The sequence below is a fragment of the Triticum aestivum genome, chromosome 5B (assembly GCF_018294505.1).
Source record: "Triticum aestivum cultivar Chinese Spring chromosome 5B, IWGSC CS RefSeq v2.1, whole genome shotgun sequence".
Lineage (NCBI taxonomy): Eukaryota > Viridiplantae > Streptophyta > Magnoliopsida > Poales > Poaceae > Triticum > Triticum aestivum.
The window spans coordinates 461,812,253-461,884,341 of NC_057807.1; the positions used below are offsets into that span (position 1 = coordinate 461,812,253).

Below are 72,089 nucleotides of genomic sequence, written 5' to 3' on the forward strand. Positions count from 1 at the left end.
GTGAGGAAGCTAATGATGATGATCATGAAACTTCAGATCAAGTTACTACGGAACCTCGTAGGTCAACCATAGTACGGTCCGCACCAGAGTGGTACGGTAATCCTATTCTGCAGTCATGTTACTAGACCATGATGAACCTACGAACTATGAGGAAGCGATGGTGAGCCCAGATTCCGCAAAATGGCTTGAGGCCATGAAATCTGAGATGGGATCCATGTATGAGAACAAAGTGTGGACTTTGGTGGACTTGCTCGATGATCGGCAAGCCATACAAAATAAATGGATCTTCAAGAAGAAGACTGACGCTGACGGTAATGTTACTGTCTACAAAGCTCGACTTGTTGCGAAAGGTTTTCGACAAGTTCAAGGAGTTGACTACGATGAGACCTTCTCACCCGTAGCGATGCTTAAGTCTGTCTGAATCATGTTAGCAATTGTCGCGTTTTATGATTATGAAATTTGGCAAATGGATGTCAAAACTGCATTCCTTAATGGATTTATTAAAGATGAGTTTTATATGATGCAAGCAGAAGGTTTTGTCGATCCAAAAGGTGCTAACAAAGTGTGCAAGCTCTAGCAATCCATTTATGGACTAGTGCAAGCCTCTTGGAGTTGGAATATACGCTTTGATAATGTGATCAAAGCATATGGTTTTATATAGACTTTTGGAGAAGCCTGTATTTACAAGAAAGTGAGTGGGAGCTCTGTAGCATTTCTAATATTATATGTGGATGACATATTGTTGATTAGAAATAATACAGAATTTCTGGATAGCATAAAAGGATACTTGAATAAGAATTTTTCAATGAAAGACCTCGGTGAAGCTGCTTATATATTGGGCATCAATATTTATAGAGATAGATCAAGGCGCTTAATTGGACTTTCACAAAGCACATACCTTGATAAAGTTTTGAAGAAGTTCAAAATGGATCAGTCAAAGAAAGGGTTCTTGCCTGTGTTACAAGGTGTGAAGTTGAGTCAGACTCAATGCCCGACCACTGCAGAATATAGAAAGAAAATAAAAGTCATTCCCTATGCCTCAGCCATAGGTTCTATCATGTATGAAATGTTGTGTACCAGACCTGATGTGTGCCTTGCTATACGTTTAGTAGGGAGGTACCAAAGTAATCCAGGAGTGGGTCACTGGACAGTGGTCAGGAACATGCGGAAATACCTAAAAAGGACTAAGGATATGTTTCTCGTTTATGGAGGTGAAAAAGAGCTTATCGTAAATGGTTACGTCGATGCAAGCTTTGACATGATCCGGATGACTCTAAGTCGCAAACGGATACATATTTATATTGAATGGTGGAGCTGTCAGTTGGTGCAGTTCCAAGCAGAGCGTCGTGGCGGGATCTACGTGTGAAGCGGAGTACATAGCTGCTTCGGAAGCAGCAAATGAAGGAGTCTGGATGAAGGAGTTCATATCCGATCTAGGTGTAATACCCAGTGCATTGGGTCCAATGAAAATATTTTGTGACAATACTGGAGCAATTGCCTTGGTAAAAGAATCCAGATTTCACAAGAGAACCAAACACATCAAGAGACGCTTCAATTCCATCCGCAATCAAGTCAAGGAGGGAGACATAGAGATTTGCAAGATACATACGGATCTGAATGTTGCAGACCCGTTGACTAAGCCTCTTCCACGAGCAAAACATGATCATCACCAAGACTCCATGGGTGTTAGAATCATTACTATGCAATCTAGATTATTGACTCTAGTGCAAGTGGCAGACTGAAGGAAATATGCCCCTGAGGCAATAATAAAGTTGTTATTTATATTTCCTTATATCATGATAAATGTTTATTATTCATGCTAGAATTGTATTAACCGGAAACTTAATACATGTGTGAATACATAGATAAAACATAGTGTCCCTAGTATGCCTCTACTTGACTAGCTCGTTAATCAAAGATGGTTAAGTTTCCTAACCATAGACATGTGTTGTCATTTGATGAACGGGATCACATCATTAGAGAATGATGTGATGGACAATACCCATCCTTTGGCTTAGCATAATGATCGTTAAGTTTTATTGCTATTGCTTTATTCATGACTTATATATGTTCCTCTGACTATGAGATTATGCAACTCCTGAATACCGGAGGAACACCTTGTGTGCTATCAAATGTCACAACGTAACTAGGTGAATATAAAGATGCTCTATAGGTGTCTCCGAAGGTGTTTGTTGGGTTGGCATAGATCGAGAATAGGATTTGTCACTCCATGTATCAGAGAGGTATCTGTGGGCCCTCTCGGTAATGCTCATCACTATAAGCCTTGCAAGCAATGTGACTAATGAGTTAGTTGTGGGATGAAGCATTACGGAACAAGTAAAGAGACTTGCCGGTAACAAGATTGAACTAGGTATGAAGATACCGACAATCGAATCTCTGGCAAGTAACATACCGATGACAAAGGGAACAACGTATGTTATTGTGCAATTTGACCTATAAAGATCTTCATAGAATATGTAGGAACCAATATGAGCAACTAGGTTACGCTACTGGTTACTGATCAGAGATGTGTCTCGATCATGTCTACATAGTTCTCGAGCCCGTAGGGTCCGCACGCTTAACGTTCGATGACGATTTGTATTATGAGTTATGTGTTTTTGCTGACTGAAGTTTGTTCGGAGTCCTAGATGAGATCATGGACATAACGAGGAGTCTTGAAATGGTCGAGAGGTAAATATTGATATATTTGAAGGTTATGTTTGGACACCAGAATGGTTTCGGAAAGGTTCAGACATTTTCCGGAGTACCGGGAGGTTACCGGAACCCCACGAGGGGTTAATGGGCCTACATGGGCCTTAGTGGAGCAGAGGAGTGATACGTCCATTTTGCATCATGCTTTTATATCGATATTTATTGCATTATGGACTATTATTCCATGTTATGTCACAATACATATGGCTATTCTCTCTTATTTTACAATGTTTACATGAAGAGGGAGAATGCCGGTAGCTGGGATTCTGGGTTGGAAAAGGAGCAAATATTGGAGACCTATTCTGCACAGTTCCAAAAGTCCTGAAACTCCACGAAAGTCATTTTGGTAATTAATAAAAAATATTGAGCGGAAGAAATACCTGAGGGGGGCCACCCACCATCCACGAGGGTGGGGGGCGCGCCCTACCCCCTGGGCGCGCCCCCTGCCTCGTGGGCCACCTAGCCGCCCTCCGGTGCCCATCTTCTGCTATATGAAGTCTTCTACCCTGGAAAAAATCATAAGCAAGCTTACGGGATGAAACTCTGCAGCCACGATGCGGAACCATGGCAGAACCAATGTAGGGCTCCAGCGGAGCTATTTTACCAGGGAAACTTCCCTCCGGGAGGGGGAAATCATCACCATCGTCATCACCAACAATCCTCTCATCGGGAGGGGGTCAATCTCCATCAACATCTTCACCAGCACTATCTCCTCTCAAACCCTAGTTCATCTCTTGTATCCAATCTTTGTACCAAAACCTCAGATTGGTACCTGTGGGTTGCTAGTAGTGTTGATTACTCCTTGTAGTTGATGCTAGTTGGTTTATTTGGTGGAAGATCATATGTTCAGATCCTTAATGCATATTAATACTCCTCTGATTATGAACATGAATATGCTTTGTGAGTAGTTACATTTGTTCCTGAGGACATGGGTGAAGTCTTGCTATTAGTAGTCATGTGAATTTGGTATTCGTTCAATATTTTGATGAGATGTATGTTTTATCTCCTCTAGTGGTGTTATGTGAACGTCGACTACATGCCACTTCACCATTATTTGGGCCTATAGGAACGCATTGGGAAGTAATAAGTAGATGATAGGTTGCTAGAGTGACAGAAGCTTAAACCCTAGTTTATGAGTTGCTTCGTAAGGGGCTGATTTGGATCCATACGTTTCATGCTATGGTTAGGTTTACCTTAATACTTCTTTTGTAGTTGCGGATGCTTGCAATAGGGGTCAATCATAAGTGGGATGCTTGTCCAAGAAAGGGCAGTACCCAAGCACCGGTCCACCCACATATCAAATTATCAAAGTAACGAACGTGAATCATATGAAAACTAGCTTGACGATAATTCCCATGTGTCCTCGGGAGCGCTTTTCTCATTATAAGAATTTGTCCAGGCTTGTCCTTTGCTACAAAAAGGATTGGGCCACCTTGCTGCACTTTATTTACTTTCATTGCTTGTTACCCGTTACAAATTATCTTATCACAAAACTATCTGTTACCTACAATTTTAGTGCTTGCAGAGAATACCTTACTGAAAACCGCTTGTCATTTCCTTCTGATCCTCGTTGGGTTCAACACTCTTACTTATCGGAAGGACTACGATAGATCCCCTACACTTGTGGGTCATCTAGACTCTTTTCTGGCGCCGTTGGCAGGGAGTGAAGCACCTTTGGTAAGTGGAAATTGGTAAGGAAACATTTATATAGTGTGCTGAAATTTACTGTCACTTGTTACTATGGAACATAATCCTTTGAGGGGCTTGTTTGGGGTATCCTCACCCCGACAAGTAGAGCAAAGAGTTGCTCCTCAACCTACTGAACCTACTGAAAATGTTTACTTTGAAATTCCTTAGGGTATGGTAGAGAAACTGCTAGCTAATCCCTTTGTAGGAGATGGAACATTGCATCCCGATTTACACCTAATCAATGTGGATGAACTTTGTGGATTATTTAAGCTTGCAGGTATGCCCGATGATGTTATTAAGAAGAAGGTTTTCCCTTTATCTTTGAAGGGAGACGCATTGACATGGTATAGGTTATGTGATGATATGGGATGTTGGGACTATAAACAATTGAAATTGGAATTCCACTAGAAGTTTTATCCTATGCATCTGTTCATCGTGATCCCAATTTTATATATAATTTTTGGCCGCGCAAAGGATAAAGTATCGCTCAAGCTTGGGGGAGGATTAAGTCATGTTATATTCATGCCCCAATCATGAGCTCTCAAGAGAAATGATTATTCAAAAAATTTATGCTCGGCTTTCTCTCAACAATCGCTCCATGCTTGATACTTCTTGTCCTGGGTCTTTTATGATGAAGACTATTGAATTCAAATGGGATTTATTGGAAAGAATTAAACACAACTCTGAAGATTGGGATTCCGACAATGGTAAGGAGTCGGGTATGACACCTAAGTTTGATTGTGTTAAATCTTTTATGGATACCGATGCTTTTCGTGGATTTAGCACTAAATATGGACTTGACTTTGAGATAGTAGCTTCTTTTTGTGAATCATTTGCTACTCATGTTGATCTCCCTAAGGAGAAGTGGTTTAAATATAATCCTCCCACTGAAGTAAAAGTAGTTACACCTATTACAGTTGAAGAAAAGACTATCACTTATAATGATCCTATTGTTCCTACTACTTATATTGAGAAACCACCTTTCCCTGTTAGGATAAAGGATCATGCTAAAGCTTCAACTGTGGTTCGTAAGAGTAATACTAGAACATATACACCACCTGAGCAAATTAAAGTTGAACCTAGTATTGCTATGGTTAAAGATCTCTTGGCTGATAATATTGATGGGCATGTTATTTATTTCTGTGATGCAAGCTGCTAGAATTGCTAGACCCGATGCTAAGAAACATAGACCCGTTGTATGCATGCCTGTTATTTCTGTTAAAATAGGAGATCATTGTTATCATGGCTTATGTGATATGGGTGCTAGTGCTAGTGCAATACCTCATTCTTTATATGAAGAAATTATGCATGACATTGCACCTGCTGAGATAGAAGATATTGATGTTACAATTAAGCTTGCCAATAGAGATACTATTTCACCAATTGGGATTGTTAGAGATGTTGAAGCCTTGTGTGGGAAAGTTAAATATTCTACTGATTTTCTTGTTCTTGGTTCCCCACAAGATGACTTTTGTCCCATCATATTTGGTAGACCCTTCTTGAATACTGTTAATGCTAGAATAGATTGCGAAAAGGATGTTGTTACGATTGGCTTAGGAGATATGTCTCATGAGTTTAATTTTGCTAAATTTCATAGACAACCCCATGATAAAGATTGCCTAGTACGGATGAAATTATTGGTCTTGCTTCTATTGTCGTGCCTCCTAATGATCCTTTAGAACAATATTTGCTAGACCAAGAAAATGATATGTTTATGAATGAAAGAAGGGAAATAGATGAAGTATTCTTTAAACAGGGTCCTATTTTGAAACACAACTTGCCTGTTGAAATCTTAGGGGATCCTCCACCACCCAAGGGTGATCCCGTGTTTGAGCTTAAACCATTACCTGATACTCTTAAATATGCTTATCTTGATGAAAAGAAGATATATCATGTTATTATTAGTGCTAACCTTTCAGAGCAGGAAGAGGAAAGATTATTGAAAACTCTGAAGAAGCACCGTGCTGCTATTGGATATACTCTTGATGATCTTAAGGGCATTAGTCCCACTTTATGCCAACACAAAATAAAATTGGAGGAAGACACCAAACCATTTATTGATCACCAACGATGGTTAAATCCTAAGATGAAAGAAGTGGTAAGAAAGGAAATACTAAAGCTCCTTGAGGTAGGTATAATTTATCCCGTTGTTGATAGTCAGTGGGTAAGTCTTGTCCATTGTGTCCCTAAGAAGGGAGGTATTACTATCGTTCCTAATGATAAAGATGAATTAATCCCTTAAAGAATTATTACAGGTTATAGGATGGTAATTGATTTCCGCAAATTAAATAAAGCTACTAAAAAGGATCATTACCCTTTACCTTTTATTTATCAAATGCTAGAAAGACTATCCAAACATACACATTTTTGCTTTGTAGATGGTTACTCTGGTTCCTCTCAAATACCTGTGTCAGCAGAGGGATCAAGGAAAGACCACTTTTACTTGCCCTTTCGGTACTTTTTCTTATAGACATATTCCTTTTGGTTTATGTCATGCACCTGCTACCTTTCAAAGATGCATGATGGCTATATTCTCTGACTTTTGTGAAAAGATTTGTGAGGTATTCATGGATGATTTCTCCGTTTATGGATCCTCTTTTGATGATTGCTTGAGCAACCTTGAACGAGTTTTGCAGAGATGTGAAGATACTAGTCTTGTTTTAAATTGGGACAAGTGTCACTTTATGGTTAATGAAGGCATTGTCTTGGGGCATAAAATTTCTGAAAGAGATATTGAAGTTGATAAAACTAAGGTCGATGCTATTGAAAATATGCCGTGTCCCAAGGACATCAAAGGTATAAGAAGTTTCCTTGGTCATGCCAGTTTTTATAGGAGGTTCATTAAGGACTTCTCTAAAATTTCTAGGCCTCTGACTAATCTATTACAAAAAGATATTCCATTTGTCTTTGATGATGATTGTGTAGAAGCATTTGAAACACTTAATAAAGCTTTGATTTCTGCACCTATTATTCAGCCACCTGATTGGAATTTACCCATAGAAATTATGTGTGACGCAAGCGATTATGCTGTAGGTGCTGTTCTAGGACAAAGAGTTGATAAGAAACTAAATGTTATTCAATATGCTAGTAAAACTCTAGACACTGCACAGAGAAATTATGCTACTACTGAAAAAGAATTCTTAGCAGTTGTATTTGCTTGTGATAAGTTCAGACCTTATATTGTTGATTCTAAAGTAACTATTCACACTGATCATGCTGCTATTAAATATCTTATGGAAAAGAAAGATGCTAAACCTAGACTTATTAGATGGGTTCTCTTGCTACAAGAATTTGATTTGCATATTATTGATAGAAAGGGAGCTGAGAACCCCGTTGCAGACAACTTGTCTAGGTTAGAGAATTTTCTTGATGACCCACTACCTATTAATGATAGCTTTCCTGACGAACAATTAGCTATCATAAATGCTTCTCGTACTGCTCCATGGTATGTTGATTATGCTAATTACATTGTTGCTAAATTTATACCACCTAGTTTCACATACCAGCAAAAGAAAAAGTTTTCTATGATTTAAGACATTACTTCTGGGATGACCCACACCTTTATAAAGAAGGAGTAGATGGTGTTATTAGACGTTGTGTACCTGAGCATGAACAGGAACAGATCCTACGCAAGTGTCACTCCGAGGCATATGGAGGACACCACGCTGGAGATAGAACTGCACATAAGGTATTGCAATCCGGTTTTTATTGGCCTACTCTCTTCAAAGATGCCCGTAAGTTTGTCTTGTCTTGTGACGAATGTCAAAGAATCGGTAATATTAGTAGACACCAAGAAAATGCCTATGAATTATTCTCTTGTTATTGAACCATTTGATGTTTGGGGCTTTGATTATATGGGACCTTTTCCTGCCTCTAATGGGTATACACATATTTTAGTTTTTGTTGATTACATTACTAAGTGGGTAGAAGCTATTCCAACTAGTACTGCTGATCATAACACCTCTATTAAGATGCTTAAAGAAGTTATTTTTCCGAGGTTTGGAGTCCCTAGATACTTAATGACTGATGGTGGTTCACATTTCATTCATGGTGCTTTTTGTAAAATGCTTGCTAAGTATGATGTTAATCATAGAATTGCATCTCCATATCACCCACAGTCTAGTGTTCAAGTAGAAATGAGTAATAGAGAGCTTAAATTAATTTTACAAAAGACTATTAATAGATCTAGAAAGAATTGGTCCAAGAAACTTGATGATGCATTATGGGCTTACAGAACTGCATATAAGAATCCTATGGGTATGTCTCCATATAAAATGGTTTATGGAAAGGCATGTCACTTACCTCTCAAACTAGAACATAAGGCATATTGGGCCATTAAAGAGCTCAATTATGATTTCAAACTTGCCGGTGAGAAGAGGTTATTTGACATTAGCTCACTTGATGAATGGAGAACACAGGCCTACGAGAATGCCAAGTTGTTTAAAGAAAAAGTTAAAAGAGGGCATGACAAGAGGATACAAAAGCGTGAGTTTAACGTAGGTGATTCTGTGTTGCTATTCAACTCTCATTTAAGATTTTTTGCAGGAAAACTTCTCTCTAAATGGGAAGGTCCTTACGTTATCGAGGAGGTCTATCATTCCGGTGCCATAAAAATCAACAACTTCGAAGGCACAAATCCAAAGGTGGTGAACGGTCAAAGAATCAAACATTATATCTCAAGTAATCCTATAAATGTTGAAACTAATATTATTGAAATCGTAACCCAGAGGAATACATAAGGGACACTTTCCAGAATGTTTCAGACTCCGAAAAGGAATAGGTATGTGGTACGGTAAGTAAACCGACTCCAAAACAGTTCTAATAGCAATTTTTCTTTGTTTTCGAATATTTAAGAAAATAGGAAAATAAGTAGTCCGGGAAGGACACGAGGCATCCACGAGGGTGGAGGGCGCGCCCTACCCCCCTGGGCACGCCCCCCTGCCTCGTGGGCACCTCGTGTGCTCTCCGGACTCCGTTTTCTTGCACGATACTTCTTTTGGTCAGTAAAAAAAATTCATTATATAATCTCCCGAAGGTTTTGACCACCGTATCACACAAATATTCTCTGTCTTTGTTTTGAGTTGTTTTCTATCAGATTTGTCAAGGCCAGGCGTCATGACGTCACCCTCCTCCAACAATGAAGACAAGGATGCTTGGCTATTGAAGATAGAGCTGAAGAGAGAAGAACCTGGGGAGATCAACAAGGATGATGGGATCAAGAAGGCCATGGAGGATCAAGCTCCGGCGGCAGAAGAAGAAAACATCCTTCAACCTCTTCCTAACCTCTTTACCCCAACTGAGATTGAAGCTTTCAAGATGATTGAGTTAGCTCGCATACAAAACAAGTATCTCACACAGGAAAATATTTTGTTGAAGGATCATATCGTCGCACTCAAGGGCATTATCCACAAATTGGAAGAGCTCTTACGCTTGATGTGCAACTATCCATCATCACCACCACCTTCTTCACCAGCAAAGGAGACATAATCACATGGGTATGGGCACTCCCCTTGGCAACTGCCAAGCTTGGGGGACTTGCCCCGGTATTGTATCACCATCACACTCCTATCTTTACCGTTTTTCTTAGTTCGATCCTTTTGGTAATATCTTGATCTAGTAGAATAAAGTTTTGGTATGAATTAGTTTTGAGTTTTGCTTTATGATCCCTCTATGTAATCGAGTCCATGAGCTATATATAATAAAGAATAGTGTTGAGTCAAGGGCTTTGCTATCTTGCTATGATCTTGAGGTAATAAAAGAAAAAGAATAAAAAAAGAGACCATATTGATCTTATGGATAGTAATGACTTCACATATAAAGAGTATGATGATTAAAAATTGTTGAGAGTTGGCAAACATAGTTTTGGTCATCATTGCAATTAATAGGAAGTGATAAAGAAAGAGAGGTTCTCACATATAAATACACTATCTTGGACTCTTTTATGATTGTGAGAACTCACTAAAATATGACATGCTAAAGAGTTGATGTTGGACAAGGAAGACAACGTAATGGGTTATGTTCTCTCACATATCAGTTAAAGTATATTGTCATGGATCATCCAAACATGTTGAGCTTGCCTATCCCCCTCATGATAGCCAAATTCCTTGCACCAAGTAGAGATACTACTTGTGCTTCCAAATATCCTTAAACCCATTTTTGCCATGAGAGTCCACCATATCTACCTATGGATTGAGTAAGATCCTTCAAGTAAGTGTCATGCTGCATGCAATAAAAAATGCTCTCTAAATATGTATGACTTATTAGTGTGGAGAAAATAAGCTTTATACAATCTTGTGATATGGAAGAAATAAAAGCGACGGACTGCATAATAAAGGTTCATATCACAAGTGGCAATATAAAGTGACGTTCTTTTGCATTAAGATTTCGTGCATCCAACCATAAAAGCACATGACAACCTCTGCTTCCCTTTGCGAAGGGCCTATCTTTTACATTATGCAAGAGTCATGGTGATCTTCACCTTTCCTTGGCAAGCACCCCGTGTTGGAAAGATCCTGATATAATTATCCAATTGGATGTAAGTTAGCATGAACTATTATTGTTGACATTACCCTTGAGGTAAAAGGATGGGAGGCAACACAATATGCCCCTATCTTTCTCTGTGTCCGATTAAAACATTGCGTGAGTGTTAGCAATTGTGGAAGACTAAATGATAGTTGAGTATGTGGACTTGCTGAAAAGCTCTTATATTGACTCTTTTCGATGCTATGATAAATTGCAATTGCTTCAATGACTGAGATTATAGTTTGTTAGTTTTCAATGAAGTTTCTGATTCATACTTGACATTGTGGATAGATTGTTACTTGAGCATAAGAAATCATATGACAATATATATATATATATATATATATATATATATATATTGCTATAATAAGAATGATCATGATGCCCTCATGACTGTATTTTATTTTATCGACACCTCTATCTCTAAACATGTGGACATATTTTTTGATATCGGCTTCTGCTTGAGGACAAGCGAGGTCTAAGCTTGGGGGAGTTAATATGTCCATTTTCATCATGCTTTTATATCGATATTTATTGCATTATGGACTGTTATTACACATTATGTCACAATACTTATGGCTATTCTCTCTTATTTTACAAGGTTTACATGAAGAGGGAGAATGCCGACAGGTCGGATTCTGGGCTGGAAAAGGAGAAAATATTGGAGACCTATTCTGCACAGCTCCAAAAGTCCTGAAACTCCATGGAAGTCATTTTGGGAATTAATAAAAAATATTGAGCGGAAGAAATACCCGAGGGGGGCCACCCACCATCCACGAGGGTGGGTGGCGCGCCCTACCCCTGGGCACGCCCCCTGCCTCGTGGGCCACCTAGCAGCCCTCTGGTGCCCATCTTCTGCTATATGAAGTCTTCTACCCTGGAAAAAATCATAAGCAAGCTTACGGGACGAAACTCCGCCACCACGAGGCGGAACCTTGACGGAACCAATCTAGGGCTCCGGCAAAGCTGTTCTGCCGGGGAAAGTCCCCTCCGGGAGGGGCAAATCATCGCCATCGTCATCACCAACGATCCTCTCATCGGGAGGGGGTCAATCTCCATCAACATCTTCACCAGCACCATCTCCTCTCAAACCCTAGTTCATCTCTTGTATCCAATCTTTGTACCAAAACCTCAGATTGGTACCTGTGGGTTGCTAGTAGTGTTGATTACTCCTTGTAGTTGATGCTAGTTGGTTTATTTGGTGGAAGATCATATGTTCAGATCCTTAATGCATATTAATACTCCTCTGATTATGAACATGAATATGCTTTGTGAGTAGTTACGTTTGTTCCTGAGGACATGGGTGAAGTCTTGCTATTAGTAGTCATGTGAATTTGGTATTCGTTCGATATTTTAATGAGATGTATGTTGTCTCTCCTCTAGTGGTGTTATGTGAATGCCGACTACATGACACTTCACCATTATTTTGGCTTAGAGGAAGGCATTGGGAAGTAATAAGTGGATGATGGGTTGCTAGAGTGACAGAATCTTAAACCCTAGTTTATGAGTTGCTTCGTAAGGGGATGATTTGGATCCATATGTTTCATGCTATGGTTAGGTTTACCTTAATACTTCTTTTCTAGTTGCAGATGCTTGCAATAGGGGTTAATCATAAGTGGGATGCTTGTCCAAGAAAGGGCAGTACCCAAGCACCGGTCCACCCACATATCAAATTATCAAAGTAACGAACGCGAATCATATGAACGTGATGAAAACTAGCTTGATGATAATTCCCATGTGTCCTCGGGAGCGCTTTTATCATTATAAGAATTTGTCCAGGCTTGTCCTTTGCTACAAAAAGGATTGGGACACCTTGCTGCTCTTTATTTACTTTCATTGCTTGTTTCCCGTTACAAATTATCTTATCACAAAGCTATCTGTTACCTACAATTTCAGTGCTTGCAGAGAATACCTTAATAAAAACTGCTTGTCATTTCCTTCTGCTCCTCGTCGGGTTCGACACTCTTACTTATCGAAAGGACTATGATAGATCCCCTACACTTGTGGGTCATCAAGGAGGCAACGGCCAGGAGGTGGTGCCCCCCCCCCAAGCCCAGTCCGAATTGGACAAGGGGTGGGGGAGCGGGCCCCCTCCTTCCTTCTCCCTCTCCACCTTTGCCCTTCTCCCCTCTCCGGAAAAGGAAGGGGGAATCCTACTAGGACTAGGGCTATGTTGGGGTACGTGGTAATTTCAAAAAAATTCCTACGAACACGCAAGATCTATCTAGGTGATGCATAGAAACGAGAGGGGAGAGTGTGTCCACGTACCCTCGTAGACCGAAAGCGGAAGCGTTTCAATAACGCAGTTAATGTAGTCGAACTTCTTCACGATCCAACCGATCAAGTACCGAACGTACGGCACCTCCGTGTTCAGCATAGGTTTAGCTCCATGACGTCCCTCGTGCTCTTGATCCAGTTGAGGACGAGGGTGAGTTCCGTCAGCACGACGGCATGGCGATGGTGATGATGATGCTACCGGCGCAGGGCTTCACCTGAGCACTACGATGGTATGATTGAGGTGTGTAACTGTGGAGGGGGGCACTGCACACGGTTGGTAGAGAAACTTGTGTTTTCTAGGGTGCCCCCTTCCCGCGTATATAAAGGAGCAAGGGGAGGTCGGCCGGCCCTCCTAGGACGTGCCCCTCAAGGGGAGTCCTACTAGGACTACTAGTCCTAGTAGGATTCCACCGCCGCTCCCCCTTACCTAGTCCAATTCAGACCCAAGGGGGAGGGGGCGTGCGCCTTGCCCTGGCCGCCCCTCTCTCTCCACCAAGGCCCATGAGGCCCATTAGTTTCCCCGGGGGGTTCCGGTAACCCTCCAGCACTCCAGTTTTATCCGAAACTTCTCCGAAACACTTCTGGTGTCCGAATATAGTCGTCCAATATATCAATATTTATGTCTCGACCATTTCAAGACTCCTCGTCACGTCCGTGATCTCATCTGGGACTCCGAACAAACTTCGGTCATCAAAAACACATAACTCATAATACATATCGTCATCGAACGTTAAGCGTGCGGACCCTACGAGTTTGAGAACTATGTAGACATGACCGAGACACATATCCGGTCAATAACTGATAGAGGAAAATAGATGCTCATATTGGTTCCTACATATTCTACGAAGATCTTTATCGGTCAAATCGCATAACAACATACATTGTTCCTTTTGTCATCGGTATGTTACTTGCCCGAGATTCGATCGTCGGTATCATCATACCTAGTTCAATCTCGTTACCGGAAAGTCTCTTTACTCATTCTGTAATACTTCATCCCATAACTAACTCATTAGTTACAATGCTTGCAAGGCTTATAGTGATGAGTATTACCGAGAGGGCCCATAGATATCGCTCCGAAACACAGAGTGACAAATCATAATCTCGATCTAAGCCAACTCAACAAACACCTTCGGAGACACCTGTAGAGCACCTTTATAATCACCCATTTACGTTGTGATGTTTGGTAACACACAAAGTGTTCCTCCGGTATTCGGGAGTTGCATAATCTCATAGTCTAAGGAACATGTATAAGTCATGAAGAAAGCAATAGCAATGAAACTGTAACGATCATAATGCTAAGCTAATGGATGGGTCATGCCCATCACATCATTCTCCTAATGATGTGATCCCGTTTATCAAATGACAACACATGTCTATGGTTAGGAAACATAACCATCTTTGGTTAACGAGCTAGTCAGGTAGAGGCATACTAGGGACAATATGTTTTGTCTATGTATTCACACATGTACTAAGTTTCCGATTAATACAATTCTAGCATGAATAACAAACATTTATCATGAAATAAGAAAATAAATAATAACTTTATTATTGCCTCTAGGGCATATTTCCTTCATCCTAGTAGGACTCCCCACACTTGGCGCGCCTCCTAGGCCGGCCGCCTCCTCCCCTCCTCCTTTATATACGGGGGCGGGGGGCACCACAAAGGCACATCAATTGTTCTCCTTGCCGTGTGCGGTGCCCCCCTCCATAGTTTACTCCTCCAGTCAAAGCGTCATAGTGCTTAGGCGAAGCTCCATGCGGATCACATCATCAACACCATCACCACGCCATCGTGCTGACGGAACTCTCCCTCAACCCTCTACTGGATCAAGAGTTCGAGGGACGTCATCGAGCTGAAGTGGTGCTAAACATGGAGGTGTCGTACGTTCGGTACTTGGATCGGTTGGATCGTGAAGACGTTCGACTACATCAACCGCGTTAACTAATGCTTCCGCTTTCGGTCTACGAGGGTACGTGGACACACTCTCCCCCTCTCGTTGCTATGCATCTCCTAGATAGATCTTGCGTTAGCGTAGGAATTTTTTTGAAATTGCATGCTACGTTCCCCAACATTATTTGCATGCAACCATTATAGACTAGCATCATTGATGTGACCGGGTGAAACGATGGTCTTGTACCTATCAATCAAACCCCATGATATACTTGGCTTGCTGCACCATGCTTTAATAACGCCATGAGGCACTTATTTGGTTGATGAGTTCTCTATGATTAGTGCAAGTCTTTGAGCTTAGTGCTTCCAACCTGTAAAACCTTCATTGCATGGTGGATTCTACGTTTTTGGCTAATCTCTTCAGATGAGTAGGAGTAGTACCCATTGTTCCAGAAGCTACATTATAGAGGTTTTGATGTTTGATTTGGGCACCTCAATCCCAGGCCTAGATCCGTTGTGTTCATTGACAAGTGAGTGGTATTACGACCGTCAGGACTGGTACTACCGCTCTCGGTCCAATGGCACTACCGGGACTAGATCCGGTACTACCGCTACCTGGATTCTCTTTCGGAATTCCGCACTATTGTTTTTGTCTCGTGGATTTCATGGACTTGTGCACTTATCTTTCCTATGCTATTCCTCCTTTCTATTCACAGTGGAGGTGCTTCGAGTTCCGGTCAACACTATAAGAGGAAGAAGGCAAGAAAGGGTTTGGTAGATCAAGATGTTGAGATGTCTCAAGCACAGACTTCATAGACTCGTCATAAAAAATCCATTGATATGCAAAAATAAGACAAGAAGCCGACTTCAACTATTTTTTTGGGTGGATCCGGAGTGTTAGAGGCCGCCGTAGTGGACGTCCAGACTCGCTTAAACCTCAGTTTGGGGCCGGTGTAGGGAAGTACATACATCCAGAAATGCCCGACCCAAAATAGACGTCTGTGTTGGAGGCCTAAAAGTGTCCGTGTTGTCCATCCAGACTTATAAGGGCGTAATAGGCGTCGCGTTGGAGATGCCCTCAGTTTTATCAACCCCTGGAGTGCAGATAGTAGGATCACAGTTAGATGTAGTGTTTGGCGGAGGTAGAAGAGAAAAATTGCCAAATTAATGCTTAGCAATATATTTTAAGACCAATACAAAGTGGCACTTGGGACTTTGTAGTACTTGATAGAGGGTAGTCAACGGTTGTCATAGTATACTAGATTAGAATCATGCGCCAAGACCAAATGGAAGAAAAATGCAAAACTAGTTTGACTATTGTGCGAAATCAATCGCTGCTGGGTTAGGCAGCAAGGGAGACGAAAACAATGAAGGGTAGGTTTCAAATTATGATTCGCTTTTAATTTTGGGGGTATATTTGAATTTAGCTATTTTTAGGGGCATTTGGATTTAGCTATCCGTTCACCTTCTTTTTGAGGCACTATCCGTTCACCTAACGGGTACACACTGGCTTCGCTCACAACTGCTCTTTTGGCGATCTGAGAGGCAAAAAGCTCCGCTCCCTCCCTCCATCGGTGAGGTTGTGGGTCCCCGCCTCCTCCGTCTGCCACTCCGGCGACGGGAGGGGGAGGGGACCCGGCGTTTTGAATCCAGCGTGTAATGAGGGTAGGATTCATGTTTCGTGGAGGCGTTGCTTCAGTGGAGAGGACGATGTCGCGTCGTATTAAATTGACGATGTGCTTTCCCCAACTTGGTGGTTCCCCAATCGGTGACGCCGGGGAGCAGTCGGCTCAGTTTGTCTCGTTGGTCTACGGTTCTGGCGAATTAAGGATCTGGTGGTTGGTGCTTGTCATTCTTGATGGCGGCGTGGTCAACCTCTGTAGATGAATTTGATGGCTTGAAGTTGGGTGAGCGGATGCAGATTGGAGGCGCCGCCCTTCTTCCTCGACTACATAGGGTGAAGACGGCGGTGCCGAGATTAGGTGGGAATGGGAAAGATTCTCGGCCTCCAGCGACGCTACGACGACAATGGTGATGGACAGGTGATAATCCGACAAGGTACAAGGGGATCTGATGTTCAAACTCTTTGTTTTTCTTTTACAGGTTCCTTTGTGCGTAACTTCTTGACATCAATTTCTCTGGATGTCTTGTATAATTTCCACGTCCTTGTTCCTTGTAATCATCATATTTAATGGAATGTGGCTACTTCAATAAATAAAAAGGTACACACTGTGGCTGACATAAAAGGCCCACATGGGCCAACGGCGGCGCACGTCCGATGCCCCACGGCCCGCAAGCCCGCAACAGAGAAGTGTAAATAGCCCACCCGGATGGCGACTCGGTGAGACTCTTCCCCACGAAAGCCTCCCCTCTCTGTCACACGCTTGTCCTGCGCCGCGCGCCCGCGCCCTCTCCACCCCCGCCGAGGATGGAGGCTGCCGCAGCCGGATTCGCAACCGGCGCACGGGGCGCAGCCGCGGCGCGTCCCTTCGGCCTCGACCTCCAGGCGGCGGCCGGAGGAGTGCGACGACGCCGCCGGGCCATCCCCATGCCCGCAGCGGGGCCCCGCGGCGGCCACCTCCCGCTCGCCACGGCACGCTCCGCCATCTCCGCGGCGCACGGAGGTGACAAACTAACCGCCTATCCCTGTATAGACCTTGGAATGCAACTTGTCTGCGATATAGCTTTGTGGCTTGCTGCCTTGCGCCCTTACACGACTTCGTGGCTTGCTGCCTTGCGCCCTCGGGCGGCGGTAGGGCTGGGATCCGCCGGCGTTGTGACGGGGCTGGATCCTGCTTTGGAGATCAGTTCTCGCGCTGTGGGACTAGGCCCCGCTCGGTCTGCTTCCATGATCCAGGCAAGACCAAACGGGCACCTTGCGTGCGGCCGCCGGGTTTCCCACCTCCCGCTCCGAGGTAAGTCGAGAGAAGATCGCGAGATTCTCCTGCTCTGCTACGAATCATACACCCTGTTAGAAGATACTTCGAACATCTAGTCATCGACATGTATCCATTTCGGACGATTTCATGCAGGGTTTCGTCCCGGTGGCACCCATCGCTCAGCAGCGGCGGTCGGATTCGGAGGTGCGCCCAGGTGGTTGGTGGCGGCGGCGGCGGCTGCAGGAGGTGGCGGATCCGGTAGCTTCGGCCGTACTTTTGCAGGCGTGCCGCTGCACATCCAGGCGGTGTATTCACCATCGCGAGCTCAAGCCGTTGACAAGGGAGCGCCCTCCGATGACAAGGGAGAGGAGAAGCTGAGTCCTATTGATGAGTTCAACGAAGTCCACCCAAGACTGAGCGCCGGATGCAAGCTGGTAGCCATGGGCATGTGCGTGGTCTTCTGCTACATCTCTGCTAAGGGTGATCCCCGAGCTACACTGCTGGTAACTACACTCAAGGATGCTGGTGAAGTCTCCAAGTTCCTGGCGGACGTTTTGGTTCTTCTGAAGAAGCTGTTCTTCCCTGGGTCAGGGCCCAAGAGGTATCTAGATCTGAATGTTCATTTTCTTTATGCGTGCTTGCAGCTTGTGAATGATCGAACAGAATTTTGTTACTGATATTCCACTTGATGAACGGAATTACTTGCCAAACAAACGACCGTGAGAATCAATAGTTGGCTCAATATTTAGTACGTGTTCTTTTTTGCTCCCTGCTTCCAACCTGATGGTTCAATATGTGCTTGCAGCTTGTAATTTATCGAACAGCATTTGTTACTGATACTTTGCATGATGAACTGAATTATCTGCCAAACAAACGAGCGTCAGAACCAATAGTTGGCTCAATGTGCAGTACATATTCTTTTGCTCCCTGCCAACCTGATGGCTCAATATGTAGCTTGGTAGTGGAAGTGGATTGTGTGCACCACTGATGCATGGAAGCAGTTGCATGGTCATTTTTAAAAGATTAAAATGCAAACTGTTGCTTGCTTAGCATCTATATTCGTATGTTGTGTCTGATTGCACCAGCTTGTCATTTTCCTTCCTTCCTGGGATAAACTTAAGGCATGTGCGCAGATCGAGAAGTTGAGGTTCAACCATTACACCTGAGATAATTAGAAAGTAGATTTCTTAGCAGTGGACTGGCTATCTGTTATTACTTCTATATATCTGCAGAATTAGGCACTTGAGTCTGACGTATGGATATGGTAGCCACATGCGAGCAAATCCATGCTTCTTACTCTCTCTTTCTGGTTCTGTTCTAGGATATATTTTGTTTTGCTAAAACAAAACTGTCTCAAGAATCACTACATATTAGTAATTTAGTATTCAGGTTTTATGTGAACCAATATTCCACACTCTTCTGTCAGTTGTCTAAAAAGTGACTATAGTAGTCTTTTTTTATACAAATGCAAATGCAACAGTGTAGCTTGCTTAACCTATAGTAGTATTGATACATTGTGTCTATTGGTACCAATGTGTTAATTTTTGCTAATGTTTCTTCTTGGGACAAACTAAAGGCCTATACAGATAAACTTCGGAAGCTTGATGTTCAACCATTATAGTTCTGAATGGCTATGTCTGTTAACCTTCTATATCTGCAAAATAGTTGGTTTAAATTTAGTGTGCAGGTTTCATGTGAACCAATATCTCTGTGAACTAATTAATATTAAAATTTAGTGTTCATCATTGTGATTGCTCATAAGATATGCCTTAAATATTCTGACGGATGGAGCAGATCATATATATGACATAAAACGGAATTGTGTGCATACTGCATAGATCCCTACTGAACATTACTTATGGTCGTGATTTTATATTGCATAAGTCACATGTTAAAGCTTTGTTTCACAAATCTAAAAGTACGTTATGTTTTAGAATGGGTAAAGATTAATTAGCACTGGTGTAGTGTATATATAAACTGTGATGAATTACTAAACAACCTCATTACTCTGTCTACTCTAGGTGATGGAGTGGCTCTGTCACGCTTCGTTGGAAAAAGACAAGAGCTGGCACCTGTGAAGAACGATGCTATACAGAAGTCCAGATACTGATACAAACTCTACATAAGCACAGCAAGATACTCCAGACTATGATTGGATACCGAAAATGTTTGGTTTGTGGCGGCCGTACCTCTGGTGGGCAAACACGAGAGACATACGAACAATGCCTTCATGTTTTGCATTGTTTTGTTTTTTCCCTGTAAAAACATGTCCATCGTTTCGTTTGCACCCCATTGTGGTATGTATCGCCAAATTATCACAGTGCTTCACTCAATTTGGTGTAAGCTGCGAGGAGAGTATGAACTTACACCTCTAATTGCTATGCTGCCCATGTAATGGGCGATTTGCTGGAACCTGTTTTTTAATGCTTTCCCCTAAAACAATAATCACTGTGTTCGCCCGAGTTGTGTTTGAATTTTTTTTTTTTGAGAATTCCCGAATGGTGTTTGATGAAATGCGCGTGGCGTCCTGGGCATTCCCGGGTGCGGTGGGCCGGTGGTCCACTTGGATCTGGCGCCGGCCGACGCAAAAACACCACCTTCTGCTACTGCCGCCGCGGTCGGTCGTCGGCTCGTCGCCAAACCGTGCCCGCTTGAATTCCGACGAATCGGCGCTGTAGTGCACGGCGGGATCAGGCATCAGCAGCTCCTCTCCTCCGCCCCAGGCGCCCCAGACTCCCGAGGATGGCCTTCCATCTCCGGCGCCTCCATCATGCAAACCCGCTCGACGCAGCGGAGTGGCAAGAACGCCATCTTCTGCTGCTGCTGCTGCCGCGGCCGGTCATCGCCAACCGTGCCCGTTTAAATTTGGAGGCGTCGCGTCGGCGCTCTAGAGCTCCTCGTCTTGCTGCACGGCAGGATCAGGCATGAGCAGCTCCTCTATGCCCCTCGGCGCCACGCACACGCCGAGAGCAAGCTTGTACACAGACACCTTTGCTGTGCCGTGCGCGTCGGTGGTGAGTGGTGACCGGCGAGGCCCACGAACTCGTCCGGGAGCTCGAACATGGCCCTGCCATCGTCGTGGTTCCTGCTCCAGAAAGTCACGAACGTAATGACCTCGCGGCTACCTCGTGAACGGGTATGTTAGACGGCTCCAAGAAGGCGCCGCCTTGCAGAGCTTGAGGTCGTCAGTGACAAGGAGGACGGCAAGGTCTCCACTAGGCCGAACCCAGCGCATGAAGTTTGGGCGGCACACGGCTCGCAGGTGCTCAGCTCCTCTTCAACTCCTTGTTCAAGGCGGCGCACTGCACAACGGCCAGTCGGCCTCGGCCATGGCATGCTGGAATGCGATCCAGGAGATCTTCACCTAGCGGAGCTCTACAGTGAACACCCGCATCGCCTTGGCCACAACAAAGAAGGGCCAGATGACCGTTGTCGAGTACATCAGCTGGATGAGAGCTCTAGGCGACGAGCTGGCATCTGACTATAAGCCCCTTCACTACGGGAAGATTTGTCTATACCGACCACCAGCCTGTATGGCGAGTGTTAGGCCAACTCCAACCTTTTCCGTCCCCGAAATTGCTGCACTTACGGATGAGTCTCACGAAAGCTATCTTACGGACTGACGTGGTGCACTGCACTTCCGTCCCCATTCTGGCCTTGTCCGCCGCCATCCCGGGCAGTGCACCCAACCGCTGACCCATTTGGTCTAGCTCGGCAAAAGTGCCCGCCCATTTGGCCCTCTCTGCTGTTTTTTGAACTTGAATATAACATAACCAAACATAGCAAATAGATAGAAAAATGGGAAGCAAAATAGTTAGCATTTTTGCATAGTATCATATGCCATGCCGGCATACAACATAGCACCAAAAGGATCGTCATGGCCATAGTTCATGAGTCTTGGTCCTAGTTCATGACAAACGGACAAATAAAAGGATGGTCAAGCATAGTCTCGGTCTTGGATGAATTTTTGCTTGCTCTCAAACCATGCCTCCTTCTTCGGAGTCATCTTGCTCATTTAGACCGCCATGATCTCCACTTCCTCGGTGATATGCGCGAGCTCGACCTCCCTTGCTCTTGTTTTGGCATTGGCCTCTTCGATCTCCACCTCCTTCGCTTTTGTTTTGACATTGACGTCTTCAACCCCGAGCTTCTTTTCTATGTCGAAGTAGGTCTTCATTGCCTCCTCTTTCTCTTGGTGCTTCTTCTCTTCCCTCTCTTTTTTAGGGTCATGAAGCCCTTCAAAGTTTCTTGCAAGGCAATTGAAGAAGCATCACACTTCGCGTTGACCTTGCAATTGGTTTTTCCCCTCGGCCTCTTCTACTTCACTTGGGCCCCCAACCTCTCTTTTGAGCGGCATATTGGTCCTGAACTTGGGGCAATCTTGATCATCCTCCAACAAAGGCTCAAGGTGAATGCATTTGGCATTTTTGGCCTTGAAGGTGTCCAAGGCTTGAAATGCCTACATTTGAAATGAACAAGATAGGTTCATATGCATATGAGGATGGTATTTGCCCTTTACCAACAAGGGAAGAAAATGCATAGCATGTCTTTGATCCCAATGCCACTCACGGTCCAGCCTTTGATATTCCCATGAGCGCCATAAAACTTGTTGCATTCGGCTTGGATGAAGCCCCGCCTCTTTTGAATTGACATGTCAGTCCGGTCACTCTCAAACTTGTAGGGTTCGGACTTCCTACGCTCATGAAACTAATTGTCAGCCCTCTTCCAACATGTGGTTCCTTTTCGCTCGGCACCAATTTTTGGATCTTGTCCAATTGCTATCCAAGCTTCGCAAATGAATTTGTCCTCCGCGTCGGTGTATGCTCCCGTCCTCACGCTCTCCCTCCTCTTTTGTGACCGGCCTTGCGCCTATAGCTCATCCTCGAACTCCAATGGCTCTCCGTCGATGTCAACACCCTCGCTGTCTTCAGAGTATTTGCCATCATTGTACTGGTCATGGCCGTCTTGGCCTTGAGTGTCTTGGCCTTGGGTGTCTTGGTCTTGGCCGTCTAGACAGTCTTGGGTCTTGTCCTCATCATAAGCTTGACCACCCTCATTAATCATCTCCTCAAACACTTAGGCTGGTGTTGGGGTGGGCGTTTCAACAAACAAGTCACGGGCATGGGGCAAGTTGGCCAGCAAGACCACCCGCGGGTACTTCCTTTGCGTCTCGATGGATTGCACGGTGGACTAGTCGGCCACATGGGTGCCGTCGAGGTCGACGGGGGACACCATGTACAAGCCCGACATATAGTCACCCATTTTCGGCGAGCCATCCCGTTGCCACGAGGAGAATCGGACGCCCCGTGGTCGTGGATGAGAAGGTACCCGTATGTCGGCATCGTGGTAGACGCACGCAGCGACTCTGGGAGCGGCGGTTGGGCCGCCATCGAGCCCTTTCTGGCCGCAGCCATAGTGGCGGCGACGAGAATGGTCGGCTCGCCGCGGAAGCCCATCATGAGGAGGCCTTTTGTGTGGCCGCGACGATGATGCCTCATTCTCTGTAGCAGCAGCCTACACCTGATATGCTGCGGTGGCGGCGGACGCGAGGGCAACGTCTTCTTTCTCCCTCTCCCGCTGGCTCCTCCCCTTGCACTTCAACGACTTGGCGGCCGTTTTCACCGGGGTGCGCACCTTCTTCAGCTATGCCTACGACTTCTTTGGGGCCACGGAGCGGGCTGGCGTGCGGGATTTGGCACGTCGACCATGACAAGATGGTTTTGAAAGAGAGAGGAGGGAATGGATTGGGTGTGCCACAGACGGGCGGGCCAGAAGAGAACAACGGGCAGGCGTCGAGGGCGTCTGTGGTGTGTCCGAGCGGACACAGTCCTGGCCCAAGTTGGGTCGGAAATGGGTCACGGTGGACATCAAACCGGACACTTGTCTGTTTGCATCAGTGTGTTGGGCCATGATTTTTATCCACGTGGAACCAAACAAACGCGAACATACCAAATATATGCCTGCGTTGGAGTTTGACCTTATTTCACGGAGTATAGCATTGGAGCCAAGTTAAACGTGAGAATCGCATTGGAGCCAAGTTGAGGGTCGAGTCATCAAACACATTAACCTAGGGGAGAATGGCGGCCAACCAGCATGGCCACGTGGCGCATGCTGGTTGGCCGTGGCAAGAATTTTTTTCTGGAAGTTCAAATTGAGAAAGGTTTTGATTTTTTTTTTGAAAGATGAAATTGAGACTTTTTTTGAGAAAAATATTTTTGGAGATTATTTTTGTAAGATGGAAGTGAGATTTTTGTTCTCGCAAAAAAAGTGAGACTTTTGTTTCTTTTTCATTTTAAGATTTTTTTTAGGTTTTTTCTTTTTCTTTTTGCGATGGATGTGATGTTCATGTGTTATGAGAAACTTTTCTTTTTAATTTTAAGATGATGTTGAGATTTTTTCTTTGAGAGGGAGAAATACACGCACAACTTCCTCTCAAGAGGCCCGCAATGGCGGGCCCTAACCACTAGTACACTAAAAGGTATGAGGAGAAGCACGCGCCCTCTTATGGTTCCTGTGAACATTTTGATGGCGAGGTAGCTCTGCTGGCCGGAACGGCTTGAAGTATTTTTTTTAGAAAGGAGGCATTTGCCTGGTTTTAGTGAACTGAAGGCCTTAGCGTTCAATACACAAAACAAGGTTTAGAAACATAAATAAATTAAGTTCAATACAACCCCATAGGGCCATCAGCACGCAGGCTGTAATGCAAGTGCTAGGAAAATAAAGGCAGCCATCGATGACGAAGACTTCGGGCCTTGATTAGCCATTCTGGTCGTTGTTGTTCTCCCGGAAGAAACCTTGCCTGCTCCCGAAAAAACCTCAATCGCAGCGGCTTCCTGCGCCTGAAGTATGGCAGGTTATTTGTTGGCAACGGTTCTATCGAGCCGCCCAACATGTGACTCTATGTCCCAGATTAGTGCTAGCAGGACGAGCTCTTCGCCTGCCATAGAGAGTCACCCATAGGTTGTTACGCATTACATTACTAGGGAAAAGCCTAGCAGCAACGCGGGTTTTGGCCCTCTCAGTAGGCGGGTACCGGCGCTACTAATAAGACGCTACAGCTAACGTATAGCAGTAGCGTCTGTTGACCCACGCTACTGCTACTGATGAATAGCTGTAACGCTCTTTGGAAAAAGGCGCTACTGATATTATCTGCAGCGCTTTTCAGCAGGAAGCACTACTGGTAAGTCGGCGCTACTGCTAAATTTCCCCCCTCGCTACTACTAGTTTTATTAGTTTTTTCCTGCATATTTGTTTTTTATTTGAATAGGCTTTATACAATAATCTTTAGCATATCATCCACATACAAATGTAATCATAGCATATACATACAATTAGTCTCATCAAATCATGTCATCATCATAATCATCATCCAACACAAAGTGGTCTCTCGTCATCAATCTCGAAAATAGCGATACAAGTCTCGATTACTTGCAAATACATCGTCATCCATCTAAACAATGATATACGAGAGAATAGCTATCACTTTGAGTACATGAGTTCGTATTCCTCTCTCGCATTAGCGTGAACCTAAACTAAGTACTGCGTGTCGCTCGGAAACCGAAAACCGGTACACCTGGGCCTGACACTCCGGCCACTTGTCGTATATATACTCCTGGCGTAGCACTTCTTCGCCATCTATGATCTATGCACCTGCATCGTCACATGAGTCGATGATATACAACATATATAGTTGAGCAACAGAAAGAGACAGACTTGGCAAAAATAGAAACAACATATCATAAGCATAAATAACAAAGTTCATCGTACCCAAAATGACCTAACTAGAGTGATTTTCGCTAGTCGAGGAGGAGGACGGTTTAATTACATCACAAATAAAGTTTCACCGTGCATAACTCAAAGTTTTGTCATAAAAGAAAGTATGGACTAAACGGACACATTGTCATATATCGACAATCACTCCATCATGTCGTGCCATCCATCCATGTCAGGGAGATAGTCATCGAGCTTAGTGAAAGGCTTCATGTCGAGACGCTGAGAGGCTATCCATGTTTGGACGTCTTCCCGCGACATTTGTCCTTCTGCATGGAACATCCCTGTTTTTCCGATGACCTCATTCATGATGATTTGGGCAAGTTCGTGCTGGATGTTATAGAACTCAGCTCGAAGTCGATGATCCTCAATATCTCCTATGTCCTTTGCCCATTGCAGAATATGGGCATCACCAGATCTAGGTGCCATGTGAAGGTTCTGGTGATCCCGTCTGTACTCCATCATGTGGTGTAGGACATAGAATCCATCATTAAGAGAATCGTTCGGTTGCTGGATGCAGCAGAAGTCGGTCTTATGGCTGAAGGCGGCCCTGCCGCCCCTTCTCTTCATGTCCCTAACCTCTCCACCCCTTGCTTGGTAGTAAAATATAGCACTGTCGAGAACATCTTTGATGTGGGTGTAATCCTTTTTGTGAATGTTCTTCGACGAGTCCAAGTAAAGAGCATGGGAGAATCAGGGGTAAAGGATGATGAGGACGGCGCGCCCGCCGCTGCGCAAAATAAGTACACCTCAAATTAACTAGCCTCCACCGTGCAAATGAATTATTGAAATCGAAGGAAGGATAGCAGCGCGAATGACTTACACGGGATGATAAGGCACGAGAATCGCCTCCTTGTCCTTATTGGCGAGCATGAAACTGACGATGTAATCCCTCGCGTATTCACGATGCTGTGCACAGACTCCCAAGAAGCCCTCGTGCATGTAGTACGGGTCAGCAACACAGATAAAACGTATCTGCTCAACCCCAATGATGTAGTTCATGTGCAAGGTATAAAGGCGGACAAACGTAAAATCCAGTTTCTTCACGTGAAACATGTCGAATATGTAATCAAATCGGAGGAAGAACTTATCCGCGGGAAGCCGTCGACGTACGACATTTGCCGCGGAACGTTAACCACGTAGAATGGGTATCCTGGATCTTTCCAGGCGATGAGGCCTTTCTCTACCCGCAGCACATCGTCATGAAGTCTCCTTAGATCACCGAATCTGGCCCGTAGCGCTGTTTCAGGTAGGATTGGTCGACCGGGGATATGCCATTTATCAGCATCGGGGATATCTACACGGTCCTGAAGCCGAGGCTGCTGAGACGACTGGATCATAGAATCAGCTTTTTTGCCTTTCCTCGCTCTCTTCCTAGGCTTCTTTACCACCGGATGGTCGTCAATAATACGTTGAGACGGTAATTCAGGCACCGACTCATGATGCTCAAACCCTGAGGAGGCGCCAGTATAGACATACTGTTCAGCGCCATCGTCATCCTCATCCTCATCCATGGCGACGTCATCAGCGACTAATGGAGCCACCTGCTTACCTCGTCCGCTATCACCCAACCCGACACCCGACGCTAATTGGGTAGGTGGGGTGTTGATGTTCATACCTTGCTGAGGCTGCATGCTCATGGGTGTGCTCCCGGCCGCCTCCATACGAAGCAGACTCTTTGGCCACAACAGGACCCACCCATTGCAACAATCACCAAGCCGCCACGGGGTCTCGTCGTCATCCCCCACTAGTATTAGAGGAGGCAAATTCTCGTGGCCCGGTTTGACACTGGCCACGGAAACCTTGAAGACGTTCGAGGGGATCGACCGGCTGTGGAACAATGGTTCCTTCGGCTCCATTATCGTCCCCTTCCCCACGTCCACCTTCTGTTCGCCGATGGTGTACAATATGGTGCACGGGGTTTCGTCGGCCTGCAAAGAAAAGTCTGCGACGTGAGACATCCGAAAGGCAACGAAAACGGGAGATTATACATTTATATTGAAGGGGGCCGGTGTGGCAGATACCGTGAGGGCGTCGAGCTCAGCCAAAGAGGAGGCACCACCGAGCACGTCCGGTGCAGGAGCAGGTGCGGGAGCCGATGCGGGAGCAGGTGCAGGAGCCGGTGCGGGAGCAGGTGCGGGAGCCGGTGCGGGAGCAGGTGCGGCCAAGAAGTCAGCAAGGGGAAAGTCCTCTGCATTTTTTTCTAGATTTTACCTTGTCCAAGTGTAAACGCCCGTCACCAAGGAAGTAGATATATCTGCAATCGCCTGTTTTGCGGCAGCTACCGCTGTTGCGACTGTCTGAGATGATTTCTTCTCAACCGCAATCTCAACCTTCTTGTCGATGCTTTCTTCAGTTAACCTCCGTCTTTCCTTTTTCTCCTTCGTGGTCTCACGGTAGTACTTCCTCCACGTGGCGCCGTCTCCGACACCGTGCACGCGTCCATACGACGGTCGAGTATCCACCGGTTGTTGTTTCAATATGTTCAATGCCCGGTTGAATGGAGTGTCCCACTTGGGCCTCGCCAATGCCTCAGACGGCGAGTCGCTTTCGGCCGCAATCCGGTGCTGCTCTCTCTGCAAAAGGCACAAGGATCGTTTACAAATATGACTAACGTGTGCAGTCGAATTGATCAGAAACTAAAATTACCAGCAGTCTCATGAACTCCGTAATGACCGGTGTTGTCTCGTAAACCTTCTTCACTGGGTCCCAACGGTGCCGGGCCCTCAGGACGTCACGCTCCTGCAGGACGGTGAAATCCGCCAAGGGGCCTGGGATGCCCAGACTCGCGGCTTCCGCGTCCTCCTTGGCCCATTTGGACCTCTTTCCGCCGTAACCACGGCTTCCGAGGTGGTGGGTCCCAATGTTCCTCTTTTGAATCCCCTTCATGTACTTAGACTTTTCTTTGGCAGCTTCGGCCTCGCAAGCCTCCTTGAATATTTGAAACTGCTCTTCCGTGATTGTCGGACTATCCTTTACAATCTCGGAGTAGGGTTCCCCGTCGTTGATCTTTGCTTTCACTCGATTTTTCCAGGCGGCCAACGCGTTGCTAAACTTGGTCATGGCGTGTTTGTTTATCTTCTTCATTGCCGGGTCCTTGTCTAGATCTTCATAATCCTTCTCATTCCGGCCCGGGAACAAGAATATCTGGTGAAACTTCTTTAGGAGGGAGCTCCTCATATTTTCTATCTTCTTTAGATTCTCATCGTTGATGGTGGCGGTTGTCCGTATGATGTAGCCTATTTGATTGCCGTAGCACGCGCGCGCTTCATCGGGCGCCTTTGGCTCAAAATTGCCGTCGTCCACCTCTGTGACCACCAGTCTAGTAGTCCTGAGTTTGTTAGGAACCTGTTGCCTCTTTGCTTTCGGTTCTACACCGGTTCCGCTCCCCGAGGCAGCACCGGTCTCAGCGCCGGTCTCGATGTCGGTCTGAATCTCAGCGCCGGTCTCAGTCTCAGCACCGGTCTACGTGTCGGTCTCAGCACCGGTCTGCGTGTCGGTCTCAGTCCCCGATGCCACCAGTGGGCCCAGCAACAACATCTGTTGATCGTCGGTAAGGCTAAAAAATTCGTCTACCGCCCGGTAGACGTCGTCGCAATCACCAGAACCCTGTCCTTCATCGTTGCTAGCCATGTTTCCTATGATTAAATCTAGTCAATTAATTCTAGACCTAATAAAATGAATAATGACATAAAAAAAGACTATTGTTTTGCAGGAATGTTGACTCCTTCCTGGTGCGGCAAATCCCGGGCACTCGATATGTCCTAGTTTGTAGCACAAGTCATGCCGAAATTCACGGGACATTTCGGCATGACCTTTGCTAAAAAGTGGACAAATCGAGAACCTGAAATTTGCCAGAACAGAAATGAATCAACATTCCGGCAACACATAGGCCACTCAGCATCATTCCCTGGAAACAACAAAGCCACTTGGGCACAATCGAACAACTTCAATGAAAAGATATAACATGACCACTTCAATGAAAAATAAAATTTGCCTAAATTCTTTTCCTTGAAAAATAGTGGTCTTTTCAAAAATCAAAAACCTTTGCCAATCTACTTAACCTAGCTTGTTAATCCAACGAACCTAATTAACCTACCTATTTAACCTAGTTAGTTAATCTAGTTTACCTAGATAATTAACCCTAATTAAACTAGTTAACGCAGCTAGTTCTCTGTCAAAGCCTAACATAAATTTTTGCACTAATTAACCTGGATAATTAACCTAATTAAACTAGTTAACCTGACTAGTTCTCTGTCAAAGCCCTAACTAAGTTTTTGCACTAACCTTGATAATTAACCTAATTAAACTAGTTAACCTAACTACTTCTCTGTCAAAGCCCTAACTAAATTTTTTCCCTAACCTAGATAATTAACCTAATTAAACTGGCTAACCTATATGCATGAGAGAGAGAGGAGGGGTGGGGGCTTATAGATGATGGCTCCGGTGGTGGCGACGGAGGCAGTGGTGGCGAGGGAGGCAGGGGCGTCTCCGGTGACGGCGAGGGAGGCAGGGGCGTCTCCGGTGACGGCGAGGGAGGCAGGGGCGTCTCCGGTGACGGCGAGGAAGGTGGCGTCGACGACGGCTCCGGTGGCGTTGACGAGGCCGCGCGGCTCCGTGGCGTTGGGGGCGGCTCCGGTCTCGTCGACGGCGCACGGCTCTAGTGGCGTCGACGTCGGCGGCGAAGTGGGGCGACGGTGAATCGGGGAGACGGCGGCGCGCGGGGTGGGTTGAGGGATTTGGGGAGAAGTGGCCGGGGGGAAACTGTTTTTTGGTTAAGTCAAACTTAGCGGTAGCGCGTTTGGCAAAACGCGCTATCGCTAAGATAGCTATAGCGGTTTCTGCAAAACGCGCTGCTGCTATAGCTATGTAAATTTCTTCCTTTTTTAATTTCCTTTTCTGTTTCTATAGCGGGGGTCTAGGACACGCGCTGCAGCTACGTTAGCTATAGCGCCTCTTACAAACACACGCTGCTGCTATGCCTTCCTCCGATTTTTCGCTTTTTCGTTTATTTTGCTTTACATTTTATTTTTTCCTTTCTCCTTTTTCTATTTCTTTCATTTTCATTTACTTTTCTATTTGTTTTTCATCTTATTTTATTTCCGTTAGTAGTAGCGCTCTTTCCTGGAAACGCGCTGCTAATTATGCCCTAGCGGTAGCGCGTTTCATCTAAGCCCGCTACTGCTATGCGTAGCCTATCATTCTGCCAATGAGAATATTAGTAGCGCTTTCGCGACTACCAGCGCTACTGCTAAGTTTGTATCTGTAGCGCGGTTTCTCTTAAATCGCTACTGCTATATAGCACTAGCGCGCTTTTTTGACCCGCGATGTTGCTAAATTTCTGTGTATAAGGTTTTCCCTAGTAGTGTTAGCTGCATGAATTTCAGGCATGTCCTTTATTGATCTTCCACGCGATTATGTGTTTGCATTGCAATCATGCATGAAGAGATTCGTTCCGAGATCACGAATCATATTACGGGTCTCATGGTATATCTAAGTATATAACATGGAACTAGTGTCGTTTATAAACTATCGTATTCGGCGCAAAAAGAAAAATTACCTCATCGGCATACTATCGAGCACTTGGTGGCCATGGCTCTCAGTTGTGGCGCCGACAGGCGAACGCGTCAGACAAGGAGGCGGAGGGGTGGTCAGAGACGGGCTTCGACCCATCGGAAGAGGACGAGGACGAGCCATCGCATTCAATGCCGACTCCTTCTTCTTACTATTATTCGTCGCCTCCTAGTCCTTTGTGAGAGTGCCTTCATCGCCTCCATCGGCTTCGTCACACGCTTTCTGCCGGCCAGAGCAAGGGAAAGTCGACCAGTGGCCATCGTGGTTTCACTGCGGCCATGCCACCGGCCTTTGCTGCCTGCGCGGCAACGAGCACAAAGTTTTTTCACCAACCTCTTCCTTGGCGCGGGTGGGGTTAGGTGGAGGGAGGGGTCGATCGCACCTGGCGAGGTAGCGGAGGAGCCTTCCCATTTCATTCCGGTTTGGCGTTCGGTAATCATGGTAAGATTTGGATGGGATTGGGAGCTCTTTTTCTTGTACGGGAAGTCTAGTTGCCTGGTAAATAGATGTGAGGTGATGCCGTATTGAACAACGCACAATCGACAAATCAATTTATCACTATTATTTTATCTTTTCTATGTTTCCCTAGTTTTGTTCTTCCTCGCTATTTGTGCTTGAAGCCAGCAATCCACGAGGCCCTATGGGAGATGAGGTCAAACTAGGGCAGCCTATAGCCCCCCCCCCCCCCCCCCCCCCCGCCCTGATGGGGGTCCCTCCCGAGTATGTGGGGTTTCGGGTGTCCAAAGACCTCGTCAATGTATCTTGCATATCGCGGTTGACGCCGGAGAGATATGGTGACGTGTTCATGCCTGAACACACACATTAGACACTTTCTTAGCGCTGGGAACGCACCCTGTTGACACGGGCGTGTGTGCATGAGAAGGCGGTGGAACGGGGCAAAAGCATTTTGTCGAACACCACGAAAGTGGGCATAGCGATAAGAAATTTTTTTGGGGCACACAAAGGCACATGTAAGCTTTCTGTTGACCGCGCATCTGCGTCATGGTCACATCCCGCATCAACTTCTTGTTCACCTTAAGTTTCGTACAACGGAACTTAACAACTTATGAATAAACTAACCATAATCGCCTAGTATGTAAATTCCGCCACACCTTATAGCGAAGACGAAGATGCATGTATGGGATATGCGAAACCAAGTTCATGCAAAAAAAAAAAAAGGTTCATGAATTGCTCCGCAAAGGTGCAGCCAACAAAGTACGTGTGCGCGCCCCTGCGTGCACCAAATTTCCTCTCGCATAGCGACAATCTAGGGAGAAAGTATTTTGGGGCGCACACATGCCACCAGGTCGGCCCTGCAATTTACTCAGCAATTAATACTTGCATGCTCTCAACATATTATCTACTCCCTCCGTTCCTAAATATTTGTCTTTCTAGAGATTCCAATAAGTGACTACATACGAAACAAAATAAGTGAATCTACACTCTAAATTATGTCTATATACATCTGTATGTGGTAGTCCATTTGAATCTCTAAAAAGAGGGAGTATACGGTGATTGATTTTTAACTAGAAAATTGTGCATAACAAAATATTTAGCCTCTTATACGCTGAGAGATCATCCCTACACATAAGACCTTCTCCAATGCACTAGTGCTAAAATGAGGTGCTAAGCACATTAAAGAGCTAAGCAACTAAAGTCCCCAATACAAAGATGCTTAACTTGTTGTAGCTAATCATCGTTCATTTAATGATTTAGCAACTAAAGTTATCAATGCATTGGTGGGCTTCTTTCATTTAAGTGTTTTCCCTAGGTTCCCGCGCTTTGCATTGTTTCTTCCTGGAGTCACAACACTCATCTCTCTCCTCTTAATTACCTTGTCACATCATTTTTTTTGCCTGCATGGCAGGCTTAGCACCTGTACAAAGTGAAGCATTGGGAGGGGTCTAAGAGAAGACAAAACGACATGTAGTTTCTTAGCCCGAGCTCATATCAGCTCAGGTGAACAGTACAATCAAAAAATATTGAAAAAATATTCAACAAATTCTGAATTTTTTTAGCAACAAGCATTGACAAAAGTTTTCAACGCTTGCAAAATTTCATTGTGAAATGACATTCGTAGAAGCCGTGGAACAAAATCGATGCTCCAAAAATGGCATTTCCAACAACATTTTGGAGTGATGATTTTGTAAGGCACAAATATTTAGAAATAACTCGATAACAAATACATTGTTTGATCTGATAATCATATGGAATATGGAGTACTTATAATATGGATTATGCTAGAGAAGAAAATGGCCACTCCACTAGCAGAATAAACGTTTAGAAATAACTCGCTAGCTTGCATCTGCCCTCCTGAGTTTTTAGTAGTTCGATGGTCACAGCGAAATAATATTTGCCATACTTCTTCAGACCAATTATGTCATGAAGGAAGGATATGAAATAGAGGGCATAAACTGGTGTCCTGTGAGCACAAAATAATAAGCGTTAACCAACGGAGCCATTATTAAGAGATAGTGAGTGTACATTTTTGGCTCCGGGCTCCATGGAGCCCGAATACATACTCTACCTGTTAAATGGAAAGCACTGCATTTGGCTCACTCTCTCTTTTTTTAGGCACCAGACAACTCAATTTTTTTACACAATGTTAAATAACACTCCGTAGTGCATAAATCAACATATACTGGCATGGTAGCACTAAGGAGTATCTCTTAAAAAGTGTTGATTCTACTTTATTTTGGTGCATAAATAAACATATATTTCAATGGTAGGAGCATGCATAGTATCACTAACAGAAGTTTTAAATTGCTTCATTTTGGTGCATATATCAAAATATATTGGCAATGTGGCACCTTGCATCCTTTATTAATTTATTAAATCAAATTCAGGTACATTGTTGTTTCGGTTCTGCCGAATGGGACAACCGAATGGAACCACGTCCCGACATTCTAACTACTTTTTGTTGAGTAACATTTGGTGTGCACTCTTCGTAGTTTTTTATTTTTGTGTAAAGCACATAATTATCCTTCTAAACCCTCTTCACTAAGATAAGTAAATATTAATTGGATGTGAAATGTAGGTATATTATCAATGTATTTTCATAATAAAGATACCTTTATTTACCCAGAATTTACCTTAACTTGAACATATAATTATGCACATACAAGTAATACCAGATCAAAAACGTACTAGTGCAAATGTTCCGACACTATTGCATCGTTAAAGTGGAGTGCAATACTCAAAGAGTCAAAGTGCAGGGTGTGAACACTATTTTCCTCATATAATGTTTCCATACAAATTTGTGGGATGCAAATATTCCTTCTCTATGTTGGAAACTCATGCCGTCAAAAGTTAAGGCAGAACTGCAGACCTATGGCCATTATGGGAAACAAATATTACGTGTGCATACGTACATGTGCGAAAAAATGACAAATTGTAGTCGCTGGACCAAGCTAAATGCTTTAGTCTCTTATAAGCAAGGATACGGGTGTTCAAGACGCAAATTTAACTGTTGTAGAAACATGCGAGTAATATTTTGCATAGAATAATGTGTTCCCTAATTATCTGGCCAATCTTAATAATGTTGTATGCATCAATACCCGAATTATGTTCAAGAGTTTGACTACAACTACTGTAGGACATCATGTATATTTTGGAATGGATATAGTATTAAATTACTTTGTTGATTGCAATGCAATTACACATCTAAAATCTTTGCTTCTAGTAATCTCGACAAGAAAATAATTAGGTACTCAATGCAATATAGAAATGCTCTCGCAAAAAAGTTGCAGTATAAAGTTAAGCTGGTACTCATACCTGATAAAATCAATGGGAGCGAGATTTTTCCTGAAATCTTTCACGGCCATGATTATGACAATAACTGCATAGAAAGAAAAGTATAGCACTTTACATGGCTTGATACATTAGACATACAAGTTCCAATTACCAACTGCGTAGTACAACAACTGACCAAACTTGAGGCGCCCAAACAGGTCATTCGAGAATCCCTGTCTCCGGATGTGTGAACCCAAGACACTGAGCCTGTAGAATGCGTAGCCTAGTACAACATCTAGGAATGTCGAGGGATCTAGCTTCCACAGTTGATAGCAACCAATGCATGCAATGAGCACACCTGAAGAAGGAAGAAATAAATTCCTAAATTTTGGGATGAGACGACAACAACCAACAATTGAATGAGATTAGAGCAGCAAAACATAATATGTATGCAAAACCATTTTGTATATATACCAACTAATAATATGTACTCCCTTTGTAAACTAATATGAGACCTTTTAGATCACTAAAAGGCTAAAAGGTCTTATATTAGTTTACAGAGGGAGTACTAATGATATTGGTAAGGACTAACAACTCTAGAGGTTAGAGTACAAACACCCCCTCTCGTCCATCTTCTTTCCCACTCCCTTGCGCCCCTCCTGTTTGTTATAGTGCACATTGCTATCGTTCTCCTTCCACCTTCTCACCTTGACATTCAAGTTAGGCCGCCTCCCTCTTCCGTTGCCTTTTCTGTGATCCTCTATATTCCTCGTCCTCTTCTCCCTTCTTCCTACGTCCGATGGCAAGCGTACTAGCAAGCGTTTGGGTTTGGTCCCTATGTTTGATATATGAAGCTTACTGGATAAAGTAAATGAAACTAACAATCAAGGTATATAAAGCATCAATGAGAAAGAAAAAGGCCACCGAGGGCAATGCGGAGCTTACTGTAGACCAATAGGGGTAGTGCCCCCCCCCCCCTAATTTTTGGATTCATTGAATAGCATGCTAGATTTTAGGCCTAACTAGTGTTTCAACTAGAGATTAGCCCATCCTTACCTACTAATTTGTTCCCCTTACAGTCATGACCCCTCTTAAATTTTTCTCAAGATCCGCCACTGACTAAGGGGCACTTAGTTTGGGCTTATACAACATCCTCAAGGCCCAAGGGCTCACATGCGAGAAAGCATGAAACTTTTTTGGCCACTTATTTACATGGCTGGCTTGGATTTGCATGTATCTACGGGAAGCTGCCCAGGGTCAGTATCCCGAGATTCTTTGTGATGCCCAAATAAGGGTGCCCCAAAACTTTCCACAAAATTATGCTACACTACCACTGCGTGACCCACAATATCCTAATCCCGCTCTTGAGTACCTCTTTCCCCTCATTTTCTCTCTTCTTCTCGCTCCCCTCTCATTCTCTATTTCCGCGTTGCTCCCTTCTCGTTCTCTCTTTCTTCCTCGCCCCCCTCCCGTGCTCTTGCCCCATGTGCACCATAGTTCTTTCTCACCGCCACCACCTACTCTGACACCACCTTTGCCCCTTCTCATTCTCTCTCACCTCCATCCCGTAGGGCTCCTCCGGTGACACCACCTACCAGTGTCGACTGCCACCACCTACCCACAACCCAGATCTCTCAGCCCATCCCCTCCCCTTAATCCTGCCATGGTCGCTTACATCACCACCGGCGGGCTTGTCTTGCCTCAAGATTCTCTGCCTCCTGATGTTGTCAATGATGGCGCCGACCTTGTTCACCAAACTGCATCCTGATTTTCTCATGGACAACCACAACCTCCTCCACGTCTAGCTCTCCGCCACCGGCTTTGTTCATGCCATCATCAAGCACCCACCAGGTCAACTTCTTCTAGCCCGCGACAGATGGTCCACCTTTTCCATTTCTCGCCACCATCCTCCATCCTCTAGCGTTGTTCACCAGTGCGGGCCGGTAGCAATATCTCCAGATCCAACCAAAGTTACAGTTTGCTCTACAATGTCAGCTGGTTGGTCCATGTTTGCATTCTTAAATTTTGTCCAAAGTGTAGTGAATCCCCTGAGCTTTTTATGTTTGTTTTCTGGTAGGATGATTGCACAATTCAAAGGTTGGACACATGTCATGATCAGACAGTATCACAACAATAGCGACATCATTGTGAATAATGAGTGTATATGTGGTATATATTTGATTGATGCCTACTTGTACTGAATTATACATTGACATTGTGTTTTATTGTAATTTTGCTCTTTATGAATTTTTTCTCAATTCCGGCTCAGTTTTGCGGTCAAATAGTAATATATAACGACATTATCCTTTAATCAGGGCACAACTGAAATTTAGGGGCATTATAAAGAATTGACTTAGCGATCGCCCGTCCACTCTACTAAATCAGCGACAATTAATATAGATCAGAGGTAGTAACATTTTTCTTCATCCAAATGCTAACAGGTGGGACCATGCAAACCTACATGTGAAACAAGAAGTGACCCCCTTCCAAGTCCCCACGCCTCCCGCTGTACGTGGCATCTCCCCTCACCCAATTCCTCTCCTCTTATACCGCTTTTGTTCTCCGATCTATGTTAAGGTGAGTTCAAGATCAATTAAGCCCAATATAATCCACATGCTTCCCCCATTGGGTACGTGGCAACTCTACCAGCGATTGTGTCACCAGATTTTACTTGGCCGCTTTTGCTGAACGATTAACAGTGTTTGAACTTTGAACCAAGCTGCTTTTACTGCATATAAAAACCGATCAAGCTATACATACCGAATGGCATGCCGATGTGGTAGTCCTCGACGTCGTAGACGGTCTTGAGAGAGCGGATGTCGCCGAAGTTGTCGACGAGCGCGCGGCACGCGTCGGCGGCCGCGGCCTTGAGCGCAGCCACCGCCTCCCCGGACTCGCGCACGAACCTGAGTTGGGTTTCCACGATGTCCTCCTCCACGTACGCGGGAGGGTCCTCGTATCCCCACGGCCACCGGTAAGGTTCCTTGTCGGGGCCACCGCCGCCGGCGGCGGCGGCGGCGTCCACGTTGCTGCGCGGGGTGCAGAGCTGCGATCGACGGCACGCGTTAGTCACAGCAACGATCGATCGAGACCTGCAGGTGCAGGCATATGAACGGTACAGGGCGACCGACTGATCGATCGACGGCCCTCACCAGCGACACGGGACGCGCTGTGCGTGGCGGCGCGCGGGGCGTTCGGGCGGCCGCGACGACGTGCGCGCGGAGGGGGGAAGAAGAGGCTGGGGCAAGAGGCCGCAACGCGCTCGCCCTAGGAAGCAAGGCCGGCGGCGCCATCACGCGCGAACTCGAACGATCGATGAAAAGCCGGATCAGGGCTTAGACTTGAAAACCAACCAAGCGCATGCCCCCGTGCTTATTTAGGATATCGATCGGCTACGAGATCAATTAGGTTTGGCCTACTTATGTTGGGTTTGGCCAGCTTTCGCTCTTCTCGTCCCACAAAATTATGTCCGGTGATGAGGTAACTAAAGCGGTACTGCGTATTATGGAAGGTGTGGAGAGCGGAGATTTTTTTCTTTCGAAAAAGGGTTCTCCCCGGCCTCTGCTTCATCAGAGTGATGCATACGGTCATTTTATTAACCAAATGAAAAGGTTCCAAATAAGGTGCCAAAGTCTCCAACAGTAAAAAACTGAAAAGAAAGCTCACACAGAGCCAAAATGGACTAGAAATACAAACTAGCCAAACAAAGACGCCACAACCGGCTGGCTAAAGATAGATAGGTAAACTAATTGCCTATCCTATTACATGACCGCCATCCAAACCGGTTGAAGATATCCCGAGCTACCATCTCCCAGCGGATGGATCCATTAACCAAAAGCTCACTAGCCTCCATCGGAGTGAGTAGCGACCACGAACGGATCAATGTCGTGGCTCGGAAAATAACCTGCAAAAAGTGAATACGTGATGTTCTGTTAAAAACCAAATCATTTCTGCAATTCCAAATAGTCCACAACAAAGCGCAAACTCCAACACGAATATGTATCGCTAAGTCAGGCTCAATCCCATTAAGCCATGTCCCAAATAACGTGTTGACAGAATTCGGTGGAGTAATATTAAAAGCAATGTGGACCGTCCGCCAAAGGACCTTGGCCAACGGGCAATCAAGAAAGAGGTGTTTGATCGTCTCATCCCGATCACAGAAACTACACCTAGTAGGTCCTGTCCAATTACGTTTTATCAAGTTGTCCTTGGTTAAAATAACTTATTTATGAAAAAAAAACCACATAAACACTTTTATTTTCAATGGAACTTTGACAACCCAAACATGCTTGGAGGTAGGAATGGAGTTCGAATTAATAACATCAATATACATTGATTTAACTGTGAAAACTCCAGACCTAGTCAGTTTCCAGCGTAATTCATCAGGTTGTTGAGAAAGCTGAACCTCCATCAGTCTTCTAACTAGACGGAGCCATTCTTCCCAACGATTGCCTGCTAGCGACCGTCTAAACTAAATATTAAGGGGGATAGATTGAAATACCGTTGCAACGAACACCTCACGTCGTTGAACAATACGATATAAAGACGGATATTGAATGGCCAAGGGTGTGTCGCCGAGCCAAGTATCCTCCCAGAACCGTGTACTGGCGCCGTTGCCAATAAAAAACTTTGTCCTATTAAACAAGGATTGTTTGACTTTCATCAGTCCTTTCCAGAAAGGCGAGTCAGTCGGCCTGACTGTGACCTGGGACAAGGATTTTGTCTGTAGGTACTTGCTGCGAAGGATTTGCGCCCACGTGGCATCAGTCTCAGATGACAACTTCCACAATCACTTACTGAGAAGACATCTGTTCTTTACTTCAAGATTCTCAATACTAATACCCCCTTAGTCTTTCGGTCTGCAAATGATATCCCATTTAGCAAGCCGGTATTTTCTTTTTAGTTCATCACCCTGCCAAAATAAATGCGATCGATAAAAGTCCAGTCTTTTCCTGACACCAACTGGGACTTCAAAGAACGATAGGAGAAACATAGGCATACTCGTGAGCACCGAATTAATCAGAATTAATCAGCCTTCGTATGACATGAGCTTGCCCTTCCAGCAACTCAGTTTCTTCTCAAATCGGTCTTCGATGCACTTCCATTCTCTGTTTGTCAGCTTACGATGGTGGATTGGGATACCTAGGTAAGAGAAAGGTAAATCCCCCAACTCGCACCCAAACAATTGCCTATGAGCCTCCTGTTCGTCTTTGGCTCTACCAAAGCAGAACAACTCATTGTTATGAAAGTTAATCTTTAACCCGGTCAATTGTTCGAAAAGGCATAACACCAGCTTCATATTTCTCGCCTTGGCCAAGTCATGCTCCATAAAGATGATTGTATGATCAGCGTACTGAAGAATGGATATACCTCCATCAACAAGATGAGGTACCAAGCCACCTACTTGACCATTCTCCTTAGCCCTTCCTATCAAAATCGCTAACATATCAACCACAATGTTAAACAGGATAGGGGACATCGGATCTCCTTGTCTTAGGCCTTTATGTGTCTAGAAGCAATGACCAATATCATCATTCACTTTAATTCCCACACTCCCTTTTTGCGTAAATGATTCAACCTGGTGGCGCCAGGCTTCATCAAAACCTTTCATACGCAATGCCTGTTGGAGGAAAGGCCATTTGACCTTATCGTACGCTTTCTCAAAATCCACCTTAAAAATTACTCCATCTAATTTTTTGGAATGGATTTCATGGAGCGTTTCATGAAGGACAACCACCCCTTCAAGGATGTTTCTGTCCGGCATAAAAGCAGTTTGGGATTGTTGCACCACAGAATGCGCAATCTGTGTGAGCCTATTAGTCCCGACCTTGGTAAAGATTTTGAAACTAACATTGAGAAGGCATATCGGCCTGAACTGCTCAATTCTCACAACATTCGTTTTCTTAGGAAGCAGCGTGATAGTTCCAAAATTCAAGTGAAATAAGTGAAGTTGTCCAGAGAACAGATCACGAAACAAAGGTAGCAAATCCCCCTTAATAATGTGCCAACACTTTTTGTAGAACTCGACCGGGTATCCATCCGGTCCAGGAGCCTTATTGTTTTTCATCTGTGCAATAGCATCAAACACTTCCTTCTCTGATAACGGGGCAACCAGAATATCATTATCAGCAGCCGATAGTTGCGGCACATCCTCAGTCCTGGACTCATCGAGGGACACACAATTATCCTCCGGAGGTCCAAATAACTGCCTATAATACTCGGTTATATAGTTTTTTAGGTTGTCCTGTCCTACAATAGTGCCCTCATCTTGTTCAAGTTGGAAGATTCTCTTCTTTCTGTGCTTACCATTAGCAATCAAGTGAAAGAATTGAGTATTCGCGTCCCCCTGGACCACTTTGCGGACCTTAGCCCACAAAGCCCACTTCAATTCTTCCTCGCGGAGAAGTTCTTTCAACCTCTTCTCTGCCTCATTTTTAACCTGAAGCTCAGCTGGCAGCAAAATCGTGGATTCGGCCTTTAAGTCTAGGGTCTGTATAAGAGAAAGAAGCCTATCCTTTTCAATCTTATACACCCCACTAAGGTGCTTAGCCCAACCCCGTAAGAAACTTCTCAAATTCCTAATCTTATTCTGCCAACGCTCGACCGTAGTCCTACCTCCTGCACCCTTAGCCCATTCCCTGGATATCAGGTCCAAGAACCCTTCGCGTTCGAACCAGGCCATCTCGAATGAAAAGGTGTTCTTGTTTCCCACGTGGTTCGGCTCCCCTGAGTCTATGAACAAGGGCGTGTGATCGGATACGCCCCGCGAGAGAGCTTGAACTGTAACAAGAGGGAACTTCTGTTCCCACCCCACGCTCGCGAGAACTCGATCAAGCTTTTCGTAAGTCGGATTTGGCATAGCACTAGCCCAGGTAAACTTTCTACCAGAAAGCTCTATCTCCCTCAGATCCAAGCTTTCAATAATGGTATTGAACATAAACAACCACCTGTCGTCAAAGTTATCATTATTCTTCTCCTCTATCCTCCTAATGATATTGAAATCACCCCCAACTAAAATTGGAAGTTGCTCGGACCCACAGATTCGAACAAGGTCCGCCAGAAACTCCGGTTTAAGCTCGGGCTGTGCGGCACCATAAACCGCCACCAACGCCTAGTTGAACCCATCAACTTTAGACCTGACTCAAAACTTAACCGCGAAGTCTCCCATAACTACACTTCGGACCTCAAGCGAATCGCATCTCACACCCAGCAAGATACCACCCGATCTTCCCCGCGGAGGGAGGCAATGCCAGTCGAAATCAACACCACCCGCAAGAGAGGAAAGAAACTGGGGCGCAAAGTTATCTCTACCAGTTTCCGAAAGAGCAATAAAATCTAAATGGTGCTTCAGAGATGCCTCAGCAAGAAACCTTCTTTTAGCCAAGTCTTTCAGACCTCTGCTATTCCAAAAGATTCCTTTCATATTTCATCATGAAATTTTTTAGTAGTCCAAATCCTAGCACTCCTACAAACTGCAGAGTCGGGATAAATCTTCTGTTTCCACTTGCGCATTGGTTTACTAGGTTCTGTCACCCGGTCCTCATAACCGGGCTCAGCGGTATTAACAACTGCATTATCTAGGGGCACATCATCGTCCTTAGACTCATGATTGGAGGGTGCTAGATCCACACACAGGTTATTGAGCACTCTGACCCCTAATGCATCAATCTCATCATCATTCATGGGTTTTAACGCTGCGAGATTACGAATAGTCTCTAAGGCATGCTCTGCCTCCAAATCTAACATATCATTCACTGAGTTGGAAATCTCACTATCAGTAGCCCCTAGTGGAACTCCTAATTGATTTGCATTATCTATAATTTCCTCATTAGAAAAATGCAATAAAGAATTAGATATGTTGACGGACATACCAGTAGAGATCTCAGCATCATGAAGCTTGGCCGCCCTCATAGCGCACCTCTGCTGCATGTTATCAACCTCCGGAAGCTCCAGAATGCGAGCACTCATCCGTCTCCCCGTCGAGACCGGGTCAGGGATCCCGCCAAAAGCAACGACCTCCTCCCTAGTAAAGCCCCGTGCGGAATCCCTCAAAGGGTCAACCGAGGTTACCGGAGGAGGCGGCTGAGGGCTCCCATGCCCCTCGGACGAGTGCCCCACACCGAGGCCCAGGGCCATGGGCACGACGGGAGAGAGGATGACAGGGGCCGCCTGCCCGAGCTCTCCTCCCGCCCCACCCCTCGGCGATGAGTCGGGCGCTGTTGGGAATATAACTACTTGTTTAAGCCGCCCAGGAGGGGCCGGGTTAAACAAGGGACTCATCAGAGAGAAGCCCAAGGCCAAGCATGAAGATGGCGGTTCATAGAGAGCTTAAGGACCACAGGCGACTTAAGGCCCGTTGTAGTAAACCGCTGATATAATATTACTTGTATCATAAGGTAGACTTAACCAGTCACCGAGCCGGACATTGTTTATAAGCCGGCCGGGACTCTGTAAGCCATAGGGCGTTCACCCGTGTATATAAGGGGACGACCCGCGGGCGGCTTAGGGCAAGAAACAACTCATCGAGAACCAGACATAGCGTGTCTCGCTCCCTGGTCATCGAAACATCAATACCAACCCAACTAGACGTAGGCCTTACCTTCACCGTAAGGGGCCGAACTAGTATAAACCCTCTCGTGTCCTTTGTCCCGATTTAACCCCTTCAAGCTTCCTAGTTGCGATGGCTCCACAACTAAGTCCTTTCACGAGGACATCTGACGTGACAATTCCACGGCAGTTGGCGCCCACTGATAACCCACAAGTATAGGGGGTCACAACAATTTTCGAGGGTAGAGTATTCAACCCAAATTTGTTGATTCGACACAAGGGGAGCCAAAGAATATTCTCAAGTATTAGCAGCTGAGTTGTCAATTCAACCACACCTGGAAACTTAATATCTGCAGCAAAGTGTTTAGTAGCAAAGTAATATGATAGTGGTGGTAACGGTAACAAAAGTAAAGACAGCAAAAGTAATGTTTTTGGTATTTTGTAGTGATTGTAACAGTAGCAACGGAAAAGTAAATAAGCGAGAACCAGTATATGGAAAACTCGTAGGCACCGGATTAGCGATGGATAATTATGCCGGATGTGGTTCATCATGTAACAGTCATAACATAGGGTGACACAGAACTAGCTCCAGTTCATCAATGTAATGTAGGCATATATTCCGTATATAGTCATACGTGCTTATGGAAAAGAACTTGCATGACATCTTTTGTCCTACCCTCCCGTGGCAGCGGGGTCCTATTGGAAACTAAGGGATCTTAAGGCCTCCTTTTAATAGAGAACCGGAACAAAGCATTAGCACATAGTGAATACATGAACTCCTCAAACTACGGTCATCACCGGGAGTGGTCCCGATTATTGTCACTTCGGGGTTGCCGGATCATAACACATAGTAGGTGACTATAGACTTGCAAGATAGGATCTAGAACACACATATATTCATGAAAACATAATAGGTTCAGATCTGAAATCATGGCACTCGGGCCCTAGTGACAAGCATTAAGCATAGCAAAGTCATAGCAATATCAATCTCAGAACATAATGGATACTAGGGATCAAACCCTAACAAAACTAACTCGATTACATGATAAATCTCATCCAACCCATCACCGTCCAGCAAGCCTATGATGCAATTATTCACGCACGGCGGTGAGCATCATGAAATTGGTGATGGAGGGTGGTTGATGATGACGACGGCGACGAATCCCCCTCTCTGGAGCCCCGAACGGACTCCAGATCAGCCCTCCCGAGAGAGATTAGGGCTTGGCGGTGGCTCTGTATCGTAAAACGCGATGAAACTTTTTTTCTTATTTTTTTCTCCCCGAAAGCCAATATATGGAGTTGGAGTTGGCGTCGGAGGGCATCCAGGGGGCCCACGAGGTAGGGGGGCGCGCCCAGGGGGGAGGGGCGCGCCCCCCACCATCGTGAACAGGGTGTGGGCCCCCTGGCCTTCATCTTTGGCGAGGATTTTTTATTATTTATTCTAAGATATTCCGTGGAGTTTCAGGTTATTCCGAGAACTTTTGTTTTCTGCACATAAAACAACACCATGGCAATTCTGCTGAAAACAGCGTCAGTCCGGGTTAGTTCCATTCAAATCATATAAGTTAGAGTCCAAAACAAGGGCAAAAGTGTTTGGAAAAGTATATATGACAGAGACGTATCACCCACCGTGGGGCCAGCGCACAACGAGTGCCTCCAACATTCAACGGGTCCTAAGGAGAGTTTTGTTTAATTATTTTGATTTGCTTTGATCTTTTTGGATCATGGGACTGGGCATCCCGGTTACCGGCCCTTTCTCGTGAATGAGGAGCGGAGTCCACTCCTCTTGAGAATAACCCACCTAGCATGGAAGATATAGGCAGCCCTAGTTGCACATGAGCTGCTCGAGCATACAAAACAGAATGTTTATTTGAAGGTTTAGAGTTTGGCACATACAAATTTACTTGGAACGGCAGGTAAATACCGCATATAGGAAGGTATGGTGGACTCATATGGAATAACTTTGGGGTTTAAGGAGTTTGGATGCACAAGCAGTATTCCCGCTTAGTACAGGTGAAGGCTAGCAAAAGACTGGGAAGCGACCAACTGAGAGAGCGACAACAGTCGTAAACATGCATTAAAATTAATTCACACCGAGTACAAGCATGAGTAGGATATAATCCACCATGAACATAAATATTATGAAGGCTATGTTGATTTGATTCAACTACATGCGTGAACATGTGCCAAGTCGAGTCACTCAATTCATTCAAAGGAGGATACCATCCTATCATACCACATCATAATCATCTCAATAGCATGTTGGCACGCAAGGTAAACCATTATAACTCATAGCTAATCACGCATGGCACAAGCAACTATAATCTCTAAATGTCATTGCAAATATGTTTAATTCATAATAGCTGAATCAGGAATGATGAATCATCATATTTACAAAAACAAGAGAGGTCGAGTTCATACCAGCCTTTCTCTTCCCAATAAGTCCATCATATATCATCATTATGGCCTTTCACTTGCACGACCGAATGGTATGTATAATAATAAGAGTGCACGTGCATTGGACTAAGCTGGAATCTGCAAGCATTCAACTCAAGAGAGAAGACAACTAATATGGGATCTAAGTTAAATAAACAATCATGCATATGAGAGCCACTAAGCATTTTCAATATGGTCTTCTCGACCCCCAAAGAAAGGAAAAGAAATAAAAACTATTTACACGGGAAAGCTCCCAACAAGCAAAAGAAGAACGGGAAATATTTTTGGGTTTTCTTTTTAATTCTACTACAAGCATGAAAAGTAGACTAACTATTTTTTTTTTGTTTTTTCTTAAGGTTTAACAAACACACAAGAAGAAAGCAGGAAAAAGAAAATTAACCTATCATGGATATTACAGTGAAAAAGTATGAGCACCGACATCTAGCAATGAGTGTGTGTGAACATAAATGTAATGTCGGTGGGAATACGTACTCACCCAAGCTTAGGCTTTTGGCCTAAGCTGGTCTATTGCCAGGGATGGCCTGGCGGATATCCGTAGGTGAAGCTGGGGTCGTACTGCGACGCAGAATAGTTGGGATCATAATGTGATGAAGAGGACTCTGATTGCCACTGGCTGGCAGCCTCCTCTGGATCCCAAGAATAAACAGATAGTCGTGGAGGCTCATCTTGTGGCTCCGGGGCTGGTGCAGGGTTCCGATAGGCTTGAACAGCCGACCACGGAACGATGTGAGGCTCTGCATACAAGTTAAACAAAGAAGGAGCAGGCAAAGTAATAGTCTCAGGGTGATATTCATCAAAGTATAATTTATATTTGAGCTCCCCATCGCGACTCTTAACAAGAAAATCATGCGCTATCATACTCTTGTAATCTAAATAAGCACGGGGCAGCGTTGTTTCTTCTTTCTCCGCATGCCTAATAGGTATTTCAAAATGTTCAGCTAGGTGTGAAGCATAAATGCCTCCAAAGATGGGGCCCTTAGTACGGTTCATACTTAACCATCTAGCAACAATTCCACCCAAACTAACAGAGTTATTGCGGTATAAACCATGGAGCAAAATAATAATATCAGGAATACTAAGGTTCCCACAGTTCCCGCGTCCAATCAAGCAACGACTAGCAAATATGACAAAGTAGCATAAAACAGGATAATGAATGCTAGTGATCCTCGCATCAGAAACCTTCCTGGTTTCTCCCACCGTGATAGTGTTAATAAAAGCTTCTACTTTATTATGGTGGGGTTCATCTAAGGTGCCCTCAAAGGGTATTCTGCAGACCTCGCAGAATTCAGCTAATGTCATCCTTTTAACAACATCATATAAATGAAACTCTACTGATGGAGGTGATTTCTTAGGGAAAAAGTAGAATTTTTGCACAAAAGTATTTGTGAGTAAGAGATACTAATGACGTTGGTCGCGGAGGAAGTTGGTGAGGCCGGCGTTCTCAATCAATAAATAGAAATCATCATAAATCCTGGCTCTCCTCAAGAAGTCATCGGAAGGCCATTCACACGGCTGAACCTCCGCAGCGCGATGTAAATTAAATTTGGGCTTCTCCTCTTCTTCCTTTTGTTTTTCCTTAGAGCTTCGGCTCGACGAGCCCCTCAAAAGTCTCTTCATTATTTCTGAAACAATCTGAAATTTTTAGAACCAACTTCAATAAAATTGATAGCAACAACTCCCACAAGTGCCTAGGGCCTATATCAAGCATTAGAACTACTTGGAACCATATAAATTTGACATGCAAGCTCAAGAACATGGTCACCTATGAAGCACAAATTTGCAATGAATAAAGCACTAGAACAAAAGCTAATTGGACCAATGGAGGAGTCACATACCAAGGAACAATCTCCCCAAGCAGTTTTGCAAGAGGTGCTTTAAGCAAGGAGATCGAAAATCACAACAACGGGGGCTGGAACTCGTGCTTGAGTTGGTTTTTCATATTTGTGTGAGACAGAGGAAGAAGATGGGTGCAGGAATAAGTTGAGGAGGGCCACCGTGGGCCCACGAGGCAGGGGGCGCGCCCAGGGGGTAGGGCGCGCTCTCCACCCTCGTGGCCAGGTGGTAGCTCCCCCCGTGATAATTTTTGCACAGTAAATTCTCAAATATTCCCGAAAAATCATATTAAATTGGCATGGCATTCTGAGGACTTTTATTTTCGGGATATTTTTATATTGCACGGATAAGTCAGGAAACAGACAGAAAAATACTATTTTACTTTATTTCTACTGAATAACAGAAAATTTAAAGAGGGTACAGAAGGTTGTGCTTCTAATTTCATCCATCTCGTGATCATCAAAATGAACCCACTAACAAGGTTGATCAAGTCTTGTTAACAAACTCATTCTGAATAATCACGGAACCGGAGAAATTTCGAATAACACTAAGTTACCTCAACGGGGATATGAAAATCCCCAACAATAAGAATATCATACTTTTTCTTGACAGTAGGGAGAGGAAATTCAAAACCTCCAAATATAATCAATGGAATTTTTCCAATAGAGTTGATACTATAAACTTGAGGTTGTTTCCTCGGAAAATGTACCATGTGCTCATTGCCATTAACATGAAAAGTGACATTGCCTTTGGTGCAATCAATAACAGCCCCTGCAGTATTAAGGAAAGGTCTTCCAAGAATAATAGACATACTATCATCCTCGGGAATATCAAGAATAACAAAGTCCGTTAAAATAATAACGTTTGCAACCACAACAGGCACATCCTCACAAATACCGACAGGTATAGCAGTTGATTTATCAGCCATTTGCAAAGATATTTCAGTAGGTGTCAACTTATTCAAGTCAAGTCTATGATATAAAGAGAGAGGCATAACACTAACACCTGCTCCAAGATCACATAAAGCAGTTTTAACATAATTTCTCTTAATGGAGCATGGTATAGTAGGTACTCCGGGATCTCCAAGTTTCTTTGGTATTCCACCCTTAAAAGTATAATTAGCAAGCATGGTGGAAATTTCAGCTTCAGGTATCTTTCTTTTATTAGTAATAATATCCTTCATATATTTAGCATAAGGATTTGTTTTGAGCACATCAGTTAATCGCATACACAAAAAAAGATGGGTCTAATCATTTCAGCAAAGTGCTCGAAATCCTCATCATCCTTTTTCTTGGATGGTTTCGGAGGAAAAGGCATGGGTTTCTAAACCCATGGTTCTCTTTCTTTACCATGTTTCCTAGCAATGAAGTCTCTTTTATCATAATGTTGATTCTTTGATTGTGGGTTATCAAGATCAACAGCAGGTTCAACTTCTAGATCATTATCATTACTAGGTTGAGCATCAACATGAACATTATCATTGACATTATCACTAGGTTCATGTTCATCACCTGATTGTGTTTCAGCATCAGAAACAGAGATGTCATTTGGATTCTCAGGTGGTTCAGCAATAGGTTCACTGGAAGTTTGCAAAGTCCTATCATTTTTCTTTTTCTTCCTCTTAGAAGGACTAGGCATATCAATATTATTTCTTTGAGAATCTTGCTCGATTCTCTTAGGGTGGCCTTCAGGATACAAAGGTTCCTGAGTCATTCTACCAGTTCTAGTAGCCACTCTAACAGCATAATCATTTTTCTTACTATTCATTTCATCTAGCATTTCTTTCTGGGCTTTAAGTACTTGTTCTACTTGAGTGGTAACCATAGAAGCATGTTTGCTAACAAGTTTAAGTTCACCTCTAATATCAGCCATATAATCACTCAAGCATTTAATCATAAAGGTATTCTGTTTTAATTGTCTACCAAAATAAGCATTAAAGTCATCTTGCTTAAACATAAAGTCATCAAACTCATCCAAGCACTGACTAGCAATTTTAGTAGGAGGGACTTCAGCTTTATCATATCTATAGAGAGAATTTACCTTTACTACCTGTGTCGGGATATCGGGAGGTTCTTCAGTAAATAAGTAATTGAGATCGTATACTTCGTCAACAGGCGGTAAATTAAGACCATGTATTTCTTCAATAGGAGGTAAATTCTTAACATCTTCAGCTTTAATACCTTTTTCTTTCATAGATTTCTTTGCCTCTTGCATATCTTCGGGACTGAGAAATAGAACACCTCTCTTCTTCGGAGTTGGTTTAGGAATAGGCTCAGTAATTGGCTCGGGAGTTGGCTCAAGAGGTGGCTCAAGAGGTGCCCAATTATTTTCATTTGCCAACATATTATTCAATAGAATTTCAGCATCATCCGGTGTTCTTTCCCTGAAATGAGAACCAGCACAACTATCCAGGTAATCTCTGGAAGCATCAGTTAGTCCATTATAAAAGATATCAAATATTTCAGGTTTCTTAAGAGGATGATCAGGCAAAGCATTAAGTAACTTGAGAAGCCTCCCCCAAGCTTGTGGGAGACTCTCTTCTTCAATTTGCACAAAATTCTATATTTCCCTCAAAGCAGCTTGTTTCTTATGAGCAGGGAAATATTTAGCAGAGAAGTAATAAATCATATCCTGGGGACTTTGCACACAGGCAAGATCAAGAGAATTAAACCATTTCTTAGCATCACCCTTTAATGAGAACGGAAATATTTTGAGTATGTAAAAGTGGCGCGATCTCAGATTATTGGTAAACAGGGCAGCTATTTCATCTAACTTACGAAGATGTGCCACAACAGTTTCAGATTCATAGCCATAAAAAGGATCGGATTCAACCAAAGTAATTATATCTGGATCAACAGACATATCATAATAATCCTGATCAGGAACACAGATAGGTGAAGTAGCAAAAGCAGGGTCAAGTCTCATCCTACCCCTAAAAGATTCTTTACTCCACTTAATTAATAACCTCTTACGTTCAGGTTTACCCGGACAAGCAAGAATAGCTTCATAAGATTCATTATTAAAAAGATAACCCTCAGGAATAACAGGCATAGGTTCATCATCACTCACATTATCGTGTTCAGGTTCACTAATTTCTCTTTCTCTAGACTTAGCAATTTACTCATCAAGATATTCACCAAGTGGCATAGTAGTATCAAGCATAGAAGTAGTTTCATCATAAGTATCATGCATAGCAGAAGTGGCATCATCAATAACATGCGACATATCGGAATTCATAGCAGTAGTAGGTTTAGTGTTGGGGAACGTTGCAGAAAATAAAAATTTTCCTACGGTTTCACCAAGATCCATCTATGAGTTCATCTAAGCAACAAGTGATAGGAGTGCATCTACATACCTTTGTAGATCGCGAGCGGAAGCTTTCAAGAGAAAGGGGATGATGGAGTCGTACTCGCCGTGATCTAAATCACCGATGACCAAGTGCCGAACGGACAGCACCTCCGCGTTCAACACACGTACAGAGCGGATGACGTCTCCTCCTTCTTGATCCAGCAAGGGGGAAGGAGAGGTTGAGGAAAAAGGCTCCAGCAGCAGCACGACGGCGTGGTGGTGGTGGAGAGGCAGTACTCCGACAGGGCTTCGCCAAGCACTTAACGGAGGAGGAGAGGTGTTGGGGAGGGGAGGGGCTGCACCTTGGATCGGGTGTGCAGCCCTCCCCTCGCCCCTCTATTTATAGGGCAAGGGGAAAGGGGGCCGGCCCCCTCTAGATGAGATCTAGAGGGGGGCGGCCAAGGAGGGGGCTTGCCCCCCAAGCAAAGGGGGGCACCCCCACTAGGGTTTCCCCCCAACCCTAGGCGCATGGGCCCAAGGGGGGGGGGGGCGCCCAGCCCTCCAGGGGCTGGTTCCCTGCCCCCTACGGCCCATGAGGCCCTCCGAGAGAGGTAGCCCCTCCCGGTGGACCCCCGGAACCCCTCCGGTGGCCCCGGTACAATACCGATATGCCCCCGAAACTTCCCAGTGACCGTATGACAACTTCCCATATATAAATCTACACCTCCGGACCATTCCAGAACTCCTCGTGACGTCCGGGATCTCATCCGGGACTCCGAACAACATTCGGTAATCACATACAAGTCTTCCTAATAACCCTAGCATCACCGAACCTTAAGTGTGTAGACCCTACGGGTTCGGGAGACATGCAGACATGACCGAGACGGCTCTCCGGTCAATAACCAACAGCGGGATCTGGATACCCATGTTGGCTCCCACATGCTCCTTGATGATTTCATCGGATGAACCGTGATGTCGAGGATTCAATCAACCCCGTATACAATTCCCTTTGTCAAACGGTACGTTACTTGCCCGAGACTCGATCGTCGGTATCCCAATACCTCGTTCAGTCTCATTACCGGCAAGTCACTTTACTCGTACTGTAATGCATGATCCCATGACCAAACACTTGGTCACTTTGAGCTCATTATGATGATGCATTATCGAGTGGGCCCAGAGATACCTCTTCGTCATACGGAGTGACAAATCCCAGTCTCGATCCATGTCAACCCAACAGACACTTTCGGAGATACCTGTAGTGCACCTTTATAGTCACCCAGTTACGTTGTGACGTTTGGTACACCCAAAGCACTCCTACGGTATCCGGGAGTTACACGATCTCATGGTCTAAGGAAAAGATACTTGACATTGGAAAAGCTCTAGCAAAACGAACTACACGATCTTGTGCTATGCTTAGGATTGGGTCTTGTCCATCACATCATTCTCCTAATGACGTGACCCCGTTATCAACGACATCTAATGTCCATAGTCAGGAAACCATGACTATCTGTTGATCAACGAGCTAGTCAACTAGAGGCTTCCTAGGGACATATTATGGTCTATGTATTCACACGTGTATTACGATTTCCGGATAATACAATTATAGCATGAATAAAGACAATTATCATGAACAAGGAAATATAATAATAATCCTTTTATTATTGCCTCTAGGGCATATTTCCAACATTTAGGTGTCGCTAGCTTACTCATAACAGAAGGTGAATCAAGTGCAGAGCTAGATGGCAGTTCCTTACCTCCCCTCGTAGTTGAGGGATAAATTTTTGTCTTAGCATCTTTCAAGTTCTTCATAGTGTCCAGCAGATATAAATCCCAAGTGACTCAAAGAATAGAGCTATGATCCCCGGCAACGGCGCCAGAAAAAGGTCTTGATAACCCACAAGTATAGGGGATCACAACAGTTTTCAAGGGTAGAGTATTCAACCCAAATTTGTTGATTCGACACAAGGGGAGCCAAAAAATCTTCTCAAGTATTAGCAGCTGAGTTGTCAATTCAACCACACCTGGAAACTTAATATCTGCAGCAAAGTGTTTAGTAGCAAAGTAATATGATAGTGGTGGTAACGGTAACAAAAGTAAAGACAGCAAAAGTAATGTTTTTGGTATTTTGTAGTGATTGTAACAGTAGCAACGGAAAAGTAAATAAGCGAGAACCAGTATATGGAAAACTCGTAGGCACCGGATTAGCGATGGATAATTATGCCGGATGTGGTTCATCATGTAACAGTCATAACATAGGGTGACACAGAACTAGCTCCAGTTCATCAATGTAATGTAGGCATGTATTCCGTATATAGTCATACGTGCTTATGGAAAAGAACTTGCATGACATCTTTTGTCCTACCCTCCCGTGGCAGCGGGGTCCTATTGGAAACTAAGGGATATTAAGGCCTCCTTTTAATAGAGAACCGGAACAAAGCATTAGCACATAGTGAATATATGAACTCCTCAAACTACGGTCATCACCGGGAGTGGTCCCAATTATTGTCACTTCGGGGTTGCTGAATCATAACACATAGTAGGTGACTATAGACTTGCAAGATAGGATCTAGAACACACATATATTCATGAAAACATAATAGGTTCAGATCTGAAATAATGGCACTCGGGCCCTAGTGACAAGCATTAAGCATATCAAAGTCATAGCAACATCAATCTCAGAACATAATGGATACTAGGGATCAAACCCTAACAAAATTAACTCGATTACATGATAAATCTCATCCAACCCATCACCGTCCAGCAAGCCTACGATGCAATTACTCACGCACGGCGGTGAGCATCATGAAATTGGTGATGTAGGATGGTTGATGATGACGACGGCGATGAATCCCCCTCTTTGGAGCCCCGAACGGACTCCAGATCAGCCCTCCCGAGAGAGATTAGGGCTTGGCGGCAGCTCCGTATCGTAAAACGTGATGAAACTTTTTTTCTTATTTTTTTCTCCCCGAAAGCCAATATATGGAGTTGGAGTTGGCGTCGGAGGGCATCCAGGGGGCCCACGAGGTAGGGGGGCGCGCCCAGGGGGGAGGGGCGCGCCCCCCACCCTCGTGAACAGGGTGTGGGCCCCCTGGCCTTCATCTTTGGCAAGGATTTTTTATTATTTATTCTAAGATATTCCGTGGAGTTTCAGGTTATTCCGAGAACTTTTGTTTTCTGCACATAAAACAACACCATGGCAATTCTGCTGAAAACAGCGTCAGTCCGGGTTAGTTCCATTCAAATCATATAAGTTAGAGTCCAAAACAAGGGCAAAAGTGTTTGGAAAAGTAGATACGACAGAGACGTATCACCCACCGTGGGGCCAGCGCACGGTGGATTTGAGTTCTTGAAGGGTAACTTCGAAGGGCTCAAGGGATACGTGGTGGGCCGGATGACCAAGAGTCGTCGCGGCAAGATCTACATCAACGACGAAGGCTGGGGCCCCGATGCCGGCTCAATTGAGTACGGGTACCGGGTCCCCTTTGGCGGAATCCACGTCTTCATCAGCCGGATCGATGAGCCGGGCCCTGAGCCGGACAACTGCACCGACCTCGTCGAGACGGCTCAGCGAGCGAAACCTGCCCGAGTTCAACCCGTCTTGAAGCGTGTCTTTGTGGGTTGCGTACATGGAGAAGAGCTTTTAGGAGGACCTGAGGATGGTGGTGAGACGGCCGTCCACTCTGATGGTGATTCATCCGCCGGCTCAACAGATTCGTTGTATCAGGTACAAGACGGCGCGCTCGGGGGCTGTTCCGATGGCATCAGTATTCCAGACCCCTATGAGCCGCCAATATGGGCAGGGATCTTCATGGCCAGAACTCAGCCCGGCTCAAACTCTACGGCAGCTGCAGCGATCACGTCCGGATCAGGAGCAGCCGGGGAAGGCGGCCCTGTGCGCCCACCGGCTCAGGTGCTGATGGACCTCATGGACAAGCTCACGGTCCTGTTAACCGCCACGGTTATTCCTGCCGAAAAAGATGAGCATGACGTAGCGGTAGCACAGGTGCGTGAGGAGATAGCTCAGGCCAAGGAGGCCTTGGCAGCTCAGGTTACTAGACTAGCTACGGAGCGGGCGGCTCTCAACGCCCGGGCACAGCGCTTGCAGCCAGAATCTTACCAGCTCACGATGAGTTTAAACGCATCCAATGAGGTGATGAGGAGGAGACATCAGAAAACTCAGTCTCGTTTACCTCAGAATTATGACCCTCGGGTGCTTTTTGCTACACCCGGAGCCGGCCCAAGTAACCCGCCGGAGGCCAATCAGTTTATGACAACCGGAACAGGAGGGCCGACTCAGCCTCGGGAGATGGCACCACCTCACGTGAGCATGCCGCCGCCGCGTTATGTGCCGGTTCCACCGGGTCACTTTTCCAACCCCATGGAGAATTTAATCGCAGCTTCAGCGTGTTTGGCGGATCTTCCCATGGAGGATGATGACCCAGCGGTAGTAGAGACCCGGAGAGTCAGAGAGCTCCTCCAGACGGCTTTAGCTTAGCAGGAGACCTATTCTTACAGTCGGGACAGGATTCATTCAACTCCCCCGCCCTGGGTAGCACCGCCTCGCCAGAACCAGAGCCCGAGTTACAGCAGACACATGAAGTCGGAAGCTTTGTCAAGCAACACCCAACGCCGTAACCAGCCTGCGGGCTATAATCCGGTGCAGGATCGAATATGTCAGGAGAACGAGCAGGCGGCTCGGGCGGCGGCTCAAGATTTTCCAGAGTATCCAACAACTTCCATTGAGGCGGGAGTAGCCACTAGAACCGGTGGTGTCCCTTGCCTGATACCGGCTCTGCGCAATGTACGTCTGCCCAAGGATTTCAAGGGACCTCGAAAGGTGCCGAACTATACGGCCGATTTACAGCCTGGGGCGTGGATCGAGAGTTATGAGATGGCCATGGAGCTACTAGAGGTCAGTGACGCGGTGATGGCTAAATATTTCACCATGATGTTAGATGGAACAGCCTGGTCTTGGCTGAAAGGCTTGCCACCCAATTCCATTGGCTCATGGGCTGAGTTAAAGGCCCGGTTCATTCAGAACTTCAAGGACACCTGTAAGCAATCTATGTCGATTGTGGACTTGATGGATTGCAAGCAAGGGGAAGGCGAGTCACCACCCATTGGGTACGCCGGGTCAAGGAGATAATTCATTCATCCGATAAGATGGATGCCGGTTCTGCAGTCCTTATGCTGGAGAAAAATTGCCGCTTTGAGCCGTTGAGGCAGAAACTAGGGCGCCTTAAACGTGACCTCATGGATATGGGTACACTGATGGCGGCTTTAGTTAAGTATGCCGATTCTGACAATACCAAGGATCCCATGTCTGACGATGAAAAGACAGGGAAGGGAAAAAGGCGGCAATAAGCGTAAGGCGGATGGTAACCCGGAGTTTGTGGCCAATACCAACGCCCAGGGTAACAATAAAAGATATAAGGGTAAGCCACGGTCCGGTGGGTCAGGGCCGTCTCTTGAGCATCTACTCAATGAGCCGTGCCCAAAACACGGAACCCGGGAGCACCCCGCCACACACCTATGGAAGGATTGCGCGATCATGAAGGCGTTTAAAAACTCCAACACCTTCGATGGCGGTCATGGACCTGGCGGCGGCTCAGGGGCCGGCGGTTTTCATGGCCCGGGCGGCGGCTCAAACTCTGGCTTTCAGGGGCATCCAGGTGGTAATAATCAGCAGCAGTCTGGTCAAGGAGGACAGCAGCAGCAGCAGTCGGGTTATCAAAGCCATCCGAAGCAGTTGAGTGGTGGGCAGTATCACGTGTTTACCACTAGCCTGTGCAAACATGACCAGAAGGTTCATAAGAGGGCTGTGAATTCTGTTGAGCCGGCAATTCCTCGTTACTTGAGGTGGTCAGAGCAGCCCATTATATGGAGCAGAGAGGATCACCCTCTACGGGTTGATAATCCGGGTCAGTTAGCCCTGGTGGTGGCACCCCAGGTTGGTGGATATAAATTCACTAAAGTACTCATGGACGGCGGTAGCAGCATCAATATACTCTACTACGAGACCTTTCAGCGCATGGGGTTGACCGAAAAGAATTTGAGAACATCTAACACTGTTTTCCATGGAGTGGTTCCGGGTAAATCAGCTTACCCAGTTGGCAAGATTGAGCTGGAGGTGGCCTTCGGAGACGAACATGATTCCAGGGCTGAGAAGTTAACGTTTGAGGTGGTCAAAATTAGGAGCGCATATCATGCTCTATTTGGGCGGCCGGCTTACGCCAAGTTCATGGCCCGGCCGTGTTATGTTTATTTGCAGCTCAAGATGCCGGGTCACAAGGGCACCATCACTATGCATGGAAGTCGGAAGGTGGCCCTAGAATGTGAAGAAGGTGATGCGGCTTATGCTGAGTCGGCCTATGCGGCCGAAGAGCTCAAATTCTATCAGGACAATGTTGACCCGGCGGACATGACCTCCCTCAAGAAACCAACTACTGAGCATGACCCGACGTTGAAATTTAAATCGGCTGCTGAGACAAAGCTTGTTGATTTTACCCCAGGAGATGCTTCTAAACAGTTCAGTATTAGTGCCAATTTGCATCCTAAATAGGAAAGCGCGCTCATCAAGTTCATCCATGAGAACCGGGATATCTTTGCATGGAAACCTTCTGACATGTCGGGTGTACCGAGGGAACTCGATGAGCACACTCTCAATATTGATCCAAAGTATAAGCCGGTCAGGCAATTTCTCCGGCGGTTCAATGAAGAGAGACGGAAAGCTATTGGGGAAGAGGTGGCCCGGCTCTTGGTGGCCGGGTTTATTGTTAAAGTTTTTTACCCAGAGTGGTTGGCTAACCCGGTGCTTGTCCTCAAGAAGAATGGCACTTGGCGGATGTGTGTGGATTACACGGATTTAAACAAGGCTTGTCCGGCTGATCCTTTCGCCCTCCCCCGTATTGATCAAATTATTGATGCTACGGCGGGTTGTGAACGTTTGAATTTTTTGGATGCTTACTCTGGTTATCATCAGATCAAAATGGCAGTTAAGGACCAGGAGAAGACGGCTTTCATCACTCCGTTTGGAGCCTTCTGCTATGTATCCATGCCGTTTGGGCTCAAGAGTGCCCAGGCGACTTATCAATGGTGTGTGCAGAACTGTTTGCACGATCAAATTGGGCGTAACGTTCATGCTTACGTGGATGACATTGTGGTGAAGTCCAGAGAAAAGGAGACCTTGATATCTGACTTAAAGGAGACCTTTGAGAATCTCCGGGTGTACAAGATGATGCTTAACCCGGCCAAGTGTGTGTTTGGCGTTCCTGCGGGCAAGCTCTTGGGTTTTCTGGTGTCCAACAGAGGCATCGAAGCTAACCCAGAGAAGATTAAAGCAATTACCTCTCTGGCTAAACCGGCGTGCATCAATGATGTTCAGCGATTGGCGGGTCGTGTTGCCGCCTTAAGTCGGTTCATAAGTCGGCTAGGTGAGAAGGCCCTCCCATTGTATCAGATGATGAAGAAAACTGACACTTTCGTCTGGAGCCAGGCCGCTGATGCTGCTTTTGAGAACTTAAAGAGACAATTGTCTGAACCGCGGGTTCTCGCAGCTCCAATTGATAAGGAGCCTTTGCTATTATATGTGGCTGCCAATTCACGAGCCGTCAGCGTAGCCATCGTGGTGGAACGAAAGGAAGCTGGCAAGGAGCATCCAGTTCAATGGCCGGTTTATTACGTCAGTGAGGTGCTTATTGAATCCAAGCAAAGGTACCCACATTGGCAGAAGCTTGTTTACGGGGTGTTCATGGCCAACCGGAAGTTGAAGAAGTACTTTCAAGGCCACCCTATAACTGTGGTAAGCTCTGCCCCTTTGGGAGACATCATTCAGATTAGGGAGGCCATAGGACGAGTCGCAAGTGGGCCATTGAGCTTGGGCCTCATGATTTGAAGTATATGCCACGTACTGCAATTAAGTCTCAGGCCTTGGTAGACTTTATCAATGATTGGACGGAGTTACAAGCCCCTGAGGAGAAGCCGGATAATACATATTGGACGATTCACTTCGATGGGTCCAGGCAGCTAGAAGGCTCGGGGGCTGGAGTGGTGTTAACTTCACCTCGAGGTGACAAATTTTGTTATGTACTCCGGCTTATGTTTCCATGTACTAACAATGTAGCAGAGTACGAGGCCTTGCTCCATGGTCTCCGGATGGCTAAGGAGATGAACTTAAGCCGGGTAAGATGCTTGGGCGACTCAGATCTTGTGGCTCAACAAGTATCAGTCAAGTGGGATTCTAAGGACCCCCTTATGGCGGCTTATCATTGTGAAGTTGATGCTGTGGCTGGTCACTTCACGGGTTATCAAGTAGAGCACATCGATCGAAGGAAGAATGAGGCGGCTGATGCTTTAAGCCGGTTGGGATCCCAACGTAAGTTGGTGCCGCCCAATACCTTTCTCAATGTGTTACATAACCCTTCTGTCAAGGTGCCTACCGAGCAGGAGCTAGCAGTGCCAGACCCAGAGGCACAGCTGGTGGTGGCTCTTCACATTATCCCGGATTGGACAGTGCCCTACTTGGCGTATATGACCCGGGGAGAGTTGCTGCAGGATGAGACCTTGGCGAGGCAAATTATCAGGCGTTCCAAGTCCATGACGATTGTTAACGGCGAGTTACACCATCTAAGTGTCACTGGGGCGTTTCAACGCTGTGTGTCGCCTACAGAAGGCCAAGAAATACTCCGTGAGATCCATGAAGGGGATTGTGGCCACCATGCCGGGTCAAAATCTCTCGTAGCCAAAGCTTTCCGTCATGGTTTCTATTGGCTGACGGCTCATGCTGATGCGGAGGATTTGGTCAGCAAATGTGATGGTTGTCAAAAGTTCTCATGACGAGCTCATGTGCCGGCTCAAGAATTGCGGATGATCCCAATCACTTGGCCATTTGCGGTCTGGGGGCTTGACATGGTTGGACCTTTCAAAAGGTCTAAGGATAAAAAAGACACATCTGCTGGTGGCAGTGGACAAGTTTACCAAGTGGGTGGAGGCAGAGCCGGTCAGTAAGTGTGATGCAGCCACGGCGGTTCAGTTCGTGAAAAAGGTGATCTTTCATTTTGGTTTTCCACATAGCATCATAACTGATAATGGCACTAATCTCTCTAAGGGTGCCATGGAAGAGTTCTGTCAAAGAGAACATATCCGGCTTGATGTTTCGGCCATTGCTCATCCTCAATCCAATGGTCAAGCAGAGAGAGCTAATCAAGAGATACTGAAAGGTCAAACCCCGGCTCTTAGTCCCCTTACAGCGGACTCTGGGTTGTTGGGTGGAGGAGTTACCCTCCGTGTTATGGAGCATCAACACTACGCCTAACAGATCTATGGGATACACACCTTTCTTCATGGTTTATGGAGCAGAGGCGGTCCTGCCAAGTGACATCCGGAACGACTCACCCCGTGTGGCGGCTTACGTGGAGGCAGATAACGAAAAGGCTCGTCAGGATGCACTTGACTTATTGGACGAGGAGCAAGACTTGGCAATAGCCCGATCGACGATTTACCAGCAAGACCTGCGCCGCTATCACAGCCGTCGGGTTAAGAGCAGAACCTTTCAAGAGGGCGATTTGGTGCTCCGGCTCATCCAGGATCAGTCTGACATGCACAAGCTATCCCCGCCTTGGGAAGGGCCCTTTGTGGTCAGCAAGAATCTACACAACGGGTCATATTATCTCATCGATATCCGAGAGCATAAGGATTCACTTAAATCGGAGGAGGAGACCCGTCGGCCGTGGAATATAGCTCATCTGCGGCCTTACTATACTTAAAGCCTTCGGCTCTTAAGATGTATATACGTTTAATGATGTACATATTATATAAAGTAATAAAGCAGGACCTATGTCCTTTTTCCCCATAAAGAATGTGTTTATGTCTTCTTTATCAGGTGGTGGATACTGTCAACAGGGACCGGATCATATCTGAGTCCGGCTTTCCCTTTGGTCCGGCTTATGATCATATCTGAATCTAGCTGTGGTCACTTGGGGGCTTCCTGTTAATACATAGGTCATATTCGAACCAAAGAGAACATAGCTGTCGATACCCACTTGATCGGCATACTGCCAAACCTACTTGGGGGCTTCTTGATCATATTTGAATCACAGCTTAACCCCTTTGGGTCTGACGTGGATCGTATTCGAATCAGCGTCATTAAACAACTCTTATGTTCACTTGGGGGCTTCTTGTTCAAACATAGGTCGTATTCGAACCAAAGAGAACATAGCTGCCAGTACCCATTTGATCGGCATCGCCATAGCCACTGGGGGCTATATGATCGTATCCAAATCTTAGCTTAACCCCTTTGGAATGGTTCTCTGATCGTATTCGAATCAGGAGCCTGTGAACATTGCTTATAAGTATGATTACTTTAATTATCATTGAAACCTTCTTGAGGAGATGGTTCTTGATCCTTCTGGTGTTATGTTGATTACCTCAGGATCTAAAAAAGTGCCAGGTAAATACTTATATGAGCCGGGGAGGTTATTAAAAGGGTCACAGGTATGATGTTGTGATTATATTTTAACTAATCATGGACCAGCTCATACATGTTGTCTTTTGATCATGTTCCGGGTTATCCATATTCTATAACCCCCTGGCGCAGTAAAACCGCCCAGAAAGTCTTTACTTGTTTATATGCAGGGTAAGGTAAAGCAAGTTAAGACATCAAGGAAATACATGGTTCGCATAAACCAGCAAGATATAGTGATGACGGCTTACGAAAGTAATAAGCACCATAAACATGCGCAAGGGCATGACCAGCATTAAGGAGTTTTCCTATCCTATTACAAGACTCCCCGAGTATGAATAAGTGAAGCATCGTTTTGAGAAAGGGTAAAACGCCTGGCAGCTCATTCCTTTGGTGGGTGTCGGGGGTTGGGTGCGACATATGCCAAAGGATGGCTTATCATGGTGGGAGCGAGTAGAACGTCGCCGGTGCCAGGAAACGGAATGAGGCGAAGACATGCACGCCGGCGGATCTTACCCAGCTTCGGGGCTCTCCGAGGAGATAACACCCCTACTGCTACTCTGCGGGGTCTCTGCATGATCACTAAGGCAAAGTGAGTACAAGGTTGCTCCTCGAGCTGTATTCTGGAGGTAGGAGAAGGCAAGGCTAGCTCTCTCCTTCTTGTATGATCTGGTCTAGTGCTAACGGATTCCAACCCTTTGCATGGGTGCCCCGGGGGGTTTATATAGGCCTACCCTCCGGGGGTACAATGGTAATCCGGCTGGGCGCGGGTCCCAGCCGTCTGTCTCTCAGGCCGCCGTCTTCTCTGCCGACTGCTGGGGCCCGCCGACTGGCGGGCCCTGCCGACAGGTCTGGTACTGTAGCCGTGCCTCTAATGACGCAAGCTTGGTCATGGGGTCGTGGCAATAGTGCCACCGCTTGACGGACGATCACTGTCGCCATTCCCCGTCTTGTCTGGTTAATGGCGTGTGGGGCCCGTGGGAGGGGCCGGCCGACTCCAGGGAGCTGACTCCCATGGGTCTATCTTTGGGGCGTTCTCGCCGTCTTCTGTGCTCCCGCTGACGGGCGGGTCCCGCCGTCTCTGGGTCGTACAGATAGGCCGACGTGGGCATAGTGCGTCGCCCACTGAGGCTGAGGTCAGGGCAGGCATGGCAACAGTGCCGCGCCACGATGGAGATCTCCAGCGATATGGCGCACTGTAGCCATGCCAGCTCCTCGTAAGCAGGGGGAGACAGCCACGCTGTGACCGTACCCTACCCCGTCTATCGTGGCGAAGGCAGGAGATGGGTGGAGTCGTGAGCGGACTCTTTATAGTCAGCTTCTCCGAAAGTCGCCGACCATGAGTCGGCTAATCTTGGAGTCGCGCCTGGGACTCGGCTAATCTTGGAGTCGCGCCGGGGACTCAGCTAATCTTGGAGTCGCGCCTGGGACTCGGCTTGAGGGGCGCAGCCTGCCCCGATGTCTTGAAAGGCTTTGGGGCTCGGGTTAGCCTACCCGTGGCTCATTACTCCGATAGTAGTCCCCGAAGCTGGTGAGGCTCCGAGGGTGATACGTCGTGGGGCCTCAACAGTTTCATTCTTCTGGTGGTGGAATCTGGGCTTTGCTTGCCGTCTTCCTTCAGGCCGACTATCCGGAGTCGGACTCGCAGAGGGCTGTCTTGCTCCAAAAAGAGCTCGAAAGTCGCGGCAGGAAACCAGGCGGCGTTCCTGATACGCTTCCCCACGGCCCTGTTGCGTGACGCCACGCAGCGAGGACAGTCTGCCTACCCACGCGCGCGACTGGACAGGTCGTCAGGCAGGGCCCGCCACTACCGTGCCTCGGCACGCGAACGGATCCATTGCGGCCGTGCGGTCGGTTGGGTTTCCCATGTTGTTACTGCACGCAGTAACTTTGTGGGGTAAATCGTGGGGGGCGTGGGGTACCGTGCGCAGTTAATCCCACGCCCGCCTCATCGGCTTCTCAGCCTACGAGGCTATAAGTAGACGGGGGGAGTGGAGCAGCGAGGCACGCGCGCCCATCTTCCCTGCTCCCCCGCCTCCTCTTGCCTCCTCTGTTTCCTTTCTCCTTCTCGCTGCCGTCGTGCTGAACCACACTGCGCCCGCAGCGATGAGCTCTTCCTCTGTCGCCGCAGCTCCTGCCGTGCGCTCCGGCATGTGGGACGGCTTCGAGGTGGACGACGACCTCATCGAGTTTCTTCACAAGACGCGCCGCCTCCTCGGTGCAAACCTCGCGCGAGCCCGCGCCACACCGGCGAGGGAGATATCGCCGACGCCGGAGGAGGGCGAGCGGGTCATTTTTCGCTCGCACCTCATGCGCGGCCTGGGGCTGCCGGCGAGCGGCTTCTTTCGCTCCTTCTTGGAGTTCCACGGGCTCCAGCCGCACCACCTCACCCCGAACATGGTGGTGCTGCTGGCCGCCTTCGCCACCCTGTGCGAAGGCTTCCTTGGCGTTCTCCCCACCATCGAGCTGTGGGGAGAATTCTTCCAATCCAAGCTCGGCACGCATGTCGCCGGCGTGCCGGCCCAGTGCGGCGCCTTCATCGCGATGCGGCGATAGACAGCCGACAATCCGTTTCCCTCCATCCCGCTGATCAAGTCGGTGAGGATGTGGCAGCGCTCTTATTTCTACGTGAAGAACGTCGCCCCAGACGGCGACTGGGTCAATCTGCCGCCTTATGAAGCCGGCGCACCGGCTAGGAGGCTCCCCAGCTGGTCCCACCGAGTCAAGACGCTGACTCCCGCCGGAGCCGCCGCCGTGGCGCGACTCCGAGTTCTGACGCAGTCGGAGGGCCTGGTCGGGGCCGACTTGCTGGCTGCCTTCATGGCGCGCCGAGTCCTCCCTCTCCAAGGCCGGCCTCATCTGATCAGTCAGATGAGCGACCACCGGGACCCGAGTCGGATGTGCACTAGGGAAATGCCCCTCGCGGAAGTGGCGAACATGGTGAACCACATCGCAAACTGTGAGCTCGCCGCGGACTGGCAATTCGGCAAAGAGCCGTACTCGCGCGCCAACCCTCCTCCGGTGGTAAGTCGCATCTCTTATTGCTTTGTTTTCTTTATAGCCGAATCCGACTTCTGATCTTTATTGGTTTCTTCGATTCAGAACCCCCTTATTCAGCCTGCAGCCGGCGTCGCGAGACCGCCCCGTGAGTTCATCCCCGACCGAGCGGTGAGCGACGTCGACGACCCCGACTTGGGGGCGTCGGCGATGGAGGCCGACGCCGAAGGCGGAGGAGGAGGAGCGGGAAGCGGATTCAGGCCCTCGGCCACCTTCGCCGACTGGCCTGAAGACGACATCAAAGGGGAAGTCGCCCCGTGCCACCAGCCAAGAGTCGGCCAGCCAGGTGCGAGTTCCTCCGCCGGCTTGGCCGGCCAAGGCGACGTGAAGAGGCGCCACTCCGGGCCGAGCTCGCTCGGCGGCAAGCCGAAGAAGTTCAAGGGGGCGGCCGCCGCGACCAAGCGGGAGGAGGCGGGCGCGAAGGCCAATCGCTTCCGCAAGGAAGTGAAGAGGCCGCCACTGGTCTCTGCGTAAGTGTTTCTGTCTTTGTCTTATTTTCCTTTTGGTGAATCTTATCCAAGTCTTTTACACTCCTTCCTTGCTTCAGGGCTCCCCTTACCCTTGAGAGGGTCGCCTCCCCCTCCGTCATGGGGTCAGTAGAGACATCCGCCACCACTCGGCAGATTAACCCTGCCGCCGACCTCCGGGAGGCGACGGAGCATAACACGCAGGAGAGGCGCGACGAGGAGGAGGCCGACCGTCTGGAGAAGGCAGAGGCCTCCGCCCAGAAAAAGCTGGAAGAGGCCGAAGCCGCCATTGCGGCAAGACGGCGAGCTGAGGAGGCCGCGCGCCGCCAATCGGCGTTGCACGTCCTCCCGCTGTCTTTCGCACCGCCGCCCCCGGAGTTCATGGGGCAGACTGGAGAAGCCGGCGCCGAGAACCCCATCGCGGAGAAGGAAAGCGGCGAGGCCTCCATGTCGGATACGCTCGTGCCGCCACCGCCGCCTCCGCCGCCGTCTGGGAGCGCGCATGGTAAACAGCCGGCAGGCCCGCCGGTGCCGCCGACTGAGGACGAGGCCGTGGCGAGGCTGCTCCTTCAAGTCGCCTCGCCAGCGCGCTGCCGCCTTGAGAAGGCGACTTCGGCGCCACGACCCCTAGAGATTGGTGCCGCCAGCTTGGCCATCCCAAACGCCGAGGCGACAAGCGCCGCGCTCGTTGGGTGGGTGTGAGGAGGCGGCACAGGTCCGCTGAACCAGGCACTCCTGGACGTCCAGGTGAAGCTAGCCGAGGGCGACGCCCTCCAGAACTGCACCAAGGCGCATCTGGCATCGCGAGCAGCCGTCCGAGTACGCTTCTTCGTTGATTCTTGTTTTTCTTGTTCTTCTCTGTGGGGGCGCGCCAGCGCACTCACTGGGTGTAGTCCCTGAGTTTCGGGCCGGCTGCTGAGCAGGCGGCTCGGAACTCCCTCTGGCAAGTTCCGAGTATTTATCTTTGTCTGAAATGCTTATTACAGGAGTATCACAACCTCCGCGTCACTGCCTTCAACCGCAATGTTGAGGAGCTGGGCAAGTGGACCGCCGACTTGTCAGAGAGCCGGAGTAAGTCCTTCTTCTTTTTCGCGGGAGCTAGCTGGCGCACCCGCGGGCTGTAGTCCCCGAGATTCGGCCCGACTGTTGAGCAGTCGGGCCGGATCTTCCCGGCGACCTTCTTTACTAACGACTTAACGTCTCTTTCTTTGTTTTTTCTTCTTCTTCGCGGGGGCGCGCTGGCGCACCCGTGGGCTGTAGTCCCCGAGATTCGGGCCGACTGCTGAGCAGTCGGGCCGGATCTTCCCGGCGACCTTCTTTGCTGATGACTTGACGTCTCCTTCCTTGTTCTTTAGGGGCCAACGCCACTCTTCAGGAGCAGCTGGGCGAAGCCAACACCGCCTTGCGCGTCAAGGGGGAGGAGTGCAGCAAGCTTGCCGTGAAGCGTGACCTGCTGGCTGCGCAGCTGGCCGAGCAGAGGGAGCTGCTCAAGAAGGCACAGGACGAGGCCGAGAAGAAGGAGGCTGCTCTCCTGGCCGAGTTCAAAAGCGAGCGCTCCTCCTGGACTGACAAGGAGGCGCTACTGACCTCCGGCTTCCATGAGATCGAGGACATCGTCGACGGTGAGTTTCTTTTCTTTTCTCTCTTTCTTTGAGCTTCCGACTATGGGTCGGGCTGACTTCTGATTTTTTGACTTGCTTCTTTTTTTGTCTTGGCAAACTTCTTTCCTGGCCACTCGCAGGCAGTCACACAGGCCATCGAGGCTGACCACGAGGCACGGAGGGCAAACGGCGCGGAGATTGCCGCTAACGCTCCCCTGACCATCGACGAACAGCTTCTGAGCATCGAGGCCCGTCTTCGGCCGGCCCATCGGTTGATGCGCCGGCTTCAGCGTGCCGGTGCCCAGGCGGTTGCCGCTCTGTGGCCAGACATGCCAGCTCTGCGCACTGCCAGTCGGACTGTCAACTGGCTGGAGGTCGCAGCTGGCCGTCTTGAGGCCTGGAAGGGTTCCTCGGCCCGGGCCGGAGCACGCCGGGCCTTGGAATTCGTCAAGGCGTGGTATCCGGGGCTGGACCTGGACCGGCTGGCCGCGTTCCGGTCAGAGGCCCAGGCGGAGCTGGTGGCTGTGGAGGGCGCCCTTGTCGAGCGTGCGGCGGCGATTGCCGACTACACCGATACCAGCGTTTTCGTCCGCGAGCAGGCTGCAGGCGGCGAGGAGGTGCCGCCTGAGTGGTTCAGGATGAACCCAGACTATGACGAGGACTCGGCGGAGGTGATTGGCTCCAGCACCGAGGAGGAAGGCGAGGCGGAGGACGAAGGCGAGACGGAGGCGCCAGAAGACGGGGCGGGCGACCAGCCTCAGCTCGGCCGCGCCTCCAGCAACGAGCCGCATCCAACCGGGCCAACTGCCGCCGGAGACGATCAAGCCGAGACTGCCCAGCCGGCCGCCCCGGCGCCTGACACCGCCGTCTCCTCCGACCCTCCGAACCTGTCTGCCGCCCCCTAGGCTGCCGTCTGGCTTTTATTTTATCTGCTTTAAAAGTCTTTGAAGGACTTGTTAACTTGCACAATTCCACCCGTGGGGTGTATTTGAACATTCGGCCAAGGGCCTATGTTATGTAAATATCAATCCGAATTCTATCTTTCCTTGTTCATTGCTCCTTTGGCTTTTTCCTTTGCCGCCTTCCCCTAGTCGTCGCCTTGTCAGTCGGACAACCGCTCCGCGGACTGCCGCTGGACCAAATGCCTGGCTACTTTGGGGAAAGCAAGTACTTGCCATTCATTGGAGTCTTTTTAACAAGTTGGATAGAAAGCGGCAAGCCGACTAGTCACGAATCGGTTTTGTGAAAAGGGGCTGGAAGCCGGCTTAAGCTATGTTAACGGTTTTAGGTCCTTAGCCATTTTTCGTATGGGCGCCCATTCATCCTTACTCCTGCCCGCCAAACAGTTGCTCTGCGAGCTGCGGCTTCTGGGACGAGACGGCTTAGGCGCCGCACACTACTTGTCTGACTTCAGGAAGCGTTTCATAGCGCAAGACGGCGAGTCCCCGGGCCGACTAGTCAAACCCTGTGCCAAGCGGCGTAGCAAAGAGTAGCATACTTGAAGGCATAATTCTTATCATACAGATAACAAAAAGGGCAGTCCCCGAGCTCGTCTCGGGGGGCCCGAAGTCTTGGTACTTTAATACAAAGGGGTAGCATGGTACATACTACATCAAATGTAAAATCTTTGGAGGAGATTTGCATTCCATGGCCGTTCAGACTCTTTTCCGGAGTCGTCTCTCTTGCGTGCTCGGGGCTTCTGAGCGTCGATCAGGTAGTAGGAGTCGTTGCCCAGCACTTTGCTGATAATGAAGGGGCCTTCCCAAGGTGTCGACAACTTGTGGTGGCCGGTTGTCCGCTGGATCAGTCGGAGCACAAGGTCGCCTTCTTGGAAAGATCTCGGCGTGACCTTTCTGCTGTAGTATCGGCGTAGGCTCTGCTGGTAGATGCCGGACCGGCTGAGTGTCAACAGCTGGCCCTCTTCCAGCATATCGACACCGTCTTGACGTACTTCTTCTGCTTCCTCCTTGGTGTACATGGTGACTCACGGGGAGTCAAACTCTATGTCCGTTGGGATGACGGCTTCAGCACCATAGATGAGGAAGAAAGGCGTGAAGCCGGTTGACTTGTTTGGAGTCGTGCGCAGACTCCATAGGACGGCTGGCAGCTCTTCAAGCCAACAGCCGGCCGAACGCTCCAGTGGTCCGACCAGACGGGGCTTGATGCCAGATAGGATAAGGCCGTTTGCTCGCTCCACCTGGCCGTTTGACTGCGGATGGGCAACGGACGCTAAGTCCTATCGGATGCCCTGCGTCGTGCAGAAACGGGCCAAGGCGCCTTTGGCAAAATTTGTGCCATTGTTGGTGATGATGCTATGTGGTATGCCATACCGAGTCGTGATATCAGCGATGAAAGTCACTGCAGTCGGACCATTCAGCTTCTTGATGGGTTTTACTTCTATCCACTTAGTGAACTTGTCCACCCTCATGCCGTCTTGAATGGTCCAACTATCTCCAGGCCCGAAACCGCAAAGGGCCAGGCGACGGGGATGGTCTTGAGTGCAAAAGCCGGCTGAAGCGGCTTGGAACGGAACATCTGGCATCCCTTGCATTTTTGGACTAATTCCTTGGCCTCTTCTAGGGCAGTTGGCCAGAAGAAACTGTGTCGAAATGCTTTGGCGACGAGTGCTCTTGAAGCCGCATGGTGGCCGCACTCGCCTTCATGAATGTCTCTGAGAATTGCTTGGCCTTGTTCTGCCTCGACGCAGCGTTGGTAGACACTGGTGACGTTGCGCCTGACCAGCTCTCTATTGACTATGGTGTAGGCTGCCGCTCGGCGTTGCACTTGTCGAGCCAAGATTTCATCAGCTTGCAACTCTCTGTTTACTAGGAACTTGAGGATGGGCTGGGCCCATGAGGGTGCTGCTATTTCTTCAATTGCCACTATTACGACTTGGACAAGGGCGGCTGGGCTCGGAGGCGGCGGGCTGGAGTCCGCGGCCGCTTGCTGGATTGGCGAAGTCCTCGGGCCGACTGGCGCGGTCCCTGGACCGAGCTCTGGAGTCTTCGGGTTGGCCGTCGTAGTCCCCGGGCCGGGTTCTGAAGTCCCCGGGCCGGCTTCGACTGCGGTATTCTTGGAGCCGTCTGTAAGAATTCTCGTGCCGTCTGCTGGTGCTCTTGAGTCGGATCCGACTTCTTCGGGGGGAGCCGACACAAAGATGGAGTCTGATTCTGGTGAAGGCTTGATAGACGGCTTGAGGAGGCGCTGAAGGGCGACGCCGGATTGTATCGCTTGGCGGGTGGAGCCGACTCGTGCTAGGGCGTCTTCTTGGTCGTTGTCATTTCTTGGCACGTGAAGGAATTCGCACCCCTCGAAATATCCGCTGAGTTGCTGCACCAGGAAGCGGTAGCTCGCCATGTTTGCATCTTTCGCGTCCCAGTCGCCAGACGACTGCTGGACCACCAAATCGGAGTCGCCATAGCACAGGATCCGGCGGATGCCGAGTTCTTTGGCAAGCCGGAGCCCGTGAATGAGCGCCTCGTATTCGGCGACGTTGTTGGAGGCGGCGAAGTGGGTCTGCAGTGCATACTTGAGCTTGTCGCCTTTAGGGGAGGTGAGGACGACGCCGGCTCCCAAGCCGGTGCGCATCTTGGAGCCATCGAAATGCATCCGCCAATGGGTGGAGTCGGGTACTGGCGGCAGGTACTGGGTCTCGGCCCAGTCGACAAGGAAGTTGGCCAGTGCTTGCGACTTGATGGCGGTGCGGGGCTGGTAGTAGATGGTGTAGGGACCCAAATCTATGGCCCATTTGGCCACTCGTCCCGAAGCATCTCGGCTTCCAATGATCTCGGCTAGTGGAGTTGTGCAGACCATAGTGATTGGATGCTCTTGAAAGTAAGGTTTCAACTTCTTGGCGGCAAAATGCACGCCGTAGCACATCTTCTGGTAGTGGGGGTAGTTCTGCTTGGAGGTTGACAGTACCTCGCTCAGGTAATATACCGGTCTCTGGACAGGGAGCGCCTTGCCTTCCTCCTTGCGTTCAACTACAATGACTGTGCTGACTACCCGGCTGGTGGCGGCGATGTATAGGGGCATAGGCTCTTTAGGAGTCGGAGCCGCCAGCACAGGGGGAGTAGTCAACATCTTCTTCAACTGGAGAAATGCTTCGTCCGCTTTGTGGTTCCACTCGAAAAAGGTGGTCTTCTTCATCAGTTGGTACAAAGGGAGGGCCTTCTCGCCCAGCCGACTGATGAATCGGCTGATGGACGCCAAGCAGCCTGTGAACTTTTGCACATCTAGCAGTCGGCGGGGGACCTCCATCCTCTCAATGGCCCTGATCTTTACAGGGTTGCACTCTATGCCGCGTTCGGAGACCAGGAAGCCAAGGAGCTGGCCGGCTGGTACTCCGAAGACGCACTTCTCAGGGTTGAGCTTGATCTGGAATCGGCGCAGGTTCTCGAAGGTTTCCTTGAGATCTTCCAACAGCGTTCCACGCTTTTCTGTCTTCACTACCACATCGTCTACGTAGACGTGGGCGTTTCTGCCGAGTTGCTTGAGGAGGCACTTTTGCATGCAACGCTGAAAGGTGGCACCGGCATTCCTCAAGCCGAACGTCATAGTCAGGTAGCAGAAGGCTCCAAACGGCGTGATGAAGGTAGTCTTCAGTCTGTCTGCCAAGTTCAGCTTGATTTGGTGATATCCCGAATATGCATCTAAGAAGCTCAACAGCTCGCATCCGGCTGTGGAGTCTATCACCTGATGAATTCTTGGCAAAGCAAATGGGTCTTTGGGGCAAGCTTTGTTGAGGCTTGTGTAGTCAATACACATCCGCCACTGCTTGTCCTTCTTCAACACCAGGACCGGGTTTGCTAGCCATTCTAGAAAAAACACCTCCATAATGAAGCCGGCTGCTAGGAGTCGGGCTATCTCTTCCCCAACAACTCTTCTCTTCTCTTCTGACAGGCGATGCAAGGGCTGCCTAACGGGTTTCACATCAGATCGGACATGTAACTTGTGCTCGGCGAATTCCGTCGGTACACCTGGAATGTCTTTGGGGGACCATGCAAAGATGTCTCGATTCTCACGGAGGAAATCGACAAGCTTGCCTTCTTATTTGCTATCTAGGTTTGCACCTATGATAGCGTGCCTCTCTGGGTGCTCCGGATCCAAAGGTATCCTCTTTGTTTCTTTAGCTGGCTTGAACGAACCCTCAGCTTCCGACTCCTTGGGGTCGGGCGACATCTCTGGCTGCTTGCCGGCCATCACCACAACTCGATCAAGAAGCCGCCTCTCAGCTGCGATCACCAAGGACTCGGCCAGCCGACTGCTCTTAGCCGCACAAGCAGACGACTTCCTGTAGTCGCCGGCTACGGTCAGAATCCCCTTCAAACTCGG

At 47.2% G+C, this 72,089-nt stretch overlaps 2 protein-coding genes across 2 annotated transcripts; one reads left to right on the forward strand and one right to left on the reverse strand.

Moving 5' to 3' along the window:
• The first annotated feature begins 17,454 nt into the window (after positions 1–17,454).
• On the forward strand, positions 17,455–20,336 carry LOC123116439 (uncharacterized). Its single transcript, XM_044537395.1, has 4 exons — positions 17,455–17,715; positions 17,848–18,006; positions 18,124–18,571; positions 19,992–20,336. The coding sequence occupies exons 1-4, from the start codon at positions 17,520–17,522 to the stop codon at positions 19,993–19,995; spliced, it is 807 nt and encodes a 268-aa protein (XP_044393330.1). The 5' UTR covers positions 17,455–17,519; the 3' UTR covers positions 19,996–20,336.
• Positions 20,337–33,427: 13,091 nt separating this feature from the next.
• On the reverse strand, positions 33,428–38,480 carry LOC123116440 (uncharacterized). The gene is made up of 5 exons (XM_044537396.1): positions 38,199–38,480; positions 37,807–38,092; positions 35,243–35,404; positions 35,089–35,152; positions 33,428–33,736 (listed from the first exon to the last, which is right to left on the reverse strand). Exons 1-5 carry the CDS (start codon positions 38,337–38,339, stop codon positions 33,595–33,597), a joined length of 795 nt encoding a protein of 264 aa, XP_044393331.1. The 5' UTR covers positions 38,340–38,480; the 3' UTR covers positions 33,428–33,594.
• Between the last annotated feature and the right edge of the window lie 33,609 nt (positions 38,481–72,089).

What these genes read in the sequence shown, in the direction of transcription:
- LOC123116439 (XM_044537395.1), top strand. Translation starts at nt 17,520, where the DNA reads ATGGAGGCTGCCGCAGCCGGATTCGCAACCGGCGCACGGGGCGCAGCC. An exon ending in CATCTCCGCGGCGCACGGAG is followed by an intron (nt 17,716 to 17,847) that starts GTGACAAACTAA and finishes GGGCGGCGGTAG; the next exon opens with GGCTGGGATCCGCCGGCGTT. An exon ending in TTCCCACCTCCCGCTCCGAG is followed by an intron (nt 18,007 to 18,123) that starts GTAAGTCGAGAG and finishes GATTTCATGCAG; the next exon opens with GGTTTCGTCCCGGTGGCACC.
- LOC123116440 (XM_044537396.1), bottom strand. Translation starts at nt 38,339, where the DNA reads ATGGCGCCGCCGGCCTTGCTTCCTAGGGCGAGCGCGTTGCGGCCTCTT. An exon ending in CAGCGCGTCCCGTGTCGCTG is followed by an intron (nt 38,093 to 38,198) that starts GTGAGGGCCGTC and finishes CGTCGATCGCAG; the next exon opens with CTCTGCACCCCGCGCAGCAA. An exon ending in CCACATCGGCATGCCATTCG is followed by an intron (nt 35,405 to 37,806) that starts GTATGTATAGCT and finishes TTCCTTCTTCAG; the next exon opens with GTGTGCTCATTGCATGCATT.